At 34.6% G+C, this 72,089-nt stretch overlaps 1 protein-coding gene, 1 long non-coding RNA gene and 1 other non-coding gene across 5 annotated transcripts; all 3 read left to right on the top strand.

Annotated features, from left to right (window-relative positions):
- Nucleotides 1-11,836: 11,836 nt before the first annotated feature.
- On the top strand, nucleotides 11,837-14,066 carry LOC105798574 (sugar transport protein 8). The gene is given in 6 exon segments (XM_012628693.2): nucleotides 11,837-12,186; nucleotides 12,272-12,591; nucleotides 12,728-12,785; nucleotides 12,788-12,940; nucleotides 12,943-13,352; nucleotides 13,437-14,066. Coding segments are annotated over 6 exon segments (1,518 nt in total). The 5' UTR covers nucleotides 11,837-12,053; the 3' UTR covers nucleotides 13,881-14,066.
- A 21,995-nt stretch (nucleotides 14,067-36,061) lies between these two features.
- On the top strand, nucleotides 36,062-36,168 carry LOC128032926 (small nucleolar RNA R71). The gene has a single exon (XR_008189267.1). It is a non-coding gene; the product is annotated as a small nucleolar RNA R71 (small nucleolar RNA).
- Nucleotides 36,169-45,661: 9,493 nt separating this feature from the next.
- Nucleotides 45,662-49,012, top strand: LOC105798575 (uncharacterized). Of its 3 annotated transcripts, XR_001135210.2 has the most exons (7): nucleotides 45,664-45,930; nucleotides 46,010-46,189; nucleotides 46,470-46,848; nucleotides 46,956-47,034; nucleotides 47,663-47,703; nucleotides 47,778-47,872; nucleotides 48,750-49,012. It is a non-coding gene; the product is annotated as an uncharacterized LOC105798575 (long non-coding RNA). The 3 variants fall into 3 exon arrangements; XR_008189006.1 differs by having other exon boundaries at nucleotides 45,662-45,930; nucleotides 45,989-46,848; XR_008189005.1 differs by having other exon boundaries at nucleotides 45,663-45,930; nucleotides 46,010-46,848.
- The last annotated feature ends 23,077 nt before the right edge of the window (nucleotides 49,013-72,089 follow it).

The following is a 72,089-nucleotide window of genomic DNA, read 5'->3' as shown; positions in this document are numbered from 1 at the left end:
ATATTAATTCACTAAATAAATTGAAATAAATCTAAACCTACTCCTAAGCTCATGTATCAGCTTCTCATATCCCTTGTTTCGACTATACGAGTTCCTTTACCCTAGATCCAATTATTTTACCTAATTAATTATTGATGTAGGGCTCTATTCAACCAGCTAGTCATCAACCTAGTTGTGCCTCTCAATGTCCAACTAACCTAATGAGTCGACAAGGACTATTTATCTCACGACCTCACAGTCCAGACCGATTCAGGGCAAAGGTGTTCCCAGATGGGCCATACAAATTTTGGGTTAATTCCCACCTAAATGACTTCCTAGGGTTTAAGTCCTCCCTCTCCCAAAATAGCTAATCCACCAAGAAACTCTATCCTTTAATCAATTAATTAGGTTAAAATAATTGAAACATGCGGAATATGTATAAAGCATAAATTGATTCTAATATTTACACAAACATTCAACTAACAATGATAAAGAAGGAGCTATAAAGCATAGAATAAGGAAAATAGATGTTCATGGGGTTATTGATGAAAGCGTGGCTCCAGAACAATCTCCACTCACAAAAGTCTCACTTCGAAATAGGATCTTCTAATTACAAGAACATAAAATATATTAAGTGAAAACTAAAAACAAAATGAAAACCTGAGAATAATTTGTCTCCCTAAAAACTGTTTGTTTAAACTGATTACAACGGCCTTTATATATGCAAAACTCAGAATATTAAAGAGCCTAAATTATCCTTGAAGTCTTTAGAGTTCGACTAGGACAAATACACCTAATTTTCCTCCAAAACGTAATTATCACGTGCAAGACTTTTTGTGCTACGCAGTGGCGGTGTTGCAACATAGGCCTGCACTGTTGCAACACAAGGGGTGTTACAACAAAGCAGAGGGCGTGTCATGACATCGAAGTCAATTTTACACCAAGACTTGTTTTTGTTTTTGTCTTTGGTTTGGTGACATTAGTGTCTTGGTGTCGCGACATAAGAATCATTTTTGGCCCGAAAATGCATCTTTAGCTCCTAATTTTTCCTTCTAGACCATGTAACCTTATTTAGATATATAACATGTAATAAAAATGACTAAAAAGCATAAATTACTATTTTAAGCTTGAAAAATTAGAATTTATACTAAGATGATTTAATTTAACTATTAAACAACCTAAAGTTATGAGTAAAAAGGATGCAAATAGTAGTGTATTTCATGGCAGATCATCCAATCGGTCCCTCCACTAGCTCATTGAAACCAGAAATGAATTACACGTTGAATCAAATGAACAAAAATGGATAGAAATGGTAAAGTTAGAGAAACAGGGAACATTCAAAAATGAATGTGGTTTTCTATCTAAATTGAAATGACCTGGAAATTTAATTTATGGTTTTTAAATTAATTAATTAATTAAAGCTCAAAATGGAATTAAATTAATTGGTCATTGTGATCTCATTGAATATAGAAATATTAAATATGTTTTCTCATAGATTTTATTATCGTAAAATTATCATGAGTTTAACAGAATAAGAACTGAGTTAAAAAAATATTTAATTGGGAAATTAATTAAATTAATTTAAAATTTAAAATTAATTTATTATATTTATTTTTGAAAATAGAAAAAAAATGTATTGGGTTTGATTGAATTATAAAGTGCTAGGTTGAAAGTCCAATAAGCACTTATAATTGGACCCGATAAAAGAGATGTATCACTCGATTACAATTGTTGACCCACAATTTTGGGACAGGTAGGATTAAATAGAAAAGATTAGTAAATTTTCGGACCCCGTTGGGGCATTTGCAAGTTTTAATGGCTGAATTGTGATTTGTAACATCCTAGAATATGGCCTAGGAGATTGAAGCCTTGCATGCTGGGGTCGCTAGTGAACCTAGCAAACAGGAATAGCCAGTGGATTTAGCAAACTATAATTTCTAGTAAGCTTGTCGAGATGGGGTCACCAACGGCCCTTGCAAGCCGTAATAACAATTTTAGGCCAAGAGTTAAAAGTAGGAGTAGTTAATAGGTAATTATACCAGAATTAGGAAGTCAACTTGTTTTCCTCTGCACAACACCATTCAAGCACGTAACTCTTTCCTACTTCTACTGTAACCAGAGTATCCGGAGAACATCAAAACACCTAGTGTGAATAAATTAAGTTCTTTTTATTGAAAATTCCATATTCTCTGAAAAGAAAAAACTCTCTCAAATTCCTCCATCGATTATCTTGTTGTTAGGTTTCTAAAAAAGTAAGAACCCAGAACCTCGCTCTTAGGATTTAAGGTAAGATTTTATTTCTCTAATGGGTTGATGTTTAGAAGTAACTAGGGAAGTTTACAACAAAATAGACTTGGTTCACCAGTGTTTATGTTTGAGTTTTAATGTGCTTTGTCTATTAGTGACTTGTGTGTGTTTGTGAAATTACAAAACTAACAGAACTACCTACAAGCAAAGATTAAGGAAAGACGAATCTTGTCTAAAGTTTCCAATAAATTTTTTAGTGTTTAGGGATCACCACATGTATGTACAAACCATGTTGTTAATCATGAACTTAGGGTTCTAACTTAAGTTTCAAGAGTAAGTCTTTTTTAAACTCTATTTTTCGAATATATTAAATATGTGATATCTATCAACAGTGATATACGAGCTCTATATTGCGAGCTAGTTATCAACAATAATCTATGAGGTCTTTAAGATTTGTGAGTCTATATTTAAGTAAATATTTTTACGTTATAATCTTTTGAAATCGTCAGATATAATGGCATGTCGTAGGATTGTGAGTACTCACATTTATTTTTTGTGATTTGGTTTGGGCGAGAGGCCCTAGGATAGGTTGGAGAGATAAGGGAATGTCAAGCTAAGCTTCATTAAATGGGACATGTTGGTGTTCTTGAAGAGTGCTTAGCTTTATGCTACACTTATAGGACATGTTAATACTCATTGAGTCATTCTGAGGAATTTTAAGGAGATCCGCTTATCTAACAGTAAAGCACATGTTAATAAAATTGTGTTTTACGAAATATTATGTTTTATAGTTTTAAGCTAACTAACAGCAGGTAACTGCCAACCAAACTTCATGTATGTATAGCGAACCCAGTTCACGCTCTAGTGACCTTACTAAAGCTTTTTGTTTAACCTATGTTTTGTGTGTGCTATGTGGTTATTATTTCCTGTATATTCACTGAGTTTGCAAGAACTCACTCACTCCTTTCGAAACTCTGCAGATAGTTAGATCGCAAGGGGTGTAATGGCGAGGCAAGTGATCTAGGTAAAGCATAAACATTGTAAAGGTAGTACAAGCGAATGTTGGAAATAAAGGCAATGTGAGAATCTGCTTGGGCTTAGAGAAATCTTTCTAATGACTTCTGATCTGCCACAAATTACATTATTATTTACACCTTTTTTACACATAACTTGTGCTTGTTTAATATTGAAATCAAAGCATTTTAGTATATATTTTGGTTTTCATGCTTAAAAGTAGTATTTTATGTTTTTTAGTAGTTTTTATTACACTTTCTATATCTAAATAAGGTTACATGATCTAGTAGGACAAATCAGGAGCTAAAGATCCATATTCGAGCTGAAATTGATGCCTATGTCCTACACAAACACACTGATGTCGCAAAATTAAAGACAGAAGCAAAAACAAAGTCCTAGAGAGAAACTGCCTTTGGTGCCACGACACCCCCTGCTATGTCGCAACACCAAATCCAATGTTGCAACACTGTAGGCTATTGTTGTAGCACTGCTTCAGTGTGGCCCAAAATTCCTTGTACATGATAGTTGCATTTTTTAGGGAAATTAGGACTAGTTTTCCTATTCAAACTCTAAGTACTTCAAGGATAGTTTAGGCACTTTAATATTATGAGTTTAGCCTATATAAAGGTCGTTGTAATCAGTTTAAACATAAAATTTTAGGCATTTATTCTTAGAGTGTTATTTCGTTCTTAGTTCTTACTTAGTTTATTTTATGTTCTTGTAATCGAAAGATCCCATTTGAAGTGAGACTTTCATGAGCGAAGATTGTTCCGGAGCCATGTATTCATCAATTAATCCATGAGCATCTGTTTCTTTTATTCTACTCTTTATATTTATTTCTTTAATATTATCAATTGAATGTTTGTGTAAAGATTTGAGTCAATTTAAACTTTATATATTTTTTGAATGTTTCAATTGTACTAATCTTATTAATTGATTGATTGGTTGAGTTAATTTGGATTGGTTAGATCTAGTTGAGTGTTATTAAACTTGTGGCGTGTTGGAGATTAGGTTTGGTGTTAATGGAGAGTCGCCTAGGAGGCTAATGTGGAGTTCCATAGCTCGGGTTTGACGATCAAATCGAGTATGGGGTGTTACATGATTAGTTGGACTCCAATCCTATTTCAGTTAGATTGGAACTGACTGGTTCCAAACTGGGAGACAAAATGATCAAGAATGGGTAGTGGAAATGGTCAGTGAGGACTGTGCCCAATGAGTATATATATATAGGAGTGAGTGGAGACAAAATTCTCTCAATTCTGTTTATAAAATCTTCTCCTCTCCATAATATCATCTTTTTCAATCCTTCTGGAAAAGAAAGGGATGCAAAGCATGTTGCAGCAGAGGTGTGAATTTAAGTCTAGTGATGGAGAAAGTGGGGAACTAGTAACCTTCCTTATCTGTCTAAGCTTATAGATTAAACAGAAAAGTAAAGTAAGACTCTCAAAGTGTTTGTAATAATTTAAAGTTTTGGGTTTCAATGGACTAACCACCATTAAAATTAACCGTTGAATTGTTGTCATGCTTAACTGCCAGGACAAAAGAGGATCTGGCGATTTGGACAAGCTAAATTGACAAGGTTAAGAAAGCAATGTGAGTTTCTGCACTTTGCTTTCTGGTTGATGTATGTTGTTGTGTGAAATTGCTAACTATTTACTAACCATTTACTAGTAGATAGTAGTTGAATAGTAATTTAGCGTGATGCATGCATAAAGATAATTTGTTGTGGTACACATGATTATTGTATGCATGAAGTGAAACTATCAATGGGTTAGATAAAGATAGGATTGAGAAAGGGTGATTCTGTTAAATACCGCCACAGGGTGTTATTGAGTACACCTGTGGTGAGCGAAGCTCTAGGCCTTGCGGAGGGGACACTACAGTGTTCAAGCATCAAGGTTAGGACGATGAAAGGAGGAATGGGCAGAGGAATAGGAAAATTGGAACTTCATTAAGATTTTGTCATCCAGGATTTCTTGGAGCAAATCGCGATTGCAAAGCTTCGGGACTTGCGGGGGGAAGGGGACACTTTGATGTTCAAGTATCAAGGTACATACGATATAGATCAATATCGATAGTATAAGGTTCCATAGAGCATCACTGTGACAGTGATCAGCAGGCTCTATGGGGCGACAATGCGATTGGAACAGCCCATTTTTCAGTGGTGTCGAAAATAGTGGTTTCGGGGCCACCAAATCCGACGAGTAAGTTTGTAAATATTATTATTTAATATTTACGAGTCAAATATGGTTTTAAAAAGGTTTTTGATTTGATAATTTATGTTATATAAGCGATTTATTAAGCTCAAGTGATATGCACTTAGGTCAAGTGGTTTTAGAAAATAAGGTATCGGGACCTTGCTTCTATAAACAGAACCATAAATATTTTTAAAAATATTTACTGAGTTTCATTAAGGTGGCATTAAAGTTCCGTTGAAAAATTTTAACGTTTCGATAGTTAATTAATTAAAAAAGACTAAATCGTAAAAGATGTAAAACTTGATCACTATTTGTTTTGAGTGATTGAATGGTTAATTAAATAAAGGAAAAGGGACTTAAATGGGAATTAGACCATTCAAGGAGTTAGTGGACAATTATGGGCATGAAATTGGTGTTTTATTTATTTATTAACCAAGGTTAAAATGGTAATTTGGTATATTAAATTAAAATAAAATAAAAACAAAAGGTTAATTTGTTATCATCTTTTTGGTTTTCTTCTTCAACACTTAATATCCAAGGATATTGAGATGAAGCTTTTGGCCATGGAAAAATTTCTTGCATGGTATGGGATTTTGGCTCCAGTTTTAATAATTTTTATGTTTTTGAGATCGTTGCAACTAGGTCCAGCTAGCCCGTACCTTCGATTTTGAAACTGTTTCCATTGATGAACCTTGTTATTTTAGATGTTAAATGATGAATTTGAGATATTTTTTGTTATTTAAAAGTATTTTATTAAGTGATTTTTGATGAATTTGTCGATTATGGACTAAATTGTTAAAATAGTAAAAATACAAGGATTTGATGTGAAATTGCTGCAATAATGGGCTGTATTGGATGCCATAAGTATTCGAATAGGCTCAATTTTGGGTAAAAATGGTTAATTTGCATGTTTTAGGCTCAGGGACTAAATTGAATAAAAGTACAAATTTAAGGGCAATTTTGTAAAAATTCCAAAAATGACTAAATTGTATAAAATACATTGTTTTACTATCAAAATTAATAGATTGAATGAAATTAGTAATTTAGATCAAGATCAGGTGGAAAATCGAGGAGAATGGAAAATTACCAAAATGCCCCTGTACTTTGACATTTCTGCAATTTAGCTAGGTAAGTCCATACGTTTAAATAGAATTTTAAATTATATTTTAAATTATATTTTTTTATAATATCAAATCATGTCTTGGCGAAAAATCCAACGGCGTATCAATGATCATCGACCAATGAAAAGGGGTAGCTTCGGCTATCGATTATAAAAAGGGATAGTGATGACCGTCAACTATTAAAAGGGATGGGGACGACCATCGAATATGAAAAGGGATAGCTTTGGCTATTGATTATGAAAATTGACGGTGACGACCATGAACTATGAAAAGAGATGGTGACGACCATCAAATATGAAAAGGGATGGTTTCAACCATTGAACATGAAAAGGGACGGTTATGACCATCATTTAGCACACTTTATCTGTGCTCCGGTAAGGGTTCTGATTGACTTCACTACGAAAATTATGGAAATGTATGATGTACCAATGATCAGAGTATGAATATTGATGTTTATGAAAGGTATGATATAAGTGATGCTATGTTACGTACCCATATCTTACCATGTGATGATATTGCTAAGTTATATGTTGAATCACTAGCTTATGGCTATGATTAATGTTATGTTTATGTCTTATGTGTATGCAAATGAAATGGTAAGTGTTCAATAAGAAATAAGACATGTTTATATGAAACTCAATAGAATGCTGATACATGGAAAAACATGATATGTTGTGATGGATGACAAATCCAATTGAATCAAACTCAAGTACAATGGTTATCCATTTCAAATTCATATGAATCATGTTTAAATGAACTAACATGTGTTGTTGATGTGCTAGGGTTTATGCCAAACTTGTGGATATGATTGATGTTTATGATTATACTTGTACTATGCATACAAAACGGGTAAGAAAAAGAAATGAAACAGTAAGTATGTAGTTGGGATGTGTTATGATATATTATATGTGAGAAAAATTCTTATGCTATGGATAAATACACTGAATCGAGAGCTAATAATGTTGTTTAGGCTTATGATAAGCATTGGGGACGGATTGGAAAGTAAGTAAATAGAAAGATATATAATCTTATAAAAGAGACTAATGATATATATTATGTCTCATGAAATCCTATTATGTTATGAATGGTCAATAAATATGCGACATTAATAAACTTACTGATTTGCGAGTTGATGATCATATCGATTTATGAATCTTATAGCATTGGCATAGATTTATGTTTGTTCTATGAAGTTTAATATTGAAATGAAATATTATGTTTAAAGTTTATACGAGCTTACTAAGCATTCATTGCTTATATAGTTTTTCTTTTACCTTGATGATATGGCAACTATGTTTGGCTTGTAAATATGGTTATATGATTGATGACATTTTGGCATTTTTGGGGCTTAATGGCTAATGTTGAAATGGTTTAGTGATGATATGTTTGAATGGCCAATTTGGTATTCTTGTGTGTTATATTGGGATGAAATGTTGCTTTGAAATTGGTGAAACTTATGTTATTTTGATACCTTGATGGTTGGTGTTTATAAGATCAAATTGATGTATGGTTTGTGGCTAAAGTGATAAATGTTGGCATGGTTGCAAAATGATCATTTATGGCATGTTTTTATATAACATTTAAATAAAATATGTTTAGCTGAATTATGACCATTTGGACATTAATTGTTATGTATATATGTTGGTTGTTGGAATGATTTGAAAATGGATAGATGGGTAACATTTAAATGGTTGATGCATGTGAGAAGTGGTTCAAATGATAAGGTCATTTTGATATGTTTTGATAAGGACACAAATAAATGGATTAATAAGTAAATATGCACATATTTAGGTATGTTTAATGTATGTGTTTAAGGTGTATTTATGGCATATTGGTTGAATGGAATTTGGTCATTTGAAAGTGGTCATTTTATGCATCGTTGAACATGTTTTGATACCTTGGTCATATGTGCAAATGGCTTTTTAGGTGTGCTTGAATTGGGTGAAAGAAATGGTTTGAATTTAGCCTATTTCTTGTCCACACGGCCTAACATACGAGCGTGTGTCTCAACCGTGTGTGACACATGGCCATGCGACACAGTCGTGTGTTCCCTGTAGATATTTTAAAGGTTGCATTTCGAGAGTTACACGACCTGGCACATGGGTATGTGGCTTGGCTATGTGAATCAATTCAAAGAGTTACACGGGCACAGACATAGACATGGGCTGGGACATGGCCGTGTGTCCCTACTTCGAATGTCCAGATGGCCTGAGACACAGGCGTGTGTCTCAACCGTGTAAGTCACACGGCCTGGCCACACGGTCACGTGACCCCTGTAGTGTGAATTTTCTAACTTTTTTTCCAGAAAGTTTTAAATGTTTTTGATTTAGTCCCAAATTGTTTCTAAAGTGTTTCTAATGCCTCGAGGGCTCAGATTAGGGACGTTATGCATGCGTATGTTTGAATTTTGCAATGACAATGAAATGTTGGGAATGAATGATTTGAGTTACGTATTTAGGGTAATGCTTCGTAACCCTATTTCGGGGACAGATATGGGTTAGGGGTGTTACAACGATGGTGGTAGGTCCTTCAACTATGGCAACCAGTATAGTCCGTCAGGACAGTAAACATAAAATTTCTGCTAGGACACAAAACATGGGGATCATACTTGGAAAGCCCGTGGGTTATGAAGGATGTATTAGGAAGAGTAAAGTTCGTGCTGTGGCTAGAGCAATAATTCACAAAAAAAAATAGGTTTGGTGTGTCGAAGGAATATAGACCACCAGAAAAGTGAGTGATGCCAAGGTTATGTATCAACCCCGGATATGGTAACAAGAAAAAAAGGCTCATTAGGAATAGAGGTGTTCATTGTAGACGCATATACTAGTTTGCTAGGGAAGCTGTAGATCGCATACGATTTCAAAAGGCACCGATTAGGCTACAGATGTAATCAGCCAAAGGGTGTGATAGGTTGATCAAGGTATCCCTAATAGGAACTGCATGCCCAATGTTGAATAGCTAGTAGTTTTCGTTGAAGGAAGTGGAAAAAGGAGGTCAAAAATAGCCATAAAGAATGGCAGGATTCTTGTTGAGTTTACAAAGGTAGGAATTGCATGTCCTAAGAAGCGTCATCTGGAAATAGATCGGAAGAGCAAGGGTTTTGGTGTCGGTAGTGAGCTCTAGTATTTGGAGGAAGTAAGGACATTGAAAATTTAGAAATACCGCAAATGTAGAAAAATTACTTGGGTAGTCACCAGGCGGCGCTGTTTGAGACTTTACAATTTAGTTTTCAAAAACCGACTCATTTTTCAAAATTTTAATTTTTTGATGTGTAAGAAAATTGTTTTCGAATCGTATTTTTTCCAACAGTGACTCCAGCTCGAAAAAGTTTGAAACTTTACAATTTAGTCCTTTAGTGGTCTCGAGTTATGAAAAGAGCTTTCGTAAGCTCGTATAAAACCTAGATATGTTATTATACTATAAGATATTCATGTAATGATTATTTTTGTGAATATATTGTGTTGATTCAATAGCAATTATGTTGCAATTGATCGTAGTTACTCCGACAACGAATGTAACATCCTGTAGGTCAAACCCAACAATCAGGTCGGACAAGGTGTGTTATAATCCTTAGGAGACTAAATTGTTTTTCTTTTTTTTTTTGAATTGTTGAAAACATGTTAATAGACTTTCTTTAAACCCTTTATAAACTATTGTACGAAGTCTAGGTTAACGTTTGAAAGATAAGTATTTAGGGAATTTTCATGTTATCTTACTAAGCTTTATGTTTAATACGTCATTATTTTTGCACATAGGTTTTCAGAATCAAGGCTGGGTGCAACTCGAGGATCACATGAAAATGCCATTTCTATTATTGAAGAGTATGAAACCTTTTGTATTTGTAATGAGTACCTAGTGGCATGTACTAAAGAGGTCATTGAGGGATGCATATATATTAGTTTCATATTACTATAAATTGTAATGGTGATAACCTCCACTTTTATTTTGTTTACTTTAGATGGCCTTGAGTCCAATCTATATTTTCTAAATGGTTTTTTACATGATTAGGTTTGACACAATTAAATTGGCTTTTACATGGTTTTATATGTGTTTTATGATGCTAGCATAACTCATGTATGCTTTGACAAGTTGTGCTTTATTTTGACTGTTCCTTATGGATGAAGATGTTGACCTTTAACTATATTTTTAACATGTTTGGAGATATTTCGGGAGTTGTTTTTTGTCATTAAAATGTGATTTTTAATTTCTCCAAGTTTGATTTTTGATATGGTGAAGTCTGGAGCTGAAATAGGGTTCTTTTAGGGCAATATTTTACTCAGGGGGTCGAAGCTTCGGTAGATGGGCTCAGATGTATTGGCACAAATGTTACAAGATGCTCAAGTTAATAGTTCTGAAAACTTGTATCTGCACAACTAGGTAGTTGTACCGATACAACAGTGTCAAGGGAGGATCCCTGCACTGTTTTGCTAGTTTTAAGCTTTCTAAGTCACGTTTTAGGCCTCGGGCACCTCCAATGACCTGTAATTGGATTCTAAATGCTAATAACATGATTCTTACCTATTAAAAGTGAATCTATCTATTTTATATGATTTTATAAAAATATTTTATATTTATTTTCTTTAAAAAAGTATTGATTTTTACATTGGAAATGTTTTGTGAGCATCTCTCATTCGTACCGCCCATCGAGATGAGTGAGGGACCTTACAAATTGTCTTTAGGTAGTTTTTTTATGGACTTTATGATAGCTAATTGGATGGACATGAGAGTGCATAATGTTGTGAAAGACTGAATTTAGAAGAGAGTTGTTTCATTTGGAGTTAGAGGAATGTAGGGAGTTGTGGCAAAAGATGGATGGGGCTGGTAAATGACTTTGAAAGAGAGGATAAACTTTTGTGGATGTCAGCTACAAACACAAGTTTTGTGGTCAGTTGTATGGTGCAGAAATTGTAAAAAGCAACAATACAATGATAGCTCTCGATTATATGTAAGATTTGTTTCTTTTGTTTAACTGGTGCTTCTCTTAATGCATAATGATGATATGAACTCTAAATGTTCTGAAATTAGTAGGAGTATGAACTCTAAATGTGACCAAATCCACGTATAATTAGGAAAAGATGTGGAATTGTGCTTATTGAGGTGGATTAGTAACTGTTTAGTGTGAGTAATCCTTTGTCAATGTCGAAAATAATGGATCAGGAATATCAGTTTGGGGTGGGGTTTGAGCATACATTCCAAATCTGAATAAAGCCAGATGACGGTTAAATTTAGAAAAAACCTGTTAGGGACAACTTATCGTGGTTTTAGTTCGAAGAAAATGTCAATGCTAGATTTCAGTTGTAATCGCAACAGTTGTATATAAACCTTGCTATAAAATAAGGTCTAAGACACTGACGTTTTAATTTATGACAACTAAATAATAATAGTAGTGTTGGTCTTTATTACTTATTCACAAATAAAGAAAAGGCAAAGAGAGCTAGTATTCCGATCTATATTTGTATTTACTTCTATATCTTCATTGCATCTTTAGTGGAAAATGCCGGCAGTCGTAGTAAGCGGCTCTGGTGAGAATCAAGAATTTGAAGGCAGGATAACAGCGTATGTCATAGTTTGTGTGATCATAGCAGCCTTTGGAGGCTTGATGTTTGGATATGATATTGGCATTTCAGGTTTTCTTTTTTCTTCAGAATATTTGTGTTATTAGATTCAAATTAAAAACATGTGCTAAGAAAAGGGTTTGATTTGGATTAACAGGTGGAGTAACATCCATGGATGATTTCTTAAAAAAATTCTTTCCAGCTGTGTTTGAAAAGAAACATCATGCACTTGAAAACAATTACTGCAAATACGATAACCAATTCCTCCAGTTGTTCACGTCTTGCTTGTACCTTGCTGCTTTAATAGCTAGTTTTGTAGCTTCAAAGGTGTGCTCAAAATATGGTAGGAAACTCACCATGCAGATTGCTTCAATATTTTTCATAATAGGCGTGATTTTGACTGCTGGAGGTATCAACATCGAAATGATAATTTTTGGGAGAATTTTTCTCGGCTTTGGTGTTGGGTTTGCCAATCAAGTAAGTTATATAATTAGCTTTAGTGACAGACTCTTCTGCATGCATCACTTTACTTCTACCAATGGTGAATGGCCATTACTTAATTACATGTATCCTTTTCAATTTAATTTATATTAATCACTAATTATTATTAAAGGCGGTACCACTCTTCTTATCGGAGATAGCTCCACCTAATCTTCGCGGAGCACTCAACATAAGTTTCAGCTCTTCATTACAATTGGAATTTTGGTATCCAATCTGATAAACTACTTTACAACAAATGTCCATCCTCATGGATGGAGAATTTCTCTTGGCATTGCTGGTGTTCCTGCTTTGATGCTTTGTTTGGGATCTATACTCATTTGTGAGACTCAACTAGCCTTATTGAACGTCACAAAGTTGAGGAAGGAAGGAAGGTTCTGAGGAAGATTCGTGGTGTCGAAAATGTTGATGACGAGTTTGATTCAATTATACATGCATGTGAGATGGCAAAGCAAGTAAAGGACCCTTTCCGCAAACTAATGAAGCCAGTTAGCCGACCCCAACTAGTAATTTCCATCTGTTTGCAAATTTTCCAGCAATTTACTGGAATCAACGCTATAATGTTCTACGCTCCTGTTCTGTTCCAGACGGTGGGATTTGGGAATGATGCTGCATTGCTTTCATCTGTTATTACTGGCCTTGTCAATGTGTTTAGTACTGTAGTTTCAATATATGTAGTAGATAGGGCTGGCAGGAGAATTCTGCTACTTGAAGCTTGTGTCCAAATGTTCATTTCTCAGGTCAAGTCTCCATCTTATATTTTTATTTACTTATTATAAATTAATTAATGTTGGTATTTAATGTGTTGCATAAATTACATGCAGGTTATTATTGGCATAATCCTTTTCAAAGAATTGAAAACCACAGGTGACAATCTTTCCAAAGGAGAGGCAATCTTTGTGGTGATCTCCGTGTGTACCTTTGTCATGGGCTTTGCCTGGTCATGGGGGCCTCTTGGTTGGTTAATTCCTAGTGAGATTTTCCCTCTGGAGACCAGATCAGCTGGTTTTGCCTTTGCAGTCAGCACCAACATGCTCTTCACTTTCATCATTGGTCAAGCTTTCCTCTCAATGCTATGCCAGATGCAAGCAGGAATCTTTTTCTTCTTTGCTGCCTGGGTTATCATAATGGGAGCCTTCACATGGTTCTTGTTGCCTGAGACAAAAGGTGTCCCTGTTGATGCTATGGTTGACAAAGTCTGGAAGCAGCACTGGTTCTGGCGTTCTTTCATGATCGAGGATGACAGGCCCGATGTCAAGGTTGTTTGATCCAACTACAATGAAGTTCCTAGTTGTGTTTCATTCTTTTTTCATGTAAAATTTACTGCTGGACACTACGCTAGCTTTTGGGCTCACTACAGGATCGACCGTGACTACTCTTGTTATTGGGTTGAGCTTTCGGTATTTTATTATGGAAAATAAATGAGAAAGGCAAACATTTTCACATTGTTTCTAGCTTATAAGGGATGGTCTGTTCTTATAATCATATGGGATCTGAATTAGATTGCTTCAAGCGTCATACCATTATAACCATTTAAATTTATTATTCTCACATCTAGTTCAAGACTACGGAATCTTGTCATCTACTTTTTTGAAATTTTCCTTTCATGCGACTCAAAAAATATAAAATAATAATTCATAAGTATAGCTATTGGCACTTGAGCCTTCTCTACTGTCAGGGGTTGATTCAGAAGAGTATCCGTATAGATTGAATGAATAGGTGTTTGTACAGCTAGCTAGTGCTGTAATTCAGGTTTCAATGAATGATGATTGGGGTTATGTTTGTGATTGAAAATTTTGAGCCAGGTAATAAGTTATTGCAACATGGGTGTAGCATATAACGCGGGCACATGACTTAGCATAGAGTTTGACACTAAAAAAAAATGAGAGAATAAATACTAAGAATTATTTATGCACTTCAGACTTAATCTAAGTCTTCAGAACCATACCCAAAGATGGTTTATACTACTAAATTCATAGAGTACAAATAATGATTTAAATCTAATCTATCCTAATCCTAAGATAATTGTAGCCTCACCCTGAGTACAAATAATTTAAAATCTCCCCCATGAGATTTTCCTACTAAAAATATCCTAACTATAAAAGGTGAATAATCAACATTCAGTGGTGTCTAACAAATACACTTGAATAGTTCTTAATGAATAGAAAATATGATCAATAGCATCCCACTCCTTAAGTCCTTGTAACTCCCACTAAATAGGATATATGCTATGAATATTGATTTGTCTTGCACAATTTTATCTCTTTATATTGTGGGTAAGTTTGATTGTTAAGTTATCAATAGAATATATAAATACTCTAACAATAAGTCAATATTTGCATGCTTCAAGGCAATAGTAGCTAGGACTCAACTTTATATTGGTCTTAAATTAGAACTCAACAATGTGATTGTATAAACTTACTTCTTGATAAGTCTTCATCAGGATTCGGACACTTAATCAATGTTTTTGTTAATATATATGACAATTAAAATGATAAGGATAAGCACAAAACCGAAACAAGCCTTTGGAAGCTTAAAACACTCAAAACAGTGAAACAAGGTGAAATCAAGGGTCATGTATAAATACCTCCCCTAGATGTATTGTACTCCCCCCTATATTGTAGCAATCTAGCTATTGCCTTGGTTGTATTGATACAACCAAACCATGTTCTGATACTTGGACCTTTGGAGCAGAAAATTTGATCCTAAAACACCTTAAATCATCTCCAAACAACGCCATATCATACTAACTGGATCCCGATCATTTTAAAACATTAACAACACTCATTTGAACTCAATTTCATCATAAGATTAGGCTTAAAACAGTTCATAAGCCAAAATATAACTTAAAATGCCATTAGGATTTCAAACAATACATGGCAATGTAATTACAACACAATTACAAACTTAAGCATCTTTGTACATGTCCATATTACAACACATGCTAATACAAAAATCAAATACTCCACTAGCTTTGAACCTCATATTTTGATGCAATGCTCTCAAGGCAGACTTAAGATTCTCAGAAAAGCTTTCACTTATGTGTTCAAGCAACTAATGCGTTAAGCTTGACGAGCTTAGTAAATATACAAAGATTTCCTATCTCATCGTATTTGGATTAGTGTTGAGTCTTTTATAACCTTAAGGTTAGGTTCTAATTTAGTCAGACTCATTTCAAATTTCATATTAAGACTCAAGACTTAAACATGGTTCATTATACATCCTCATATTACTTATTAATATGATTTTTTCCATTCATTCGCACATATTTTCCCATTAGATGAGCTTTCATATGTAATATTCTTAATCTCAATTTTAATAAGATTACCTTTTTTAATGGTCTCATATGTGTTTCACATTTTACAAGATTTATTGTATTGAATCTAAGTTATCATTTCTAACGGGCCAAAGGTCCCTTAACATCCTATTCTCAATTCAAATACTTACCATATTTGTTATCAATTATTAACAAATGGTCCCATATCTAACTAATCACCTAATTATTTTGCATTTTGCTAAGTTACTAAACCTTTATCAAACTGGTTATCAACATAGTCCTTTGACGAGTTAGTTCATATTTTGATGTTCTTATGAGTTTACGATGAACTTTTTGTAAGTTAAATTTCTTACTTTTTGGATTAACTTATTAAAAATTTTATTTGCATAGCCCTTTTTTAGCTTAAGTAATACTGACTCTAATACACAGAATTTCACCCAAAATATAGTAGAACATAATGCACCTAAGGTGCCCTAACCAAACACACTAGATACATACAAAAAGGGCATTGTAAGTGCATTCCCTCCAATCGAACCAAGTGCACAATGTATTATGCCATAATTCTTTATATCACATCTCCCTCATACACATACACTCTTATACAACTGCCCATCTAATTCATATGGTATGCCAATTGTATCCTAGCTAATCTACCAAGCTCACGAGGACATTTCACACAATTATAAATTATACATGTAGTATTTCATAAATGGGTTCACACGTTTACGTATCACAAAATAGTTTTGTAGCGTTCATAGTGTTGCATACCTAAATCCTGAATCAATGAAAAACTATTTATGCGTGACTCATACACTTTGATGTAAGTAAAAGCCTAAGTTCAAATAGATAAGGAACGGAAACTTGGTGTGTTGGGTGTATGACTTCTACAATATGTAATGTCATTCACAATAGTGGAATTCATAGCACAAGACATGGGTAAATGATATCCTCCCATTTACATTACATGGTTGATGAACGGCTTAATTACAATTTAATAGTAATTCACATTTCATAAAGGAAGATGTAATGGTTACCATGAGATAAAAAATGATCATATTGGGAGAGCAGATATTATCCCAAAGAGATCAAGGATATCCTATGAGGGTAACACACTTATGACAAGGTCGTTAGACGACCACTAAGTAGTTGTTTTCATAATGGTATGTCATTAGGGAGAGCTCAGTCACGATACTATAGTGGAATGAATTTGTGACTAAATGATTTTATAATTAATAGCCAAAAAGCTGGAACTTATTTATGAATCATTTGAGCCCTAAACACATATGTTCAATCGGTCCCTTCGCTAGCTCGTTGAAACCAGAAATGAATTGCGCGTTTGAATCAAAATGAACAGAATGAATAGAAATAAAGAAATGGAAATCATTTAGAAATAATTATAGTTTTCTCCAAAATGGAGAAATGAAATCATTTGAAAATTATTGTGGTTTTCTCAGAATGGAAATAGAAATGAAAATAAGAAATAAAGCATTTACAAATGTACATGGATTACTCAGAAATGATCGGAAGAGTGACTTTATATTTTTAAGTTGTTTTAAAGCCTGAAAATGAAAAAAAATCATTTGGTCATAGTGAACATGTTGGGTGGTGAAATATTAAACATATTTTTTCAAAATTTTACCAAGGGTAAAATCTCCATAATTTTACTAGGGGTAAATTGGGAAGAGAAAACTATTTAATATAAATATATAGAAGTTTTTTTTTGGGAAATAGAAAAATAGTATTGGGTTGGATTAAAGTTTAATGTGCTAGGTTAAAAGTGTAGAAAGCACATATAATTTGGCCCAATATAATGAGAGGCCCAAATCTCCATCATAATATATATGAGGGGAAACACACCCTATTAGCCCCTCTCCCTCTCCTAGTTGGAAAAGAAAGTTGTTTTTCTATTTGAAATAAACATCTACAATTCAACAATGGTTTTACCTTCTCTCCCAATAAATAGATGGCACCAGTAGAGCTATTTAGACAACTTTGAAAGATTGTTACTCTGCACAAAAAATAAAGAGAATTTATTCTCAACTATTAAATATATTTTTTCAAATTAAAAATTCTATCGATTTCTATTAAAGAAGAGAGAATTTTCGTTTTCATCCCAAAAAGAAAAGAACATTTTTTCTAGTTCTGTGTTTTGATTCAATTGGTTCGAGCTAACACTCGAAGCAGTTATTAGTACAAGAATAGCGGGGAAGATCGTTTGGTTGAAAGCCGAAAAACATCAACGATCCGGTTATCTGAAAACACATATACGATTTTAGTTTAAGGTTTATTGCTTATCACAAACTTGGTCGGTTTTCAAAATTTTAATTTTTCACTATGCAAAAAAACTATTTTCAAACTAGAATTTTTCCAATAGGTCTTTGACAGCCTCTGGACGTACTAAAGTCCAGAGTGTGAATACTGTAATAAAATAGAGAGTCATGAAACGGTATCCACAAGTATACGAGTCGAGCTGTAATATAGATTTTACAATAAAGTAGGTGAGTACTCTGAGGATCGTACCTTAGGGAGGCGAGTACTAAATCAATCTTAACCTAAAAAATTAAAGATGTAATTAATACTTTAAGTCAGTTATATTATGAGAGTAAAATAAGAAATATGTTTACGATTTTTAAAATAATAAAATAAAATAACATAACATAAAAAAAGAATTAAAATTGCAAGAGATAAAGACAAATAAAGTGAATCAAATCTCAGGTTGGGTGCTCAGCTCACTTCGGCAATCCCAATTAACTATCGCCTTGGGTTCCTCGTCAACCAACTAGTCGCTACCCTAGCAGGATCTCCCGAGCTTCCACTAACATAACTAGTCAGCAATAACTACTTAACTTCCGACCTCATAGTCCAAACTGGCTTGGGGTAAAGGTGTTCACGAATAGGCAATACTAATTTTGGGTTAATTCCCACCTTGATAACTTTCCAGGGTTGTCAGGCCTAGGGTTTGTTTCACGTTCTTCCTTTTCCAAACAGTTGATCTGTTTATAAACCTACAAAACAGTTAAGAGATCATACCTCTACTCGCCAATCCCCCATAGAATGATTAGTTTCTCATGGCTTTCATAAACTACATGGAAAGAATGGAATAATTAATCATAGAGAATGAATTGAAATGGAGAGTTTAAGAAAGCCTGATTGATATTGATGAATAGAGCGAATCCACTGAAATTGATCTCCTTTACAATCAAATCTTTTGAAAAAAAAACTAAACTAAACTGAACCTAAAGAAAGAATCTAAGCTAATGGAATGGTGTCTATAACGTGTGTCAGAGAGGTCTATTTTTAGCCTCCAAGTAGTCATCGTCCGTAGCCCTAGGGTAGCTGACGTTCCCGAGCTTTAGGTTTGATTGTCCAGACTAAAATGTCTCTGCTTCATGTTTTAATCTTGTCACAAATTCGATGATGTGACACACCAGGACCTATGTCACCGCGTAGCAACCAACATGTCCCTCTATAGCCATCTTCAGAGGTATGTCGCGACACCCTTAGCTTGTGTCTTGACATTGAAGGCAGTTTCTCACTTTCTCTACTTTGCTCTCTATGTTGCGACATCGGATCCCCGATGTTGTGACATAACATCCAATATTGACCCGAAATGCCCTCTAATGGTCTCCTGCACACTCACAAAGTATGTTAGCTCTCCCTTAGGCCTCATTCGGCCTTTAAGTTTAATAAAAGACTCGATGTGCACATTTTATTGAATGTAAACAAAACTAAAGAAACTAAATTAAAATATCATAAAAATGATTGTATTCAAGCTCCTTAAATGTAAAAAAATAGTTTCATCTGCTACATCGAATCATGTCAGATCAAACGCCCCACACATAAATCATTGCTTATCCTCAAGCAACACAAATAAAGATTACAAAATGAAAGTGATGACCCTTGAGTAAGTATAGTACAAGTAATGATTTCAGAGCAAATGACTTAGGCATTTCATGTTTACTAACAATTTCAACATGATGAGTAGTTGACTTACCACTTTTGATCACAAACATCTAAGTTCACTATGTTACAAATATACAAGTATTAAAGTTCTCACATCTAGGAATCCATTAACAAATCATACAAGTACTTTAATTATCCGAGCATAATACAAATAGTCGTCTCTGTGAATGTTCAGTATGATGTCCATTCATGTATAAAGATATTTAGGCTACATAGGGCTTTTCGTCTTGTAACATTCTGAGGCTTAGGATAGGTATGAAGTTCAAAAACAATAAGCATCAAAAGGTTACAAATACGAAACTAGTTTGACACATCGTATTGATCTGTATTCTTCCCCCTTTAGTGAACCTTACCCGTTTATCGCCTTATTTCTTCTTCTCTCACCTTCCTTATCTCTCCAAATATAGGAAATCATAGCATGGCATATGAACTACAGCTAGCCTACGAGTTTCGGTGCACTAATGAATGAATTTTCTCTTTGGTTGTGACTTTGTCACTATTCTTTTCAATTTTTTTCCTCATCACTCAAGAATGCTTTTTGACTTTTCAGTTACTTTTTCTACTCATATGGAATTTTGTTTGGATTTTTCTTCTTATTTTGCACTTTCAGGGTAACCTATAATCCCCATATCACACTAATCTTTCCTATTTCACTCTATTTTTTACAGCCTCTGCCATGACGTATTTACTTAACCCTTAATACGTATGGTCAAATGTCTATAATCATGCGGTATAGGACCAATGAAAAAGGGCATCTGTAAATTAACATTTTCATGCTCGGGGTTTGTACTGCGGTTCATCAAGAAGTGTCAAAAGGCTCAAAATTGGTACTAAAGGTGAAGTATAAATAGGATAGTTTTTTAGCTCTGGGATGTGTTTCAAGAAGTGTCAAAAGCCTCAAAATTGGTACTAAAGGTGAAGTATAAATAGGATAGTTTTTTAGCTCTTGGATGTGTTTTAAACAATGCCTTAGGTCATCCCTAAATATCTCAACATTTATAAATTTAATCAACCAAACAAACACAAATTCAACCATTTATCATTCATACTAGCATGCTCATTTCCTTATATTTTCTATATCACTTGGTACAAATGATAGCTTAATATCGACTTACAATGTGACATATAGAACTCTAGTAATCTAATAATCAAAATTTTAAAATCACCTATCATCATGTCAAACTTATTCATAAACACAAGCGATCTATGTAGATGCTCTTAACCAATCACTTGTATTTCTACAAGCTCAAGCACACAAAAAACAAGAAAAATCAAAGAAAATGTAAAAATTTGAAGCAAAATTTCTATGTTACCCCTACACCTTAGTTGTCACATTGTCGTCAATGTGTAGCCCACTAAAAGATAAGGAAAGAAGTTACCCAATTGATCGTGATCGTTGTAACTCCTATTGGTAGGTGCTTCATCCTTTGATCGTGTAAAGTTCGGATATGTTTTTGTCTCCTTTGTGTTCGGTTCCTACATAGAAAATTTAAACAGAATATAGCATACTAAAATCTACTTATTAATCCTACTCCTACGAAGTCTAAATTAAAGTTATCCAAAAATTAATACAAAATTTTTATAAAATTAAAAATATTTCAATCATCCTTCTCATCATCCATCTCCTCATTCTAGGCCCAAACATGCACTTCTTCTTCTTAGTCCATATTTGTAGGCCGAAACATGCTAGGTGTATAATTGGGAACCCAAATATTGTTTTGCCTCGCAAACTCTTGAAAAATTGGTCTTGATTCCTGCATCCACTGAATCATCCAATCTAACTTGGGATGACTATTCTCACCAACGTCTTGTTGAGCTCATGCTAAACTTTTTGACGAAGTGGGTGTAGGAGTCATTTCTTTTTGTTGCTTGTTCTTGTATTTTACCTGTTCCGCCCACAGCTTGATGTATTGTTGGAACAAGATGTTCCTAAAACTGTTTCAAAATAGTTTCAATGACTAGTTAATGGATGTCATAGGTACATTTGCCTTTTTGTATAAAGCTGTCACTAGATGAGGAAATAATACTCCCACCTTCTAGTTACTAATGCATCTTCTCATATTCTAGTGGATCCATTTGCCAACACAGACCTACTTTTTCTGCAAAATATTATAGAGCAACACTGCTCTAAAAGCATTGATGTTAGAAACATTAAAAGTAGGTACAATTCATGTGCAGATGCATTGAATCCACATCTTAGCGTTCGGAAACATAATTATTTGATTGAAAGATACTGGGATATCGGTACCTATGCGATACTTCTATTCACCCCTTCCCTCAATTAAAAAGCTTATAATATTATCCATATCTATGTCTCTAAAATATTCTAAGTTAGTTTCATCAATGAAATCATTACCATAGTATGGAACATTATAAAAGTAGCAAATTATTCTAGGGGTTACTTTCACCCCTTTCCTTCACGCAAGTACTGTATCTCATATATGACCTTCAGTATTTCTAGACTCGTGGTCCCATAGAGATGCGTAAAACTCCTAGACAATAGGGACCACGACATTATCCTTCGAGATCATCTAAAAATGTTCCCAACGATGATACCTTACCAAAGGCCAAATTTCTTTACACAAAATCATCGATGGATCAAATCCCTTCTCTTGACTGAATGTTTTTCCTTGAATTTCATTGAAATAATTTTCAACATTCGAACTTGGAAAATTGGAGGGAGATTGAACCATCAATTGCTCCGTTTCAATTGTTCACCTAACTTTCCTATGAGGCATGATGTTTCAATCCTAATGACTTTCTAAATAAATGAGTTAATGGAACAATAAAAAGTTTTACTTTAGGAAAGCTTAACCTTGAATATATAGTCGATGTTCGTTTGAATAACTTGTTTTCCCATGATGTCCCCGTTCCTTGTTGCACCAAGTTTGTGAAAGGAAATTTGGGAAATTAATGGTTTAGGGTTTAGGGGATGTTAAGAGATTTGAGAGAGTTTGAGGGGGTAAGGGTTTAGAAGTGTTTTCATTAGGAGTAAATAGGAGTTTAGGTTATAAAATAAGGTTTTAAAGGTTTAAGAATTAGGTAAAATTAATGTTAAAGTCGCCGGGTTGCACAATGGGTCGAGTCAACCGTGCAGAACATTGCAGCGATGTCACGACCTAGTAGGATGCTGATTTCGCGACACAGGGGTTCCGTGTCGCAACACATCTGCCAATTTAGAGATTCTCAGGGACCGTCTACTATGTCCTGACTTGTTGTGATGTCGCAACAATGACTCTATTCGGGCCCAAAACTCTATCTTAAAGATGTTTCGATCTAAGGATAAACCTACATCAAATAAAACTTAGAATCTAAACTATGTGGGTAGTTAAGTATACAGTAATTTACAAATAGCAATTTACAAATTTTAAGTTATATTGCCAAATTTATCTAGTAGAATTTTCAATTCACCCGTGGACAATTTTTTTGTTCTATCAATATTGGTTCACCGTACGTCGTGCCATTCTACATTTGCTCATTTGTCCCGTTCCTTGAACCTATTTATTCTTTCTGTAATATAAAAGGAAACATTTCCCTTTAATTGGGAACGCCATAAATAGATGATTTTTTTCAATGCTTCCCTAATTCCCTCATATTTTCCTCATTAAGTTGATATCCACATTTGAAGGTTTCAGTCTCACCAATAATTTTCATTGTCAACTCATTTTTCTCTATATCAATGGTGCATATAGAAGTGTCTAGGAAAGGTCTTCCTAGTAAGATTGGTATCTCATGATCTTCCTCACAATCAAGTACTACAAAATCCGCATGATTAATAAAGCTTCGCACATTGACTAACACATCTTTTAGTACCCCCTTTAGGTGTATAGAAGACCTATTAGCCAATTTTAATGTTATTTGAGTTTCTTAAAGATTCCCTAACCTGAGTTTTTCAAAAATTGATAAAGGCATCAAATAATACTAGCTTCTAAATCGCATAGGGCTCTATTAAAGTGAATACTCCCTATTTCTATGGGAATGGTAAAACTGCACGAGTCTTTCACTTTTTGTGGTACTTATATTGATTTAATTACACTATAGGAAGCACTTAAATTAACATGTTTTCCTACCTTTATTTTCTTACGCCTTGCCATAATCTCCTTTAAAAACTTGGCATACTTGGGAACCTTCTAAATTAAATTCATCAAAGGTAGGTTAACATTTAAGGTTTTAAATAGATTCAAAAAACTTACAAATTCATCCTCGTCTCGTTTTTGTCTTTCTTCTAATCTTGACGGAAATGGGACCTTTATGATTTTCTCATCTTTAGGTGTCTTTTTTCCCGTCTCAACTGCTGATGCATTCTTCTTATCTTGTTCAGGTCCGTCTTCCACTTCTAGAGACAGCTCATAGAAGCTCCCTCCTTTCATCTATCTAAAGACAACAATCTCTCTCCCTAATTGGACTACTATACTAATCGAAAAACCCTTTTGTAAGAAGTTTCCAACAAGTTCGTCCCAAGTTGTGATGGATCCTAGGGCCTACGAGTCTAGCCAAGAAAAGGTGTTATCAATCAGAGAAAAAAGGGAACAACTGAAGATGAATAGCGTCATCAGTGACCCCATTATACTTAAAAGTATCACAGAGTTGAAGAAATTATTTCAAATGCTTATTAGGATCTTTTGTCATAGTGCCCCTAAACTGCAGATTATTTTGGATCATTTGTATCATTTCCAATTTGATTTCAAAATTATTAGCTGTAATTGTCAACCTCACTATACTTTCCTGAACCATATCTAAACTTGATAGGACAGAGTCCCGTAAAGTTCTCATTCTGAGCCATTTGCATGTTTCCAAGTAACTGTTGTGCTGATGGGTCTCTTAGGGCTTTATTATTAGTGTCGCGAAACAATGGATTGTCACGTGGTACGTTAACTACAGCTAGTGTTGGTAAATCTTGCATTTGATGCTACTGCTATTGTTGTCGACGATTCTTTCAAACTATTCTTTCTAGATCTGTGGCTATCACAATAGGTGTGCCTCTACTGCGAGTCATACACCAAACCTAAAGAGAAAAGATTAGTAATATTAAAAAAAATGAAATCGTATCAATAGCTTAAAAATTGCCTAATTATTCTTTTGGAATGTGAAAATTAAGATCAATCTAGTGATGTTGCCTCCTCGGTAGTGGTGCCAACAACTTGACCGCCTCTAGACGTACTAAAGTCCAGAGTGTGAATACTGCAATAACATTGAGAGTTATGAGGCACTCTCCGCAAGTATACGGGTCAAGCTGTAATATAGGTTTTACAACGAATAAGGTGAGTACTCCGAGGATCATACCCTAGGGAGGCGAGTACTAAATCAATCTTGACCTAAACAATTAATGATCTAATTAATACTTTAAGTTAGTTATAGTATGTAGGGGTGAGCGATCGATCGAATCGAATGAAAAAATTTCGAATTAATCGAGTTGACGAATCATATTTTATCATCCAAACTCGATTTGAAATTTTCTTGAATCGAGTTGAGTGATCGAATCGAATATATTTGTTTGAGTTAAATTTTTAAAAAAAATGATTTTGAGTCCTTGTAACCACTGTCACCTAACATAATCAAATTTACCCACCGTAATCAAATTTGTTATGAACTTTCATCCCCTCATAATTTATTTATTAATCTTTTATATACATGTTAGCTTCTTTGCTTGCTAAGTTGCTTCAATTATCTTCTGATTCTTGTCACTATGTATTTTGAAATTAAAAATATATTAAATGTAAAAATGTGATTTTTAATAAAATTTATCTTAAAGGTAAAATGTAAAATTGATACCAACGTAAAATTGTAACACTAATATTTTATAGCATCATCAATAATTCCATTTTAACAAAAAATTTATAAAGATTCAATACGATTAAACAATTCAATAATATAAATAGTACAAAATGTGAAATTTAATTTAATAATATAAATAGTAGATATAAATAAAATTATTACTATTTAGGTTTAGGAATTTTCTTTTTGATGATATTAATTTTTTATTTGGGGGTAAAAGGTGAAAGGTAAAAATTTAGGGGAAAAATAAAAAGTTTTGGGGGTTAAGGGAGTAAAATTTGGGGGGATATTAAAAAAATATTGAAGGGATGGGTTTGGGGTAGAAAGGGGTGGGAGGGAAGGGGAGTAAAAGTTTTCGGGAAAATGAAAAATTTTGGGGGTTGAGGGAGTAAAATTTGGGGGGAAATAAATGGGGAAGTAAAATTTTGGGAGGGAAATATTCAAAAAAAAATTCGAGGGGGCGAATGGGTTTGGGGTAGAAGGGGGTGTGATGGGAAGGGAATAAAAGTTTTGGGGAAAAGTAAAGAGGTTTAGGAGTTTAGGGTAAATTTGTAAATATTATTGTTTGTTATTCAGTTTATTCAAATTATTCAAGTTATTTGAATTCAAAAACCAAACTCGATTCGAAATTAAAATTCGAAAAAAATTTGAGTTTACTTGAATAATTCGATTAAATTGAATAATTCGATTCATTTCACTTGAAATTTAATTTTTATTTTATTTTTTCGAGTCGAATCGAGTTTTGCTCATCCCTAATAGTATAAGAGTAAAATAAGAAATATTATAAGGTTTGTAAAATAATAAAATAAAATAACATAAAGACAAGAATTAACATTGCAAGAGATAGAGATAGATAAAGTGAATCAAATCTGAGGATGGGTGATCAACTCGCTTCGACAATCCTATTTAACTGTAGTCTCGGGTTCCTCATCAGCCAACTAGCCGCTATCGTATCAGGATCTTTCAATCTTCGACTAAGATAACGAGTCAACAAGAACTATTTCTCTTCTAGCCTCACAATTCAGACTGGCTTGGGGTAAAGGTGTTTATGAATTGACAATACTAATTTTGGGTTAATTCCCACCTTGATAACTTCCCAGGGCTATCAGGCCTAGGGTTTATTTCACATTCTTCCTTTTCTAGGCAGTTGACCCATTGAGTAACCCTACAAAAAAATTAAGAGGTTATGCCTCCACTCTCTAATCCTTCATAGAAGGATTAGTTCCTCATGGCGTTCATAAACAACATAGAAAGAATGGAATAATTAATCATAAGGAATGAATTGAAATGAAGAGTTTAAGAAAGCCTATTGATATTCATGAATAAAGAGAATCCACTGAAATTGATCTCCTTTACAATTAGATCTCTTGAAGAAAACAAATACTCTAAAACTATAAAAACCTAAGAAAGCAAGAGAAAAAATCTAAACCTAAAGAAAGAATCTAAGCTAATGGAATGGTGTCTATAATGTGTGCCAAAAAGGTCTAGTTGTAGCCTTCAAGTAGCCGACATTCATATCCCTAGGGTAGCTAATGTTCCCCAGCTTTAGGTTCGATTGTACAAACCAAATGCCTCTGCTTCGTGTTTTAATCTTGTCACAAATTCGATTTCGCGACACACCAGGACCTGTGGCACAACGTAGCAACCAACATGTCCCTATGTAGCCATCTTTAAAGGTATGTCGAGACACTCTCAGCCTATGTCGCAACATTGAAGGCAATTTCTCACTCTCTCTATTCTGCTCTCTATGTTGCAACATCAGATCCCCCATGCTGTGACACAGCATCTAGTATTGACCGAAAATGCCTCTAATGGTCTCCTGTACACTCACAAAGTACGTTAGCTCTCCCTTAGGCCTCATTCAGCCTTTAAGAATAATAAAAGACTCGATGGGCACATTTTATTGAATGTAAACAAAACTAGAGAAATTGAATTAAAACATAATGAAAGTTCTTGTATACAAGCTCCTTAAATGTAAAAACTTATTTAATCTTCTACACTGAATTATGGTAGATTAGTTGTAACATTAGGTTTTGTGCAAGTGCACACAGTCGTTATCAAGTAATAAGTAAGTATCGAGTTATCATCTCCACAGGGATTGTATTTGTGCTAAGTCACTTAAATTGTAAAATTATATTAACAATTTGGTAAATAAAAAACACAATATAGTTTGAGAAGTGATGATTTAAACTAAATACAATGATCCCTAATGAAAATTATCCTAATTATGCAAATTATATAAATGAAAGAGATTTTAGTAAAATTAAACACAATTTGCAACAATTATAACATAAGTAAACTAGGAAAATTACTTTAATTAAACTCAATTTATTATCAACATGCTTAATAACATTCGGAAAAACATTCCATGGCAACTCGATCTTTCATGAGTTTGGAAACCATATTAGGTCTTTTCGGAATCCTTTACTTAGTAAATACGCATTTTACTGATCCTTATTTACTAAGGGGTTCTTAGCATTCGTGTGAGGTAACAGGGACGTGTTAGGTTTGAAACAATTTAATCACACAAATCTAAAAACTATGCAGATAACACAGCTTGGTTAAAGTTGTTATGCAACCTACAGTTTCATCGGGTTAGGATCTAAATTGAGCATCCATATTTCAATTATGCGACCATTAGCTGTCGTTTGGTTAGGATCACTCAGCTAATTCAGGTGCATTTCAATCATGTATGAATGAAATACAGACTTGATTTTAATTGAAAACATGATCGATTGAGGCACAAACATTACAAGCATGAATCAAATAAATATTATTTAATCAAAATAACCATCCTAGCTTAAATAAATTTAAGCTATCATTGTTGTAAACAAGAACAAAGAACACATAGTAAACATCTTTAAATTAAATTTAAAGAAAAGAAAGATTAAACCCAATTCAAAGTGGCTGTCACCCAAGACTCTGACTGACGAGGCTCCTTCGCTTCTTTGCGTTGCTTCTTTGCTGATGGCTCTCTAAGGTGGCTGACCAAGGGTTCTTTAAGAGGCTTAATTGCTAAAATCCTTATGCAAGGATAATGAAGGGGAAAGATAGCTAAAAGAGTTGAGAGAATGATGAATGAGTGAGAGATGATTGAAACAGTGAGAAATGAGCTCTTATTTAAAGGTGAGGCAAGGGAGCTAGTTTGCTAAAAATAGGAGTGTCCATCCTTTGAAACTTCCTCCAAGAGTGGCCGACCATGAATTGAAGAAATGTGGCTAATTTTTCCTTGATTTTTGGTCAATTTGAATGCCACAACAACTTAGGACTAAGACTCGTCACCAGCAAATCTTCGGGAAAATCTCTGATTTGTTTAAATCTTCAAGGACCTTGTGTAATTAAACCAAAAATTGATTATGGTCAGCCATGTGCAGCCAAAAATTGGGTTGACTTGGTCCCCAATTTGGACGGTTTTGCAATAAGAAGAAAACTCTCAAACCTGTCCAAAAACAATAGATAGTTTAGAAGACCAAATAATATAATTTAACCACTTTAATTAATCAATTTACTTACTTAATTAAAACCCAATTTATTAATCAAATATTAAAAATGAATTATTAAAAATAATTTTATATTTTATTATTTAATTTAATCATGCATTGCCCACTTTATAGCTTAAAAATATAATATGCTCAATTTAATATAAAATAAGTCATTTTATGCATAAAAACTATATAATAAAGATAAAATCACATTTTAATAATTTATATGTCCTAATTTCATATTTTCGCATATTTCACTAATTTATTAAACAATTACTTGGTTTTAACAACAAATTTAAGTAAAAAGGTGATGAATTATATAGGAAAAATCCTATATATTTTTCAGTTTACAAACCTCCAAACTTAAATCATTGCTCATCCCGAGCAATGGTCATGTACAGCACAAGGTCTTACTAAGGCAAATTTTTCTAAGAGTGTAAGTAGCATCAATCTTTGTCTCATAATCATGCATCAATAAATTCATGCTTATAGACCTTCTTTATTTACAAGTAACTCATATTCAAACATTCTGAAAATTTTATTCTAAGTTTTAAGGTATGCCAACATGAATCATAGTTTGCATGTATGTCACAGCCATAGATAATATTCTTCATTCAACACAATTTCTCATCAATCAAGCAAAACAATCATAAGGCATATTTATGATCTTCATATGTTGGACTTAATACTTTCTCTCCACTAATGTAGGTGACATAATTATCAAATCAATAGGTCTTTTATAAGGTTGTAATGGGGCTTAGTTAAATGTAGGGATTTTAAGAGATGGGACATTTTGGTTTCAAAATCTTAACGTTTAACTTGTCTTGGATTTCTCAAAATTCAACTTTTTTCTTCAAGTGAACCTGTGGAACTCCCCCAAACTTATTTTGAACTCATACTCATACATTGTCTTTTTCGAGACTGAGCAAATTTTTCTTCACTCTTTCTTTGTCTTTGTTGTTGTTGTTGTTGTTGTTGTTGTTGTTTTAAGCATGAGCACATACATCTTTATGAAAATTTCCTCAAATGTTGATTCCCAAGACAACTTTAGTTAAGATAGATGCACAAAATTAGGATAATTTTAAAAAGATGGTTCTGGCTTATAATGTAGGTTTATTACAATGAACAGGCCTTTAAGCTCAAAATTATAGTTTCAAGGGTCTAATATCATAAGGTGGTCTTGAAAAGGCTCAAACGATCCAAAGAAAAAAGGTGCCTATGTCATTATATTTTTATGTCTCCTAGGATTTTGCCTCAAGAAAGTTACTAAGTCAATTCTAAAGATATAAACCTTCATGCATGTCTAATCTCAAGAGAAACTAAGTTTTCATGGCAAACATTACCTAAGACTAAGATCATAAAAACATTCCATTTTTCATGATAACATACAATCAGTTAGATAAAATTATTATTCATGCTTGCATACAAGCTATCTTATTAAAAAAAATTTCTCTAAACATTCATTTATTAAGACATACTTATGAAAGAATGATTTGAATCATACTTGAAAATTTTAAAATTTTCGAGCAATTATTTGTCTTACCCCCTTTAAAAAGAAGCAATGTCTTCATTGCAAAAACAACATAATGAATGAAAACTGAACACCAGGTAAGGTTGTAAAGAAAGAAATGTGAGTCATTAAGACTTCTTAAATACCAAGTCTTTCCTAATAACCCAATCCTAGACATGTTCATTCCTATTGACACATCACTTAGTCTTTTTCTTTCTAAAGAAGTATTTATTCATGCTTGCTATGTTTTATTTTGCAAAAATTAAACCCTAACTACTAAAGAAATAAATTCCTAAAGACCTAAAAAACAATTAAATAAATAACAAGACAAGAATCCCCCCTTTTATTTTTTTCACTTATTCCCCTTGTCTTCTTCAGCTCCATCTTCACTTGCATCGTCAGTCTCTTCCATCCATGTCTCAAAGATAGCATCTGGGAACTCAGGAACAAAAATATTAGAGATATTCTTAAAAGTATTTCGAATTGAATCATCTCTAATTTTTTCATATTTCCAGTAAGTTTGTTGTTGATTGTGCATGAACTTGCACATATCCATCAAAATTGATAACTCTGATTTCCTTGAAGTACTTGCAGAAGTCAGCATGGGAGTTGTATTTTCAGGTTCAACACTAAGCTTGACTGGTTCTTCTTCTGACTCAACCCTAGGTTCAGGGTTTTCAGCTCCTTCAGCTGGTTGAGGACTGTTTAGTTCCTTATTAGATTCTTCTTCTTCAGTGTCTGAAACTGAATCAGCTTCAGTTTTTATTTTATTTTTTGATTCTTCGGTTTTTGGCTTAGTTGGTTCCTCTTGCTCACCTTGGTTCAACTCATGCACTCTTTCTACCAACCTTTCAAGATCATGACTTGTAATACACCCTTGAACATACTACCCCTTTAGATTTGCTTATGTTTTAACACGAGCCCTTAACCAAAGTGAAGTGATTAATGATAGAAAATAAACACTTCCTGCCTTCTTTCTAGCACAATCATGAATCTCCTTGAGGATAATTTTCCCAACATTAATGGATTTTTCTGTCAAGATTGCATATAACAAAAGCATCTGTTCTATCGAGATGGTGGAACTGTGTGAGATAGGCATAAAACTGTAGCAAACAAAATAAAACCATACCTTTGCTACTGGTTTTAAGTATTCTCTTCGACAAGAATGGCTCCCATACTTTCTTATAATCCATTGGGATCCCGGATTTGTGACAACATCAAGCACTTGTTGAAGAAAATCCCAATTTATATTGCTCATCATAGGGTAGTACTCATCTTCTTCAACATTAGGTAAATTAAACAAATCGTTGATGGACTTAGAAGTAAGATGTACCTTTTTATTTCGAACGATGACTTAGTAGCATCTTGCATAGTCAAACTAGCATAGATTTCTCGAACTAGTTCATCATCGGAAAGTGAACGAGCATCACGTAATCATTCCCATTTGAGAGCATTGATTATCTTTCTAATTGGCACAGGAACAACCATCACATCATTGCTCTTCAGGTTAAAACCTTTTTCCGGCATCATAGGTTGATGCTTGAAACTTGAATCAAACTGCTCTTTCACTTCTTCATCAACCACAATCGGGTTTTCAGGAGTAGTCTTTGACGATCTAGTACTTTTACGAGACATGGTATTTTCCCAAAAATTCGGTAGAGTTTCTACACAAGAGAGAAAAGAGAAATTAGCAAAGTAGGTATAACTTACTAACAAAAATCTTACAACAGCAAGGATGATGCGGAAGCAATCTCTTTACGGCAGCAATAGGGAATTTCAGCAAAAAGAAGAAAAGAACTAGGGTTTCTTTCAGGATTTGAGGTTGACGGTTCAAAAATGAGGTTTAAGGATTTTTAGGGTGTAAGCAAATTACTTTGAGGGATATGAAAATTAGTAGAATGAAGAGGGGTTTATATAGGGAAAAATTAGGGCAACATGTAGCAAAAATTTAGCTACATTAAAGTTACTTGGGCGGCGAGTAATAGGTGTGACGGCAAGGCATAGATTTTTTTCCTCCTTTTTGCTGTCTTGGGCCTCAAACACAGACTGTGTCTTAAAAAAAACTCATTAGTACTTGGGTCAAATTTCACCCCCTTTATTAACATAAAATTTAAAAATTTAAACTGAACAAAATGAAACTTAAAAATTTTAATTAGAAAATTTCTTCTTAACAAATTACATTAAATTAATTCCCAGGAAAGGTTGAAGGGGTCACAGTGGTCCCGCTTAAGTTCCAATCCCCTTAGACAGAATTAATTAAATGTAATAAATTAAGAAAATAAGTTCTAATTATTTATTTATTTACACAATGAGTCCATGAAAAATTAAGAGTCTGTTAAGATGAGTGAGATTCAATTCGCTCATCTTCACCATCCCAGTAGTGTTTGAGACGTTGACCATTAACATTAAACATACCTCCATAATTGTCGTATAATTCAATAGTTCCGTAAGGATGAACTCGGTAGATGGTATAGGGTCATTTCCATCGGGATTTCAGCTTCCCATAAAATAACTTCAGCCTTGAATTAAACAACAACACCTTCTGACCTTCTTTAAACTCGCGAGGTCGTATATGACTATCATGCCATCTCTTTGATCTTTCCTTACACATTTTGGAATTCTCATAGGAAAACAACCTCAGCTCTTCCAACTCATCCAGTTGTAACATCCTTCTCTCACCGGCTTGCTTAATATCAAAATTGAACTGCTTCAAAGCCTAATGAGCTTTATTCTCCAATTCTAACGACAAATGACATGTATTTGCAAAGACTAACTGAAAAGGAGTCATTCTTAACGGAGTCTTAATGCATCGTCGAGCCTTCGAGACCAATCTTTTCTGCTAGGGCGTACTACCTTTTCAAGGATACCTTTGATTTCACGGTTCACTCTTTCAACTTGCCCATTGGACTAGGGGTGATAGGCAGTAGCAATCTTGTGCTTCACATCATATTTGTCAAGCAACCACTTAAGCCATTTGTTCACAAAGTGAGAACCTTCATCACTAATAATAGCTCTTGGTGTCCTAAATCATGTAAACACATGCTTATGTAGGAATCGCATGACTACGTTAGGATCTAACATCTGATCCGAAAAATGGTCCTTCCGAGTGGCTTTGTTCAACTTTTTGTAATCAATATAGATTCTCCAACCGATAATGGTTCTTATTGGAATTAACTCGTTACGCTCATTTTCAACAATCATGATTCCACCTTTCTTCGGCACATACTGCACCAAACTTGCCCACGAACTATCTGAAATAGGATAGATGATTCCCGTATCTAACCATTTGATCACTTCCTTTCTCACAACTTCTTGCATAATAGGATTGAGCCTCTTTTTCCCATCAATCTGAGCTCTTTCACCTTTCTCTAAAATAATTTTGTGCATGTAAAAAGAAGGGCTTATACCTCGAATATCAACTATGGTCCAACCAATTGCTTTCTTAAATTTCTTTAGAACAACAATTAGTTGCTCCTCTTGATCTTTCGTTAGTTCTGCTGAAATAATAACAGGCAAAGTAGAACAGTCACCTAAATAAACATATTTCAAATGGGAAGGAAGTATCTTTAGTTCGAGTTTAGGTGGTTCTTCAATTGACAACTTCGGTTGCACAAATTCTTTGACTTCTAACTCTAACAGTTCAAACCGTGTGGATTGAATAAAATTTCTCGGATTGGCTTCAATCAAAACCATGTTTTCTTCACCTTCTTCATCTTCCAAAGGGTCAAACTCTAAGGCTTTCTCCAATGGATCTTCCTCAAAATTGCTTTCCATAGAAACCAAGGTTTCTATCTCTTCCATAACTAAACACTCTTCTATCGGATTAGGAAATTTCATCGCTTTAAGAATGTTAAAAGTTACCTGGTCATCTTGAACTTGCATGGTGAGTTCACCTTTCTGTACATCAATTAACGTTCTCCTCGTGGCTAGGAACGGTCTCCCAAGGATAATTGGCACTTCCTTATTTGCTTCAAAATCTAAAATAATGAAATCAGTAGGAAAAATAAATTTATCGACTCTTACCAAAACATCCTCGATCTTTCCTTCGGGATATGCTAAAGATCGATCCGCTAGCTAAAGCGTCATAGTTGTAGGTCTTACTTCACCTATCCCTAGCATCTTGAAAATAAAATTAGGCATCAGGTTGATACCCACTCCTAAGTAACACAAAGCTTTACCACAGTAAGATTCGCCAATGTTCAGGGTATAGTGAAGCTTCCTGGGTCTTTCAATTTCGGTGGCAGTTTGTTCTGCAAGAACGCACTGCACTCCTTTGTCAAGGCAAAAGTCTCATGCTCAGTCATTCATTTCTTCTTGGACAGTATATCCTTCATAAACTTCACATAATTTGGCATTTGTTCTAAAGCCTCCACCAACGAAATATTAATGTGTAACTGCTTTAGAACATCCAACAACTTATTGAATTGCACCTCCTGTTTCTACTTGTGTTGCTGCAATCTGTGCGGATATGGAGGTGATGGAACTTTCGATTGAACCAGACAACTTTTCTGAGTAGATAAATCTGCATCCAAAGAAGATGTTAAAATATCTAATTCATTTGATATAGGAACTTCAACATCTGGTTGACTTTCCTCCTTTTCAACATGCTCATCTTCGAAATTAATCAATCGGGGTTCTAGAGTCTTACCACTTCGCAATGCCATTACCTTGATATGTTCTTTACCCAAATTCCTTAGATTCTTAGTATTGCTCGGCAAGGATCCTTGCGGTCTATTACGAAGCTCCGTAGCTAACTGACCCATTTGGTTTTCCAAATTTTTCAGTGTTGCTGCTTGGCTTTGGATCAAAGCGTCATTCTTTGCCATGTACGCTTTCAACAAGTTCTCCAAACTGTTCGATGCCTCAGCTTGAGGTGGTTTTGGAGCTTGCTAATTAAACCTTTGAGATTGGTTGGGTCTTTTCTGCAATGAGTTGTTGTTTGGTCCATTTCCTTGGTTGCTCCAAGAAAAGTTAGGATGGTTACGCCATGAAGGATTGTAGAAGCTGGACTGGGGTCCTTGTCCACTCCTATTTTGATATTGGTTCCCCACATAGTAAACTAACTCAGGATTTGATCGACAATTCTCAAAAGAATGACCTTCCCCACAGTACACACTGGAAACTACTGCAAACGGACTTGGTGGTTGAGCTGCAAAATTATTAGTACTATTAGCGGTTAACTGTTTTAACATAGAGGAAATAGACGATACCTGAGCTGATAACAAAATGAGAGAGTCAACTTCATGAACTCCGGCTACACGTCTTCCTGAAGCTGTTCGATTTGTTCACCATTAATAGTTATTACTTGCAATACTCTCGATGATCTCATAGGCCTTATTATAAGACTTAGACAAAATTACACCATTCACGGAAGCATCTACCATCAATCTTGTATGTGCATTGAGACCATTATAGAAAGTCTCCAATTGGATACAATGAGGAACCCCATGATGAGAACAGTTACGAAGTAACTCCTTGAATCACTCCCAAGCCTTATACAAAGACTCGTCATCCAATTGTTAGAAAGTTGTGATCTCGTTCCTTAACTTAACATTTTTGCTAGGTGGGAAATACTTAACCAAAAATATCTCTACTAATTATTGCCATGTAGATATGGAACTTGGTGGCAATGAATTGAGCCATGCTCGGGCTCGATCTTGTAATGAGTACGGAAATAACTTCAACCTCAGTGCATCTTCAATCACACCGACTATCTTGAATGACTCACTCACCTCCATAAACAATCGAAGGCGGAGATGTGGATCTTCTGTGGGCATACCACTAAATTGGCCCACTGTTTGTAGCATTTGAAACATCACTGGTTTCAATTCAAACTGGGTTGCCTCAATATCTGGCCTTCGAATTATTGGGTTTAAATCACTGAAAAGTGGCACAACATATTTTCTGATGCATCCATCCCTATCATCGGCAATGAGGATAGGATTTCGTACATGATCAGCTTCATTACCTTGGTATTGATTCTGATTTCCAAGGTCCATCTCGACTTGTCTTTGAGCTTTTTGTTCACGTCTTCTTTATCTGAAAGTTTGCTCAATTTCAGGGTATACAAAGAGTAAATCTATAATTCGATCTATGCTCATAAACACCTTTTGCTTCTTTGCGTTGCTCATTTGCTGATGGCTCTCCAAGGTGGCCGACTAAGGGTTCTTTAAGAGGCTTAATTGCTAAAATCCTTATGCAAGGATGATGAAGGGGAAAGATAGCTAAAAGAATTGAGAGAATGATGAATGAGTAAGAGATGATGGGATGAGGGATGAGGGATGATTGAAAAAGTGAGAAATAAGCTATTATTTATAAGTGAGGCAAGGGAGCTAATTTGCTAAAAATAGGAGTGTCCATCCTTTGAAACTTCCTCCAAGAGTGGTCAGCCATGAATTGAGGAAATGTTTCTAATTTTTCCTTGATTTTTGGTCAATTTGAATGCCACAACAACTGAGGACTAAGACTCGGTCACCAACAAATCTTCGGGAAAATCTCTGATTTATTTCAATCTTCAAGGACCTTGCGTAATTAAACCAAAAATTGATTTATGGTCAGCCATGTGTAGCCAAAAATTGGGTTGACTTGGTCCCCAATTTGGACGGTTTTGCAATTAGGAGAAAACTTTCAGACTTGTCCAAAAATAGTAGATAGTTTAGAAGAGCAAATAATATAATTTAACCACTTTAATTAATCAATTTACTTACTTAATTAAAACCCAATTTATTAATGAAATATTAAAAATGAATTATTAAATATAACTTTATATTTTACTATTTAATTTAATCATGCATGGCCCACTTTATAGCTTAAAAATATAATATGCTCAATTTAATATAAAATAAGTCATTTTATGCATGAAAACTATATAATAAAGTATAAAATCACATTTTAATAATTTCTATGTCCTAATTTCATATTTTCGCATATTTCATTAATTTATTAAATAATTACTTGGTTTTAACAACAAATTTAAGTAAAAAAGTGATGAATTATATAGGAAAAATCCTATATATTTTTTAGTTTACATCAGTCATCCTCAAAACCTAAAGTGGTTAAGGCTTGACCTCCAGTCGTGCCACAATTTGTAAGGATTTTTAAGTGTAATCTTAGTTGGTATATTATTTAGGATTTAGCAAGTCGCTTGTAATGCATATCCCCAAAAAGATATCGACAGTTGGGAATAACTCAACATATAACAAACCATGTCTAGAAAAGTTCTCTTCCTTCTCTTTTCCACGACAATTTGTTATGGAGTACCCCACGCGGTTAACTAAGAAAATATCTTAACCTCTATAAGGTATCCTAAGCACTCATTTGATAAATATTTACCACCTCATTCAGTCCAAAGTGTTTTTATGGGTAAACTTAATTGTTTCTCCACTTCAACATAAAACTCTTGGAATTTATCGAAAGTTTCGCTCTTGCGATGCATTAGGTTTACATGCCTATATAGAAAATATTCATCAATAAAGGATATGTAATCATCTTAACCACCTCACACACTAACGTTTATGGGACCAAAAATGTCAATATGTGCTAGTTCTAAGGGTTGAAAGACCCTTGTACCATGGAATTAAAAGTTCACTTGGTCATTTCACCTTACTAGCAAGATTCACATTGTGAAAGATGCATTTCCTTAAGAAATCTTAAGGTTCCTTCTTTCACAAGCCTAGTTATTTTATCTTGGTTAATATGGCTAAGTCTTAAATGCCAAAGGTATGCCTTATTCGAGTGAGAAGTTTTGAGTTTCTTATTACGAGTTCAGTTTCTAGCACTGGGTACATATTTAGTTTGGTAAAATAAAGATTATTTTGCATCCACCCATTATAGATAAGACACCAATTTTATAAATTGCAATGCCATTATTGAAAGTCACAGTAAAGTCATCTTTAAATAAACATGCAACTGAGATTAAATTTCTCTTGAAGTTCAACACATACAAAAATTGTTGGGTCTAGTGTCCTTAGTGTAGTGATTACATCTATATAATTTGTATTTTTTAAATACATTATTTTAAATAAAACTCTATGTGTGACATCCCAAACCCGATCAGGACGGTCCGACCTGAATTTCAAACGTCACATTAGCCACCAAAGTGACTCTCCATTTAAAACTTTATGAACCACACCAACCAACCATACACATCACACATTTGTAGAATATTTCATATAGGAAATTAGACCTAAGTGCAAGCTTTTCTAAATTAATCATTTATTTCACACAATTAGAAGGAATAGGGCATACCATAATATTCAGTAGTTTCCCTTAGTTGCAAAAATTTATTAGTTCATGTAATTATCATCACATTAAACAAGTAATTAAACCATCCAGATTAGCAATCAAGCAACCAATTATAACATTAAAAAAATCCCAAATTTAAATAGTCTATAATGTCTATTTACAACCCGTTGAAAATTTTATATAAAAAGTCTTAGTCTAATTCTAATAATAAAACCTTGGAATGACCCACATTGTCTTCACTTCTGAGTTTAAAATCTCAACACACATACTCTAAAAAAATGTCTTGCGATGGATCATCAATTTGCCACCCTCATCGCTAACCCGCGAACTATTTATATGCAAGGTAAAGTAAGGAGTGTGAGCTTGGAGAAGCTCAATGAGTACACATGGATACAACACAAATATACACACCAGACATGTTAGTATTTAAACATACTTTAACAATTTACATATAACACAAATTACATACTCAACATAGTGATATATTGGCAATTTGTGAATATGAAACATAGTCAAATTATATACTCATCGAATAAATGGGTTTCTAAAACACACCACATGACTTATAAAGTCATACACTATTTCTATGTAAGTGTAGCACATATACTCACACTCTCCAAACACACCATGCTATCTATAATGAATGAAGCTATGCTCGACATTCCCTTATCTCTCCAATGCTATCTCTGAGCCACAATGCCAAACACATAATAAAAGGGTAAGTACTCACAATCCTATGGCATGCCAATGATATCCAATGGTGTCAAGTGTTCACATTGCCAACATATCTAATTAATCACATTTTATTACACAATATAATTGGCTCGCACTACTGTCGAGCTTGCACTTAGCATTTCACAATAATATAATTTTGCACTAATCAAAACTTGTAATATCATAAAACTCATAATTCACTTACGAGTTCATGCATGCATAAGTGTGCACTATCAATAGAATTCGCATATTATAAAAGTTTGCATTATATTTTTTTTACTTTTATGTCCATTCGCAAGTACTACATAACCATATACGAATATTTATTACAAATATATACATACCTATTTAGTGGCTTTTGTCACATCAACTTTAGCATACATTAAAAGTCTTATATACATTTATAATATTAGATAATACAAAGCCTATAATCGTTTATATATTATATTGATAAATGCCAAAAGTAACTTGTTTTAATCTCATTCTTAATGTGTTTTTGTATGATTATTCGATTTAAAATGATGAATTTTATCCTCCTAATCATTTAAATTCATGTTTCTATACTTAGAAGAGAATTTGGGAGAAAAAGAAGTGAAAAACGAGTGAAAATCAAAAAATCAAAGCAAGTTTCAGGAGCTACATGGGCTGGGCCATTCCATACGGGCTAGACACATGGCCGTGTGAGCCACGCCACACTGTCATGTGCCAGGCCGTGTCAAAATCGCAAATTACACTCCAAACACACAGAAAAATGCAATTTTTAGGTTTTTTTGGGCATTCTAAAACCTATATATGACAAAGATAAGAAGATGGGAGTGAGCCGTCATAGAATATTCAAGAAAACAACTCAAAAAAATACCATTGAAGCTAACTCTGAAGTAGATTTCCATTAAGATTGAAGATATCCTTTTGATTTTTTTGAAGTTTGTTATGAGTTTTTTTGTTTCTTGTGGTTATACTGTCTTTGATATGCTTTTAATTACTATCATGAACTAATTTTCCAAATACCTAGGGAGATGTACCCTAAGATGGATTATGTTATTTAATTTATGTTTTACGCAATAAATACTTGGATCTTATTCTCAATTAAGTGTGCTTAATTCTTGGTTTGATATTTTTAGACTATTAATCCATGTTCGATGTGCTTAAACTAAAGGAGGAATAAACCCTATTTAAGAGTAGATGTAGCGTAATTGAGTAGAGTTGCATGCAATCCTAGAAATAGGACGATATAAACCAACCGGATCAGAGTCAAATTTAATATGGAGACCCATAGATTGAGTTAACGTGATAGTATGGGTTTTAATTAGAAAAAAATTTCAATTAATCAACCTAAAGTCAGTTGCTCTTATTCTTAAAAGAGATATTAGCAATTTAAGGATTTCTACGGATCAATATACTAAGCGAAGAAATCGTTTAACTCAAATTGATAATGATAGGTGAAATCTAGGTGGATTCTTTCCTGGGTATTGTTTCACTTCTTGGTTGTTAATTGTTTGTTTTCCTAATTTGTTCTTAATCATGTTCTTTAGTTAATTAATTTAGTTAATTTTAGTTTTAATCAATCTCTCCAATTTATTAGTTAAATAATAGAAAAACAGAATTACTAGTACTTTTAGTCTTCGTGGGAATGATATATTTGCTCACTTTGTAGCTATACTATTAATTGATAGGTGCACTTGTCTTAGTCAAATTTTTAGTTATTTTATGACTGCATTATATATAATAAAACTCATACATATATATTATGTATAGCAAAACCACGCATATATATGTACTATGTATGTACAAACCCACACAAATATATTATACATATAACACCCATGCACACATATATATATTATTATATATATAACACCAAAACCCATATATATTATATATAAATAACAAAACCCCTATACATATATATTATATATATACACATACCTTTTAAATTTGCACAACATGGATACTCAATTCAAACAAAATTGCAAAAATTTGCACCAGGAAAAAGTCGAGGTTCGCATACCGTAAGTGGGGGCTCGTAAGCCTCACTTCGACTCTCTATATCTTGTAATTCATGCTAAAATACAGCATACAAATGCACTCACTTGTAGCTCACCATAGCTTGTTGAACTAGACAACTTTATGCTTGCCTTTATCCCGATTTATTGAGGCTCCACCAACGTTTTCGACTTCGCACAAAAATATACATATTACTAAGCATTCAAAAATAATCTAATTTATCTCTTTGTGTTCATACAATGGCTCTCCACTCACACATACTTATTCGACTTATTTCGTACAATACATTTCACTTAATTTCTTCTTTCTTTAACTTAATTAAAACTTTAATTTCTACCTCCTAGCCCCCTAACTAAGGTTTAATTATAGATCTAGATCTTTAACTTTGCTCAATTTCTTTAATTAATTTTTTTCGAAAAACATTGTCCATCATTGTTCTCAAAAGACAATCATTTAATTCATGCAATTATTTAAAGATATTGATAAACTGAATTTTATACCTCTTAATCTCGTCAAAATATACTAAAATCAATTTAAAACACCTCTTAGCTATTTATTATGAGATTCACCATTTTTATGCAAAAGATAACTTTAAAACCATGAATCTTTAATTTTCTTACTTAGATCTTTGAAAATTCAAATTAAAAACACCTAATAAAAATTTAATACATAAGAAAATAATATATTTACTTTTAATTTGAAAACCTCCATGAATTTGCACCATTGAGCAAAAACGAGCTAAGTTTAAGTGAGAATTTGGAGAAGAAATATTAATTTTCTTGCAAAATTGAAAGAATAGAAAGTGTTTGGATGCCAAGAAAATATAGAAGATGCAGAAATTTTTGAGAGAAAATTTTTCAATCTAGATCTAACAAATTTTTTAAATGAAAAAGCATGGAGGGAAATTGGGAAGGCAAGTGGCTTTTATAGCCAAATAATTTTTTTAAAAATTGGGCTATTTACCCTCTAAGTCCTCTCCAATTTCTCTCTTGTTCTAATAACTCCCTTTTTAACAACTAGTTTTAATTTACATTTAACCACTATTCCAAAATAGTCTCTATTAAATTTTACTAATGCCCCAATTATTAATACCATTATTAATTTATCTAATTATTATTATTTTTACTATTATTAACTAATTATTTATTTTATCCTATTTCAGCTTTTAAGACACAAAACTCTATTTTTCTCTTGAGACCACAATCTGATGCCAATTTTTACTAACCTGGTTTTGGGATGTGACACTATCATTATTAATATTTTTTGTATTTTGTCCTGAATGATTTTTTGTCACACAAATCAAAATAAAAGCAAATATTGGCTTATTTATTATCTAACGTTTAGACTAATACTAATCGATTTATGTGGAAGGATCATAGTATGAGAAGACATCTTATATTAATAGATAATCTAAACATAATCTTAGTCCGAAATTGAGCAACGATGAAGTGAATAATAAATAGTCAAAGGTGTCAAACAAATATACTAAATCTTATAACTCTCATGAATAGGAATATAGATAGGATAATATTGACTTCTCTTGTCTAATTTTATCTATTTGTATCGTAGGATAAGTATGATAATTAAGTTATCAACAACATATGTCAATATTTACATTTAAAAAAAATAATCTATCAACGTAACTATTTTCATACTTGAGGCTAATCTTAAAATCTTCCTCTTAGACAAAAACTTTACCAAGCCTATTGATTTTTTTTTCCTTTTAAGGTAGGGACTAATTATATTTGATCTTGGACTCTTCAAAAAAGTGCAACATATGTTCTTAATTAATCTAGGACTTCTATCAACTTTATATTGATTTTTAAGAGTCATGTTTCGACTAACACTTTACAATGTGGTTCAATAAACTTAACTCCTTATAAGTCTTTATACTACACCAAAACAGGCTTTTAGCGGCGTTTTTAACGGCGTTTGGATAAAAAACAACGCTAAAGATCGAGCATTAGCGGCGCTTTTTGGAAAACACTGCTAAAGATCTAGCATTAGCGGCGCATTATGGAAAACGCCACTAAAAATAAGCATTAGCGGCGTTTTCTAGAAAGCCCCGCAAAAAACCTAAGCCCAATGACGCCGTTTTCTGAGCTTTCGGGGATTTAACGGCGTTTTTAATAAAGCGCCGCTAATGCTCAGGGATTTAGCGGCATTTTTGGAAAAGCACCGCTAATGCTCAGGGATTTAGCGGCGTTTTTGGAAAAGTGCCGCTAATGCTCAGGGCTATAGCAGCGTTTTTGAGAAAGCACCGTTAATGCTCGGGGTTTAGCGGCATTTTCTAAAAAGCGCCGCTAATGCTTAGGGATTTAAAATAATTTAAAATATTTGTTAAAAATGGAAAAATTAAAATACTATTATTTAAAATAATTTTAAAGTTTTTTGGGTACATTACTGATTTTTTTAATTTATATATTAAATAATTTCTTATATAATCGTAAAAGAGATAGTATTAATTTTAAAATATTGAATTAATTATCACTGTAGTTTAGGGTTTTTGGTTTAGGGTATATGATTTAGAGTTTAAGGTTTAGATGTTACCATTTTAAGGTTTATGGATTATGGGTTTAGGGGTTATGGTTTATTAGTTTGATATTTTGAAATTTAAAAAAACTTCATTTGGTAGACATGTAACAAAGAAATTTACAAAAAAAAATGTAATAGAAGAATTAAATTCATTGAAATAAAAATAAGGGTAAACTACACCCAATGTCATTATACAATTAATGGATTTACATTTTGATCACTCAACTGCAAAAAGTTACAAAATAGCCACTTAACTATTTGAAAGTTTTCATGCAAATCACTAGAGTATTAAGCTTTTTCCTTTATAAAGTCCAGCTAGTGAGTTCCAAGTAATGATTTGATAATTAGTATGGTGGATCAATACCCGTTGTCAAGTAGAAGAATATACCTTAGATCCAAGTTGATCTGACAGTTGGTGTCAGAGATCAAAGAAAAAGTTGGTTGGATATTGGTTTGCAGGTTTGTAATGTTCAAAGCTGTTTCACGAAAAAATTGAATTGTAGAAAAGGAGAAGAAGATTGGTACAGGTGGCGCAAACAAAGAAGGCTATACAATAATGATTTTCAATCCCAGTGTTCTTTTTATAACTTCATTGCTTGTCTTGTAGCAACAGATAGTAATTCAGGATCAATTAAAGCTTCAACGAAGATATTGAGCTACAATGTTTGGTTTAGGGAAGATTTAGAGGTTCACAAGAGGATGAAAGCTATTGGTGACCTTATTCAACTTCATTCCCCTGATATCATTTGTTTTCAAGAGGTTACTCTGATGGTTTAGGGATTATGGATTATGGTTTATGGTTTAAAGGCTGGGGTTTAAGGGTTAGGGGTTAGAGGTTAAAGGTTAGGGGTTAGGGGTTAGGGGCTAGGGGTTTATGTTTTATAATTTAGGGTTTAAAGGATAGGGGTAAGGGTTTATGTTTTAGATTAATTAGTGTTTTTTAATTTATATATTAAATAATTTCTTATATAATTGCAAAAGAGATAATATTAATTTTAATATATTAACATTATGATTATAGTTTAAATTATTTAAGAGATAATAGATAAACTTTATATATATATTAAATGGTTTAAGATTTAAGGTTTACTTGATATTTGTTAAATGGTGAAATTTTATATAATTAATGAATGCTTTTATATTTAAAAATATTTAATATAAACCATTTGATGTATTTAAATGTTAGATTATAAAAAATTGATAAACAAATAAAAAAGGTATGATTGATATGGATAAGTAATTATCTATTTTGGATAGGACCAAATTATAACAAATAAAAATGAAATACAAAAACTAAAAATTATAATTTTATCTAATTCTTTTAAATATTACTTATAATTTAAAATTATTTATTTAAATTTTATATGAAAGATTTATTAAAATTTAATATAAAAATTGTAAAAAAGTTTAGCGTAAGCGGCGTTTATGAAAAAAACGCCGTTAAAAGTCGAGCAATAGTGACATTTTTTTCACAACGCCACGAATATTTTTTGCGAAACGAACTCGTTTTGTATTTATATTTTTTTATCCCAAAATGTCAAATGAAATATTTTCTTTTTTCCCCCTTTTCCCAAAATCGATTCCCCCCACCCTCAGAAATCTCGCCTGAAATCTCTTCTTCTTTTTTCCCCATTTTATTTTTTCCCAAACCATATTGTTGCAAACTCGTAAGAAGATTCAAAAGAAATTGAAGATAAGAGGATACAGCTTGAAGACGGATGGTCTTGATGAGATTCTCTCCTTAGTCAATCACTTCCAAGATGCTGAAGATGAGGCTATTGATCTCCTCCTCGACTAGCATGATCACCAATCCTGTAATTTTCTTTATTTATGCTTTTCTAGGGTTTTCCTTATTTTTTTTAATTCTATTAGTATTTTTTTAATTGTAAGCAGTGAATTCTTCCATAATCGACAAGGAGGCGGTGCACCAAGTAGTCAGTCTTCTACTGGATGCTGAAGCAGCTGAGGGGGAGATCTGTTAGAATATGCGGATGTAATTCTTGCAAAAATCTCCTTATTGGAAATCCAGAGACTTAATTCGTTACGGAACACTTTGATAATTAGTAAAAGCAAGTAAGGAGGGAAAGACTAATGCTAGTTGTTTTTGTTTCTGACCACCTAAAATTTCATCCATGATCTTCAGTCAACGTTTGTTTCTATGTCTATACACCACTGTGTTACAATCTCCTTGGATAGTATTATTTTTATAAAAAATTATTGCAATCCTTATAACATTCATTCTATGGCTTTCTGTCTAATATGTTGGTCAGTTTCCTTTCTTTAGATCATGATTTATGAATGAAAGGCAATTCATTCTCGCTGAGGTGTGCTAATTTTCAGTGTTTGTTTACAGACCATGGTTTTGATATATGGGGCATCAGTTAATTTGAATGTAAAGAAAATGGATCAACACAGGAATTTTAAGACTTGTACAGGAGTTCTATTGGAGGTCTTGTAGATTCATTGATTTTAGATGATAAGAGCTGGACGTTGCTTGTAGAAGCTGTAGTTGAGAATGTTGATTATTTTCTGGCTGATATTCTATCATTCTTACGATGAGAAATCTGTTCCTGTCAGTATCATACATTTCATGCTATAGTCTAGCAGTAAACCATATATGCAAGCTAGTGATCAAGCCTATGTCAGTACTGTAGACACCTCTATTTGGAGGTTGCTAGAACTACATTGACAAATTGTTGATTGTCATCTGCTACAACTGCAAGAATGGAAAGGTTTGTTTCTTGCACTGCATTTAATATTGGTTAAATTTTTAAAGTTGTCATTTGAAGCTTGTATTTCTTTGTCACTATATATTTCTACTTTCTCTTTTGTCACTTAGGTATATAATTTCGGAGGAGCTTGGAGATGGTACCTGTGGTAGTGTGTTCAAAGCCTTCAATATAGAAACATTTGAGATTGTAAGGAACTTGATCCAGTAGTTTCTTTTTTTTTATCTTTCTATTTACATAACTACATGATTTATTTTATTTATAATTAAGATATGTTCTTCTCATTTGTTCCTCATGTATGGTAGAACTTAATTCAATGATTAATATTATATACTTTGCTACAGTTAAAAAAATTCCTTTGACGTGTAGGAAATTCAACTTAAGTCTTGTACCTCACCTATTTAAGTTAATTTAATGATTAATGTTGTATGCTTAGCTTCACTTAGAAGTTTTCTTTTAATATGAGGAAAGTTAGCACAAGTCTTATCTGATGATTGAAATGACCTCAACGCCTTGGAGATAGCAAATGATGAATATAGGATCAATTTTGAAGTCACTTTCTAAACCATTATGTGAATTCTTTGTTTTTAATTGGTCAGTCTTTCATGTACCTACTGCTAATTTCTGGAGGTTACTTTAAAGCTTATATCTGATTTCCTGTATACATTTTTCTATATGTATATACATTTGAAATGAGATCCTGTTCGATTTCAACAATACAGTTTATGGTTGGACAGCTATCCTCTTTCTCTGCCTTATATTTGTCTTATTTTTATGTGTTGAATTTGCTTTGATCTTTCTTTTTATTGTATATTAGACGGAGAAAGCATTTCTCAAACAACCCAAGGTGTTTTTAAGGTGAACTAGCTTCTTCCATTGTTATATATGTTTTACTTTGTTGCTAATTCATCTTACTCAGACCATTGTTATAGAATGTGAAAAGCCAATGAAGCAAGGAGTTCTCGCTCCTGGACGTGTCCGTCTTTTGCTTCACAGAGGTCTATGGACTCTGAAATATTTTTCAGAGGTATTATTTTTTCTCTTTTTCTTTTCTTCTTTGCTGAGTTTTTGAATTCTTCCTGTCTTTTCTTTTCTGTGAATCTGATGGAATGCAAGTGTTATTGGTCATGTAATTACGATTAGAAATATTTCTTGTGAATTGGATATTGAGGTGATTTTTCTCTGGTTTTTTATAGCTGAAAGTTTGGATTTTATTGGAATTAGGGTTTTTCTTTTAATCTTAAAATAATTTTTAGTTAAAGAAAATCAGTATTTCATTTGTTAAGGAAGATTTTGATGTTTAAATTTGGAATAGGATTTTCAAATTCTAGTTATTAAAAGGCCATGACTCTTTTTTTTTTTTTGCTTGATTCTTGTTATTCATGGTTTTAAAATAAATCTTATTTTTTAATTTATAGTGTGTGGTTTTCATTAATCTTAAGTTTCCTCACGGGTTTAATCTCAAAATCCCTAAAATTCATTTGGTTTCTGGGTGAATTTCTATAAGTAAATTCTCTCGTTGCCTTGTAAATTCAGAATCTTTTTTATTTGTATGATTTAGGAACTCTGATTGTTGTTACTGTATTTGTATGATTTAGGAACTCTGATTTATACTTGATTAATGGTAGCTCGTTCAATTATTAAATAATTTCATAGGGAACTCTGGTTGGAACCTGGACACATCAAATTACAAGTTTACAAGTTTGTTTCTAGCAGCACATGTGGATAATATAATTGCCTTAATTAAGTTCATCCACTTATAAAACCTTTGTATGGGTTGCTTCTCTCTCTTTTCCCTCCCAGCTTATGACTTGCAGTCTGTTTTGCCTACAAGAACATCTCTTTATATTCTATAACAAATTGCTCACATTAATATTTTGATATTTTTTTGGTGATGATTACAGGCTATTTATTATCTGGAAAAGGGGGAATCTGTTTTTGTGGCGGCACATACATCTGTTGGAAAGACAGTTGTAGCAGAATATGCATTTGCTTTGGCATCAAATTACGTTAGTTATTTTGGTTTTTTGCTTGTAAATCTATAGATGTTTTGATTTTTTGTTAGCTGGAGATGTGACAAATTGCTCACATTGATTAAAAACCTCAGGTCATATCTTTTTTATTTTCAAGTTTTTGAAGTTCTATGCAGAATTTGGTTTAGTTTCAAGATTTTTGGTAAGTTTTCATGTCATGCAGCATTGCACTAGAGCTGTGTATACTGCTCCAATTAAAACAATTAGCAACCAGAAGTATAGAGATTTCTGTGGGAAGTTTGATGTTGGCCTTCTCACAGGTGATGTTAGTTTGAGACCAGAGGCTTCTTGTCTCATCATGACAACTGAATTATTAAGGTCAATGCTTTATTGAGGTGCAGATATTATTCGCGATATTGAATGGGTGAAGGGGTTGCTTTTTCTAGCATTACTTTACATAGTAGTTTCATTACTTTTTCTGCTGAACGCTCTTGTTAGTTCTTTTCTCTAATTTGTGAACATGATATTTAAGATGTTTCTTTCTATTGTGACTATATGAATGTAGGTTATATTTAATGAGGTGCACTATGTGAATGATGTTGAAAGATGAGGTGCACATTTATTACCTTGCAATGTGTATAGTCATAGGCAGGTTCAACTAGTCAGTTTGTTTCTCATATGCATTATTTATTTTAGTTTTGATTCTAAATTTTTATTTTTACTTTAATATTTACGACAACTTGAGTTCTAACTTTTGGGTTTTAATTGTGTTATTACTTTATTATTTTAAATTCTAAAACTAAATTCATTAATTTTTATATTTAGTTTTAAAGTTAAATTTTTCATAGAAAATTTAATTTAAATATTATTTCTTATTTATCCTTGAAAGTATATTTAAATTTCAAATTTAAAAAATAAAACATAATATAATATTTATCATAAAAATAAATATTATTTGATTAAAATAAATTTTTTAAATGTTATGTTTTTAGTGGAGTTTTTGCGAGAAGCGTCGCTAAAGGTTTGTTCTACAGCGGCGTTTGTGGGAAAAGCGTTGCTAAAGGTCTCCAGCTATAGCGGTGTTTGTAGAAAAAGAGCCGTTAAATGTCTTGATCTATAGCGGCGTTTGTGGAAAAAGCGCCGCTAAAGGTCTTGATCTATAGCGGCGCTTGTGCAAAAGCGCCGCTAAAGGTCCTGATCTATAGCGGCATTTGTGGAGAAGGCGCCGCTAAAGGTCCTGATCTATAGCGGCGTTTGTGGGAAAGGCGCCGCTAAAGGTCATGATCTATAGCGGCGTTTATTTCTAAAAACGCCCCTAACGTTTGCGGCGTTGACAATAGCGGCATTTTTTGCGGCGCTTTCAAAAACGCCGCAAATACTTTTAGCGGCGCTTAAAAAACGCCGTTAAAAGTTTATTTTGGTGTAGTAAAATGATAATAAAAATGATAAGGATAAGCTGGAAGTAAAAAGAAAAATACAAAGACTACCTACAATAGGTGGTTTGTTATGTGTCAACCTGCTAAAACATAATGGGACGCACACTACATTGGGTGTTTGATAACATGGAGAAAAATCAAACTAAAGGAAGTAGCACTACTTCTGCCAGATGTTTACCAAAGACGATCACACCAATTACAAATTTGAATCATTATAATATGGTAAAGAGATGTCAAATCCTCTCTTTTTCTTATTAAACTTGATTTCTAGCTTATGGAGAAGCCAATTTCTTTTTATTAAAAGGTCCAAAAGTTTTACAGTTGGGCACTACACTAGATTTCGTTTTTAACCTAACCTTCCCTCCCGTTCATTAATTTTAGCTTTCTAAACAAAAATAACTGTACCCTTACCTTTGTTTAACTCCCCTCCTTTCATTAATTATTATTATTATTTATTCAAACCAAAGGTAAAAAGGATTACTGAATCATTCCTCAGTTAAAACTCGTATTTCTACTATATATAAATATTTTGATTGAGTTGATGTCACCTATAATTAGATCTCAACTTATTTATTAAATTACTAAAAACTTTTATTTAAAAAATCATAATTATTAATTTAAGGGTAAATTTATCTTTTATACAAAATCCAAAGATAAAATCCATGCTTGTGATAGGATCCAGACCAAAAATACTAAACATACACTCTCCCAATTTCACCATTTCAACTAATGTATCATTTGGTCATCATGTTAGTAGTAAATAAATATGTTACATAATTAAATTAGTGTCACTCATAACCGTGTCTCAATTTAGTTATTAAATTATGAAAATGATCTTATTTAACAAAGTAATGAATATTAATTTAAGTGTATTATATCCTTTTATATAAAAGGGTAAATATCATAACTATATATGATTTTTGATTTAGTGCGATTTTATAGATGAAATTTGAATTTGATTCAATTTAACAACATTATCGAATAAACATCATTTTACATTGGCATATTACATACAAAAATAATTATATTAATCCAATATGAAAATAAATAAATATATATTCATTTATTTAAATGTGTACAATTGAGTCAAAATTAAAGTTTCTTGCACACATATGAACCAAAATTCAAGTTTCATGTATATAATTGCACCAAATCAAAGTTCATATATCAAACTATACATTGGACCAAAGTTCATGTATAAATTTGATATTTATCCTATATAAAATCCAAAAAAAATCATGCTTATGATGTGATTTGGACATAAAACACCAAACATATACTCTCCCAATTTTACCATTTCAACTATAGGAATATTTGCTTTTCATGTCTATTCTTATTAAATATATTACATAATTGTTTTTCTCCCGTATCATGGGTCTGCCATAATTTTAATATTGTTGTTGGTTGAGTTTGTGTATAAGTCAATTCGATACCAACTCAAGAAAAATGGCAATACCACGATAAACAATTTGAGTGCATATAATATTCTTAATATAATGTATTTACCTATTTAAATTTCCTTTTACTCACAATTTAAACTACTTTTTTATTTTAATTTATTACCTATTGCATATTTATTATCATTACTTTCAAACATTACATTTCATTATTTATTATATGATATTTATAAACGCACACCATGTAACTCCCCAAACTCTGCCTAGACATTATGGTCAACTCTAGAGTTGTTACGTAACATGATTGAAACTTTAGTTTTTGAGTGAATGAAAATCGTCATAAACTTTCAAAATCCCGATTTTATTCAAAATCATTTCTTATTGTTCTATTACCAAAAATGTTGTTTTGTTTATATTTTCTAGAACTTAAAATTTTCGCAGCGGAAGACTCCTTAAACAGTAATATTTGAGAAACACAGTTCATTGTTTGAAAACCTTTAATTTGGTAGAGATGCGAATTTTGTCGACTAAAACATTTGTGCAGTATTAAGCAAAATACGAGAATAAGTTTAAAAATCCAAATAGTCCAAAAAGTCCAAAAATTTACCGAACCAAAATACCAAAATTTAAATAAATCAATTTAAATAAGTTATGACATTAACCAAGCTCCCGTTTGCACCGACCTGCCTAAGTTTGAAGATTACTTGAAAATAACAGTCAAACAAAGAGTGAGTTTTTGAAACTCAGAGTATATCAAAAACTTACAGCAGTTAAATGCATATTAGACATGTTATCATAAACAAATTTATAATAGAATAGAACGGATACGACAAATAATCCTACCCCCAACTGCTACATACCATCTTCGACCATCCCAACACACCATGTAAAGCCCAAAATCTGCACAGGCCCAACAGTCCAATTACAAAAAATAATAAACCCAATTTAAACCCAAACAAATCAAAACCCTAAGGCCCAATTAGCCCAAAATCTAAAACATTTTTTAGCAAAATTTCAACAGCAAATCCTAGAGCGCCGCATACTGCTACCCCACTGTCGTTTCGCCTCCTCACGCCTGCTTCCACCACCGCACGCCATCGTCATGCCTCTCTGACACTTGCAGAGAAAAGTAAATGCAAGGCAACAGAAGAATCTGGCGAAATAAAGAGCAAAAAAAACAAAAAATGAAAGGGAACGGTTGTAATATGGCTATAAAATCCGAAATATCCTCTTGTAAATTTTTTACGAACACAAATCAATCAATCGAAACTCAGAAATTGAATTCAAAAGGTTGATTTTAAACTGTTCTTTGTTTTTCTTTTGATTTTTTTATTTACATGTTTTTTTCTTTTTTTCTTTCAAATCTATTTTAAAAGAATTAACAGAGAAAAAAAAAAAGAAAAGAGTTACCTGAATTGGCCTCTGAATCCATCATCGTCATCGGCCTTTCGCTGTCGCCGGACGTGGATTAAGTAAGGGGCAGAGGCTTTTCGTTTTCTCCTTGTTTCCCCGTTTTGGGGCCTTGGTCTCTGAACGCGTTCCAAAGCGCTGGTAGGAGACGCCCTCGCATGGCTTCGGCCACCGGACGATGGGGAGGCGTGACGGCGGTGGGGTTCCTAGCCTTGGAACCCTAGCAGAGAAAAGGGATTCTCCCTTTTATTTTTATTTTTTTTATTTTTGTGTTCTTTGCAGCAAAATGAAACTACAGAAAAAAGTTTTTTAAGGCTTGATGGTGAATTTAAAACGGCGCCGTTTGAAGGAAGGAGGCCTGTGCATTCTTTCCCTAATGGATCATTTGTGCCTTTGGTCCCTCCAGTTCTGCGGCTCATTCAATGCAGCCTTTTATTTCACTTAATTTCGGCCACAAAATTTTTCGTCTGTTCCGATCTAGTCCTGCGCAAAACGATGCGCATGAGGACTGGGGAATATTTCCCACGTAGTCCCTCGTGCTTTGAGCGCGCTTCATTTCAATCCCTTGACACCCTGTTTTACTTATTTACGAATTTGGCCCTAAATTTTTAGCCCGATTTCAATTTGATCCTCGGCCTATTGAACCTCATTTTTTATTTTATGTATTTATTTTAAAAAAGGGGAAAAAAATCAGTTTTATTTAATATTATTTACTTATTTATTTTCAATTTTTTGGTCAACTTGCATTAGTTCATATTCAATTTATTATTCTTTTTTATATGTATTAGTTTGTGTATTTTATATATGTCATTATTATTACTATCATTTCATTATCTAATTACTTGCTAATCTTCAAATTTTTTTTAAATGTTGGATTCCTTGATATCATCTTATTGTAGTTTATTATTATTGTTGTTGTTAGGTATGTCATTCATATTGTTGTTATTATTATTACTTGTGTTATCGTTAGCATTATCCTTATTATTGTTCGTGTTCGTTAACCTTGTGATTCATGGGTGACAATGTTATGCATGTTACATTTTATTATGTACATTATGTCATGGCTATTTCAAATGTATGTCGCACTATTGTATTTAGCCACGTATAACTCCTTTTACGTATTAAATGATTTCTCTAAAAACCAATGAATTAAACGTGTATTTGTTTTTACATTTCGCTATCCTTTTACCCAAATTCGAAACAAATTTCAAAATAAGGCAATATTTTACATTTTGGAAATTCGAGAAATTGTACCCTAACTTACTAGGTCTCGATTTTCTCTTTAAACCTAAATTAGCAAAATATCCTTTTAAATTTCTAAAAGCATAAAATTTCAAAAATAAAGGTAATATTCTATATTTAGAAAATTTGAGAAATCGTACCCTAACTTACTGGGCTTCGATTTTTCTCGTTGATTCTAAGTAACTGAATATCCTTTTAAAATTGAAAAGGTTTAAATAAAAAATAAAAAGGCAAGCTTACTCTCAAAAATACAAGGTGCCGTGTCCCAACTTACTGGATGTGACATCTTGTTACTTCGAGATAAGGAAGCATTTTCCATTTTTTATAACACAATAAAGAGGGATCGTATTTTTAAATTCTTTTCGAGTTTTTAATCTTTGACACTAATACATTAAATAATCAACTAGGTATCAATTTTGGGCGTATTGAGGGTGCTAATCCTTCCTCGTGCGTAATCGAAAACCGAACCTATTTTTCTAAATTTCGTGGACCAAAATCGTTGTTTTAATAAAATCAAATCGTTTATTAAAAATAACCACTTTTCGAGGTGATCCGATCACACCTAGATCAAAAAGGATTGGTGGCGACTCCCATTTTCGTTTTCATTTTTAAAAATCCAAGTCGGCCCCATTTTATCAAAAAAATGGTGTCAATAGCTTGGCGACTCCACTGGGGATTTAAAAAGAGAGTCAAGCCATGTGTTGATTATTTTTTGTCTTTTCGTCGAAATTTGAAAATTCGATTTAAATTTACGATCCTCTCATTGCATTTCCTGTGTTTTGAGTTATATTCTATATTTTATTTTTATATCTCCGTACATTGCATTGCATGACCGTTGGTCACACCCTTTTAAGTGGGAGTGAGAAACTAGTCCTTCGTGAGGTTTTCACCTCCGTGCAGGATAGTGGATCGCTTTCGGGATACATCCGTACCTATGTCTTCGTGAGATTTTTATCTCCGTGCAGCCATAGGGAAATGTATTCCCCTGAACTGAACTCAGTCCATATGAGCCTATAATGGGTGAGGATCGAGGAATCTGCTGGTTCTGGTACCTCGACTTTAGAACCAAACCGCATATAATGAGCCCTAGGAGCCTACCCTAGGTAGAACCACCTCGAACCCTAGTAGTTTCCTAAATAGTAGCTTTAATTATTATTTCTTGTATACTTTGAATTTTAGTTTATTGTTATACTGACTTGCTTTGCTTTTACCTTGACTGTGATTGCATGACATTCTCATTATAAAAGAGGTGTTGATTCGCATTCAGTATTTAAATAGAGAGCTCAACATGGAAAGGGAGTTTCTTGGTAAAGTGGAAGATAATGCGGCCGTCCGAGTTTGGTCCAAAAAATTTCAGTAAGAAAAGGGTGATAGCCTCATGGAAGGACACGTGTCAGAGCTATGAGACTTCACTTGAATCAGCGTAACTCAAAACAACCTACAAGAATTGAAGAAAATTTGGGATCAGTGGGGTGATGAGATCAGACAGCTCCTCTACAGTAACTATGGTGATTTGCCTTATCTACTCGACGTAAAGGTAGACAAACACTTGTTTTGAGCCCTCGTGCAGTATTGGAATCCCGCCTACAGTTGTTTCACGTTTGGGAAAGTAGATTTGGTACCCACGATAGAAGAATATACGACCTTGCTACGATGTCCGAGGATCCAAGCTGATAGGGCCTATTCGAAAGTAGCATATGTCCCGACATTCTTGAAAAATTAATGAGTATTACAGGGATGAGCGAGCAATGGGTTGCAGCCCGGATTAAGCAAAAGAGAGACAACAAGTGCATGCCTTGGAAAAATCTGTGAGATCTGATCTTGGCACATTCGGATGTGAGAAAAAGGGTTGATATTTTCGCTTTAAGCATTTATGGTTTGGTCATTTTCCCCAAGGCGTTAGGGCATGTGGATGAAGCTGTTTCAGATTTGTTTGACAGGCTTAACAAGAGGGTTACACCAGTCCCAGCAATTTTGGCTGAAACCTTCAGATCTCTAAATGCGTGTCGAAAAGCGGGTGAAGGAAGGTTCGTCGGATGCGCGCAATTGTTATTGGTATGGTTTCATAGTCATTTTTGAAAGTAGAGAAGGTCTCCTATCCGGTTTTCTCAGAAAACTACTCCCCATTAAAGGAGCTAGTGGCTATACAAAGACGAAACGATGTCACGGAGGAGAAATGGTTGGTGATTCTCCAAAACCTTCAAGAGGAGGATGTCAAGTGGAGAGCCCTATGGATGATCCCTAATGAAATTTCGTATCGGTGTGGAGAGTTCGATTGGGTTCCTTTGCTCAAAATTTGAGGAGCCGTTGGATACGCCCTTTTGCTAGTCTTGAGGCATATAGATCTAGACAGTTCATACCGGCGACACAAGGGTTGGATCGGTGTGAATTTTCATTCAAAAAAGATAATTACAAGAAGAAGGTTCGTGAAATATCAAATGCCTGGAACCAAACCCACAGAATGAAGATACTTGCTGTAAACCCAATGACAACTCCCGAGTATAATTTATAGTGGGGAAGAAGAATCAATGATAACATCTCCGCATCAAGCCAAGAAGATGTTCGACCGATAGAAGAGCATCTACAAGTGGTTTCGTCAGAACTAGAGATCATTAAACAAGACTTTGAAAGGAGAAGTTCCAAGATGGGTAAGAAAATTGAGCAACAAGAAGAGGAAAAGATGCGTTTGGGATTAGATGTCGATATTCACAAGCTGGAAGCTGAAAAATTAAGGAAAGGGAAGAACAAGGCTAAAGAAGATTTAGATAGTCTAAAAATGGATTATAAGACGTTACGTTTGTCGATAAGAACTACGGGTCTGGGAAAAACATCGGAGCAATGGCGGTAGGAGATCAAAGAAGAAAGGACCAAGGCTGATCAGTGGGAGAAGAAATTTCATGACGCCCGACCTCGAGAGAGCGCTTTGGAGAAAAGCTTGTTAGAATGTCAGAATGAAGAAGCAAGGTTAAAAGCTCGGGTAACAGAGTTAGAAAAGTCGCTTCACCTGCACCGTAGTCGTAACTCTCTGATCGAATTGAGAGCAAGTTTAAGTAAGATCGAAGAACTAAAGGGAAGGATAGATTCTGAGCTGCGAGTGGAGCTTCTGGAGAAGAGTAATGAGCAATGGCAAGAGCATTTCCATCATTCTCAAAGTCAGATTAGAGATACAGATTACATTATGGGCGAAGCCGTGACTCAAATACGAGAAGTAGCGGATCATCTACAAACCCTAGCAGTTCAAGCTGATGTATTGAGTATAAATTATGAATCAGAATCAAGCCGAGGTCGAGAGTTAGCTCGGCTCCTGAGGAGTGTTAAGGTTTTGAGTATAAAGGCGAAGCCATATATGTAGTCCATTTTATGTAAAGAAATTTGTTTTCTAAATCAAGTTCTTCTATTGAAATTGAATTAGAATCAATGTCTCTTTTGCATTCATGCATGTACATTACATTACATTACATGCATTAAGTTTCATAAAAGGACCTTAATAAATTAAAATTATGATAGTTACCCTAGAAACCAACAAAAATCCACCAATCAAATATCACTACGGTACTCATCGCCAAACGAAAGCAATGGATCAGAGGTTAGAAAGATTGGAACAATTACAAAAGGAGATGCAAGATCAGATGCAGGAACGACTGGATAAAATCCAGCAAGACTGCAAGAATCCCAGAACACTATGATGAACTAATTAAAACAGTTATTGGCTGGAGGGAACGATAAAGGAAAAAGCCCTGTAGTTGATGCTGGGGAGGATCACGATGACCCTGCTTATCCTCCAGTTTTCACCCCAACTAACATCCAAGCACAACCAAAGGTGTACCCACAGAGGGTACCTGTTACCATTAGACCTCAATATCTGGCTGGTGCCTCGGTACCAGTGCATTTTTAAACGGGCTCGGGTTCTAATCCCGGGGATAACCCCACCAATCCTGTGGTCTCGGATCTCGATGACATGGCAGAAATAGAAAAGGCAAGAATGGACCTGCCAAAACAACTGGAGGACCGATGTAGATGGCTAGAGGAAAAATTTAGAGCCATGGAAAACACCGATTATCATTGTGGAGTTGACGCTAAGGATCTGAGCTTGGTCCTTGATTTAGTACTCCCACCTAAGTTCAAGATGCCGAAGTTCAAAAAATATAACGAGACTAGTTGTCCTGAAGCTCATATAACTATGTTCTGTCAAAGAATGACAGGATACGTCAACAATGATCAGCTGTTAATCCACTGCTTCAAGGACAGTTTGATCGGGTCTGCAGCCAAGTGGTACAACCAGCTGAGTCGTGCTAAAATTAGTTCATGGAGAAACTTGGCGCAAGCTTTTATGAAGCAATACAGTCATGTGACAAACATAACACCCGATCGAATTACATTACAGAATATGGAAAAAAAAAGCCTAGCAAGAGTTTCAGGCAATACGCCCAACGATGGAGGGAGGTGGCAACACAAGTCCAGCCACCCCTTTTGGAAAATGAGGTCACCATGCTTTTTATTAATACCTTGAAAGCCCCATTCATCAACCACATGTTGGGGAGTGCTACCAAGATCTTGTCGGATATGGTAATGTCCGGTGAAATGATTGAAAATGCAATAAGAAGCGGTAAAATAGACACGGGGGAAAGCTCCAAAAGACCAGCCCCGAGGAAAAAAGAAAGCAAGGTAAACAACGTAAGCACATGTAGCAAGAGTTATTCGAAACCAATTACTATTGGCCCTCCAAGAACGGTAGTCACTAGTCACCAAGGCCCCTCAAGGCAGGAGCCCAACACAAGGCTTAACACAGAGAGACTTCAATTCACACCCATTCCAATAACATACAAGGAACTGTAATAGAAGCTATTTGATGCACACATAGTATCTCCATTTTATCTAAAACCCATGCAACCTCCATACCCCAAATGGTATGACATAAATGCCCAATGTGAATACCATGCAGGGATACCAGGACACTCAATTGAAAACTGTACTGGGTTTAAAAGGACGGTGGAAAGATTCATTAAGATGGGAATTGTAAAGTTTGACAACCCATCAGGACCAGACGTGACAGGGAATCCGTTACCCAATCATCTTGATAAAGGGGTAAATGCGATAATCGAGAGTGGGAGAAAGAGAATCAAGGTCTACATTTCAGAGATAAAAACCCCCCTGAGTTGGGTTTGGAAACAAATGATAGAGGGAGGTCTCATCAAACAAGATTTAAAGGAAAGGCCCGAAGGAATGAGGACGTAGTGTGAGTTTCATGCCGAAGAGAGCCATGACGTGGCAGGGAATCCGTTACCCAATCATTCTGATAAAGGGGTAAATGTGATAATCGAGAGTGGGAGAAAAAGAATCAGGGTCTACATTTCAGAGATAAAAACCCCACTGAGTTGGGTTTGGAGACAAATGATAGAGGGAGGTCTCATCAAACAAGATTTAAAGGAAAGGCCCGAAGGAATGAGGACGTAGTGTGAGTTTCATGCCGAAGAGAGCCATGACATCCAAAAATACACCGAGTTCAGAATCATGGTACAAAATCTGATGAACAACAAAGAGATGGAATTTTATGAAGAGATCAAAGGACTAGAAGAAGGAGAAGTCTATGCCTCGGAGGAAGGACATACAGGAAAGGCTCAAAATCACCCAGTGATGATTATTTCGAGGCCAATGAGCACAGGATCTGGAATACAAATGGCGCCAAGGGTCGTAATCCAAAAACCGGTATCATTTCTTTACAAGGATAGTAAAAGGGTTCCTTGGAATTATGACTGCAACGTGACAATCCCGGGAGAGGAGAACCCGGTAAACGCTTCAGAAAAGGGTAGTGATATAGGCTTCTATACTCGTAGTGGAAAATGCTACGATCCAGCAAATGCAAGAGTGGGGTCCATAAAAGGAAAAGCCTTAGCAATTGAAGCAAAGACGGCCAGAATTGAATCGCATGTTAACAAACCAGTGACTGAGAATGAGGCTAGAGAATTTTTAAAATTCCTAAAGCATAGCGAGTACAGCGTGGTAGAACAACTGCATAAGCAACCGACTCGTATCTCAGTGCTCGAGCTACTTCTAAGTTTAGAGACACATCGTAATGCGTTGATAAAAGAGCTAAATGAGACTTATGTTGCTAACGATATCTCAGTGAACAAGTTGGATTGCCTGGTTAACAATATAAGTGCCGACAACTTCATCTTCTTCAACGATAATGAGATCTCGCTAGGTGGTATGGGATCTACCGAGGCCCTGCACATTATTACCTGTTGCAAGGGGTACATACTACCGGGGGTACTCATTGACAATGGATCAGAACTGAATGTTTTACCCCGTCCCACGTTAAGCAGTGCTGTGGGACGCTTCTCACATGAAATCATGCCAAAATATAGTGAGAGCATTTGATGGTACTGAGAGGAAAGTGATGGGAAGAATCGAGATACCTCTCTCGATTGGTCCAAATACATAAGAGGTGGATTTTTTGGTAATGGATATCAAACCATCTTACAATTGCCTATTGGGGAGGCCTTGGATCCATTCTGCAGGGGCTGTACCGTCGTCACTTCACCAAAAGTTGAAATTGGTAATAGAGGGCCGATTAGTAACTATAGGTGCAGAAGAAGACATCATTGCATCAGTTACCAATAACATGCCATATATAGAGGCCAGTAGTGAAATGATAGAATGTTCATTCTGATCATTGGAATTCGTAAACGCAACATTTGTCATCGAGGAGAGTAAAATTCTAGCGCTTAAAATATCCAAAGCTACGACAATGAGTTTGCAGCTAACAATGGGAAAGGGAATGTTGCCTGGAAGAGGACTTGGAAAATACCTCTAGGGATGGGTCGAAGTACCGATCTTGGTTAACAAACAGGACCGTTGTGGTTTGGGGTATAAGCCTGACGCAAGGGAAAGGAAGAAGGAATTGGAGAAAAAGCGAGAGAAAAGAAGAGCACGTTTGAGCGGGATGGAAACCAAATGGGAACCAATGACCTTTCCCCATATATCTAAGACATTTGTTTCAGGGGGAATTGCCTACCCTGAAGGAAAGAATGAAGTTACAGAAGGAAGGACCAGAAGGTTGGACATCAATACCATATCTGAAGAGGTTAGGGTGGAAAGAAATTTACCAGGCATTCGCCCTTACGAACCTGGAAGTGTTCTGAACAATTGGACTGCAGAAGAGATCCCTGTAACATTTAGAACTAATTCAAAGTAATATTCAAAACACTTGTTGCCCTAAGCCTGGGGCTAATAAGAATCTTTTGTAAAAGGCACATGTCCAAAATCTCATTTCAATGAAAACTTATCATTCAGTCTCACCTTGAGCAAATATTCTTTTATTCTTTTCATTCCATTTATAATCATACTATGCATACAAGTATTCTTAGATTCTTCTTATTTGGTCCTCCCTTTGTCCCAATAACAGGTCTTCAAATATCAACGAGATGAGCGACGCTGTTACTAACTTAGAGTCCCTATTTGAACAAGACATAAGTATGGATGATCCTCAGGATTTTGAAGATGACCAAGACAGCGTTTTATCTCTGGATTTGTTAAGAATGGTGGAGGAAGAAGAAAAAAATCAAATCCTACCCTATAAGGAATCAGTAGAAGTCGTGAGCTTAGAAGAGGGAAGGAAGGTAAAGATTGGCGCTGGCATTACTGAGGAAACAAGGAGAGACCTCGTTGAGTTGCTTCAAGAGTTTAAAGATGTCTTCACATGGTCCTATCAAGATATGCCTGGTTAAGTACTAATATCGTGGTACACCGACTGCCTATAAAGGAAGAATGTAAACCAGTTTAACAAAAGCTCCGAAGGATGAGGCCTGATGTCTTACTAAAAATAAAAGAAGTTAAGAAGTAGTTTGATGCTGGTTTCTTACAGGTGGTCAAGTATTCAGAATGGGTAGCCAATATAGTCCCTGTTCCTAAGAAAGATAGAAATGTGCGAATGTGTGTGGACTACCGGGATTTGAACAAGGCCAGTCCCAAAGACAATTTTCTATTGCCCCATATCGATACCTTACTGGACAACACGGCCGGATACTCACTGTTCTCTTTCATGGATGGTTTCTTCGGGTACAACCAAATTAAGATGCATTCTAAAAACATGGAGAAAACCACCTTCGTAACGATGTGGGGGACGTTTTGCTACAAGGAGATGCCTTTTGGATTAAAAAATACGAAAGCAACGTATCAGAGAGCCATGGTAACATTATTCCATGATATGATGCATAAAGAGATAGAAGTCTATTTCGATGACATGATCGCAAAGTCCAGAACAGAAGGGGAACGCATGCAAGTTCTGAGAAAACTATTTCTAAGGTTAAGGAAGTTCCAGCTAAAACTTAACCCAGCCAAGTGTACTTTCGGGGCTAGATCAGGAAAGCTGCTAGGATTCTTAGTCAGCGAAAGGGGGATTGAGATTGACCCAGACAAAGTTAAAGCCATACAAGAATTACCTTCGCCGAGTACTCAAAAAGAAGTTCGAGGTTTTCTAGGAAGACTAAATTACATCACTCGATTCATTTCACAGCTAACTGAGAAATGTAACCCCATCTTCCGTCTTCTTAGGAAACACAATCCAGGTGTATGGGATGAGGAGTGCCAGAAAACTTTTGAAAAAGTTAAACATTACAGGTCCAACGCCCCAGTGCTGATGCCACCTTGCCCGGACAAGCCATTGATACTATACTTGACAGTATTCGAGAATTCTATGGGGTGTGTGCTCGGCCAACATGATGAGTCAGGACGAAAAGAAAGAGCATTCTACTATCTCAGTAAGAAGTTCACTGAATGTGAAACGAGATACTCGCCAATTGAAAAATTATGTTGCGCCTTGGTCTAGACCACTCGGAGATTTAGGCAATACATGTTATACTATACGACTTGGTTAATCTCAAAGTTGGACCCTCTGAAATACATGATGGAGTCAACTGCTCTAAACGGAAGGATGGCCCGGTGGTAAATTCTACTGTCTGAATTTGACATAGTTTATGTGAATCAAAAGGTCGTAAAAGGAAGCGCAATAGCGGACTTTTTAGCTAGCAGAGCCTTGGAAGATTATGAGCCTTTGAACTTCGATTTCCCAAATAAGGATCTTATGTATGTGGCAACTGCTAAAGCAAACACACAAGAAGGCAATGCTTGGAAATTAAACTTTGATGGAGCCTCAAATACTGTGGGTAATGGGATCGGGGCAGTCTTAGTATCTCCAGACGATGATCATTATCCATTCACTAGCAAATTAGATTTTGACTGCACAAATAACATGGCGGAGTATGAAGCATGTATCATCGGAATCCGTGCGGCTATTGAGTGCAGGATCAAGGTACTTGAGGTATATGGGGATTCTGCATTAGTAATTTATCAGCTCAAGGGCGAATGGGAAATAAGAGACCCCAAGTTGATTAGTTATAGAAAGCTAGTCCTAGAATTAATTAAGGAATTTAATGACATCACTTTTTGTTATCTCCCACGAGATGAGAATCAGATGGCCGACGCTCTGGCTACTTTGGCCTCTATGATTAAAGTAAATAAACAAGAGGATATGAAGCCTATCCAAATGAGCATTTATGAGGTTCCAGCCCACTGTTGTAACGTTGACGGAGAAGAAGGAAAAGACGACCACTCTTGGTATCAAAACATATTGCGATACGTGAAAAACTGTGAATACCCAGACCAAGAAACTGAGAATGACAAGAGAACGTTGAGGAGGCTGGCTAGTGACTACGTCTTTGATGGAGAGATCTTGTACAAAAGAGGAAAGAATCAGGTGCTGTTAAGATGTGTGAATGTTGTGGAGGCTAAACAGATCTTAGAAGAAGTCCATGATGGTGTTTGTGGAACACACGCTAATGGTTTTACAATGGCCAGGCAAATCATGAGATTCGGATATTATTGGTCCACCATGAAAGGAGACTGCATCAAGTATGCTAAGAAGTGCCATAAGTGCAAAATTTATGGAGACAAAATTCATGTGCCTCCCTCACCTCTTCACGTCATGACTTCTCCATGGCCTTTCTCCTTGTGGGGCATGGACGTCATTGGGCCGATATCACCGAAGGCTTCAAACAGACATCGTTTCATCTTTGTAGTGATTGAATGCTTTACTAAGTGGGTAGAAGCTACTTCTTATGCCAATGTCATGAAATCAGCAGTCAGTAAATTTCTAAAGAAGGAGATCATATGTCGATATGGGATGCCCGAAAGGATTATATCTGACACCGCATTGAACTTGAATAACAGCACGATAGCAGAGGTTTGTAGTCAATTCAAGATCAAGCACCACAACTCATCGCCATATTGTCCAAAAATGAACGGGGCAGTAGAGGCAACCAATAAAAATATCAAGAAGATTGTGGGGAAGATGACTGAGATCTATAGAGATTGGCACGAGAAGTTACCATTCGCCATCTATGCTTATCGTATGTCTGTCAGGATTTCTACTGGGGCAACACCATTCTCTTTGGTTTATGGAATGGAGGCGGTGCTACCAATTGAGGTTGAAATTCCCTCTCTCCAAGTTTTGTTAGAATTAAAGTTAGACGAAGCAGAATGGGTCCAATCCCGATATGATCAACTGAACTTGATTGAAGGAAAGAGGTTAAGAGCTATCCGTCATGGTCAAATGTACTAGAAACGAATGATACAAGCTTACAATAAGAAAGTTCATCCTAGGAACTTCCATGAAGGGGACTTGGTACTAAAGAAGATCATTCCCATACAAAAGGAATTTAGAGGAAAGTGGATACCAAACTGGGAGGGACCTTATGTGGAAAGAAGGCTTTTTCTGGAGGAGCATTAATTTTGACCGAAATGGATGGCAAAAGCTTGCTCAATCCTATGAATTCGGATTCAGTGAAGAAGTACTTCGCCTAAAAAAAAGGAGAGGCCAAGGCGAAAACCCACAAAGGGCACTTTGAGATCAAAAGGTTTTTGAATTGAAAACCCAGGAATGGGCAGTTCAAATTTTGATCGAATGAGGGGCATGTGGTAGTCTTGTCCTCTTTGAATTAGCAAAAATGGGAGATGCTACATCTTGGGGCATCAACAAAATCTTCTAGAACTTCTAGACACATATCAAGTTCAAAAAGGGCCCGCAAGAAGTTTATACGGAGAAGCTCATGCTGCGATATCTGGGACACCTGTTTTCATCTTAGTCATTTCTGTATCTTAGCAAATTTTGCTATCTTGACTAATTTGTTCATTTAAAGTTTTGCTTTCTATAAAATTCCATCTTATCCATTGTGATAATCTTTTTCGTCTTATTCATCTCATATCTTAGCAAAATTTGCTACCTCGATTGATTTCTTTGTTTAAAGCTTTACTCTCAACAAAATTTCATCTTGTCCATGTTGATAATCTTTTTCAAGAATCTTTCATTGAAATAACGATTAATGGACTGACAATATTCAAGCAGAAGGAGTTCTGCATATTACTCTGAAAGCTTCTAAATAGTACGAGGACTTGAAACAGGGCTATTGTTTAGAACTAACCTACCTAAGGGTTAGAAGCATTGGAGAAAGAATAGTCTAAATTACGACTATTTCTTTGGTTTTTCTGTCAAAGATACCAGCTGGACAAGCATCAGTGATAGAACATTAACGAACAGCGAGTAATGACAACCTAAGCAGTAAAAGATGATCATTCTCGAAAAATGACATTCTGCATTCATACAAATACCATTCAAGTCAAATATCATTCATACACATCTAGTTAGTAGCATTTGATTAATTCTAATCATAACATCCTAAACACTAGGCATAAATAGGTCCATGAAATGGATTTTGCAGGTCATGTTCCCCAGAGAACAGATCAAAGAAACAGATCCTATACCCCTGAAGTTGCAGTGGGATGGTTTGAAGTCATTAAAACATATCTTGTCTTCATGTATTGGCGTGAAGTAGATCGAAGATAGCAGGTCCTGTCTTCCTATATTGGTAGGAAGTGGATCGAAGAAGCAAGTCATGTCTTCCTATATTAGTAGGAAGTGGATCGAAGATGCAGATATCGTCTTCCTATATTGGTAGGAAGTGGATCGAAGATACAGATCTTGCTTTCCCATATTGGTGGCGGAGTAGATCGAAGAAAGCAGATCTTGTCTTCGTGTGTTGGCAGTGAAGTAGATCGAAGATAGCAGGTTTTGTCTTCTTATATTGGTAGGAAGTGGATCAAAGATGCAGATCTTGTCTTCCCATACTGGTGGCGAAGTAGAATGAAGAAAACAGATCTTATCTTTCTGAAGTTGCAGTAGAGAAGATTTTATCAAACCTTATCTCTCTGGCGATGCAGTGGAACAGATTGAAGCTACAACGGTGAATCTTGCTTCCCTGACATTGCAATTAAAAAGATTGAATCCGCAACGGTGAATTTTACTTCCCTGGCGATGCAGTGGATTAGATTGAAGCTACGACGGCGAATCTTGCTTCCCTGACATTGCAATTAAAAAGATTGAAGCCGCAACAGCGAATCTTACTTTTCTAGCAGTAGTGGAGCAGATCGCACCAAGTCTTATCTCCCTAAGCAGTAGTGGAGCAGACAAAAAAAAAACCAATCCTATCTCCCTGAAGTTGTAGTGGAGCGGATTAAAACTACAGACCTTATCTCCTTGAAATTGCAATGGGGCAGGTTGAAGATACAAGTCTTATCTCCCTGAAGTTGCAGTGGAGCGGACTAAACCCACAAATCTCATCCCCATGGAGTTGCAGCAGAGTGGATCGAAGCAACAAGGCGCAGTGGATTGGAGCAGTACAAAGAAGTCAAGACTCGACGGGACCGGGCAATTTTGGCCTTTCTTAAAAGTCTTTACTTTATTCTCGTTGAACGACAATGAGCAAAGAGGGGCAGCTGTAAGCCCAAAATCTGCCCAGGCCCAACAGTCCAATTACAAAAAATAATAAACCCAATTTAAACCCAAACAAATCAAAACCCTATGGCCTAATTAGCCCAAAATCTAAAACATTTTTCAGCAAAATTTCAGCAGCAAATCCTAGGGCGCCGCATGCTGCTACCCCAGTACCGTTTCGCCTCCTTACGCTTGCTTCCACAGCCACACGCCATCGTCACGCCTCTCTGACACTTGCAGAGAAAATTAAATGCAAGGCAACAGAAGAATCCGACAAAATAAAGAGCAAAAAAAAAGAAAGGGAACGGTTGTAATATAGCTATAAAAGCCGAAATATCCTCTTGTAAATTTTTTACGAACACAAATCAATCAATCGAAACTCAGAAACCAAATTCAAAAGGTTGATTTTAAACTGTTCTCTGTTTTTCTTTTGATTTTTTTATTTACTTATTTTTCTTTTTTTCTTTCAAATCTATTTTAAAATAATTAACAGAGAAAAAAAAAGAAAAGAGTTACCTGAATCGACCTCTGAATCCGTCATCGTCATTGGCCCTTCGCCGTCGCCGGACGTGGATTAAGGAGGGGTAGAGGCTTTCCGTTTTCTCCTCGTTTCCCCGTTTCGGGGCCTTGGTCTCTGAACGCGCTCCAAAGCGCTGGTGGGAGACGCCCTCGTATGGCTCCAGCCACCGGGCAGTGGGGAGGCGTAATGGCGGCGGGGTTCCTAGCTTTAAAACCCTAGCAGAGAAATGGGATTCTCCCTTTTATTTTTATTTTTTCTATTTTTGTGTTCTTTGCAGCAAAATGAAACTACAGAAAAAAGTTTTTTAAGGCTTTATGGTGAATTTAAAACGGCGCCATTTGAAGGAAGGAGGCCTGCGCATTCTTGCCCTAATGGGTAATTTGCGCCTTTGGTCCCTCTAGTTCTGCAGCTCATTCAACGCAGCCTTTTATTTCACTTAATTTCGGCCACAAAATTTTGCGTCTGTTCCGATCTAGTCCAACGTAAAATGATGCGCATGAGGACTGGGGAATATTTCCCATGTAGTCCCTCGTGCTTTGAGCGCGCTTCATTTTAGTCCCTTGACACCCTGTTTTACTTATTTGTGAATTTGGCCCTAAATTTTTTGCCCGATTTCAATTTGATCCTCGGCCTATTGGACCTCATTTTTTATTTTATGTATTTATTTAAAAAGAAAAAGAAAAATCAGTTTTATTTAATATTTTATTTAATATTATTTACTTATTTATTTTTAATTTTTTGGTCAACCTGCATTAGTTCATATTCTATTTATTATTCTTTTTTATATGTATTAGTTTGTGTATTTTATATATGTCATTATTATTACTATCATTTCATTATCTAATTACTTGCTAATCTTCAAATTTCTTTTAAATGTTGGAATCCTTGATATCATCTTTATTGTAGTTTATTATTGTTGTTGTTGTTAGGTATGTCATTCATATTGTTGTTATTATTATTACTTGTGTTATCGTTAGCATTATCCTTATTATTGTTCGTGTTCGTTAACCTTGTGATTCATGGGTGACAATGTTATGCATGTTACATTTTATTATGTACATTATGTCATGGCTATTTCAAATGTATGTCGCACTATTGTATTTAGCCACGTATAACTCCTTTTACGTATTAAACTATTTCTCTAAAAACCAATGAATTAAACGTGTATTTGTTTTTACATTTCGCTATCCTTTTACCCAAATTTGAAACAAATTTCAAAATAAGGCAATATTTTACATTTTGGAAATTCGAGAAATTGTACCCTAACTTACTGGGTCTCGATTTTCTCGTTAAACCTAAATTAGCAAAATATCCTTTTAAATTTCTAAAAGCATAAGATTTTAAAAATAAAGGTAATATTCTATATTTAGAAAATTCGAGAAATCATGCCCTAACTTACTGGGCTTCAAATTTTCTCGTTGATTCTAAGTAACCAAATATCCTTTTAAAATTGAAAAGGTTTAAATAAAAAATAAAAAGGCAAGCTTACTCTCAAAAATACGAGGTGTCGTGTCCCAACTTACTGGATGTGACATCTTGTTACTTCGAGATAAGGAAGCATTTTCCATTTTTTATAACACAATAAAGAGGGATCGTATTTTTAAATTCTTTTCGAGTTTTTAATCTTCGACACTAAGACATTAAATAATCAACTAGGTACCAATTTTGGGCGTATCGAGGGTGTTAATCCCTCCTCGTGCGTAACCGACTCACGAACCTGTTTTTCTAAATTTCGTGGACCAAAATCGTTGTCTTAATAAAATCAAATCGTTTATTTAAAATAACCACTTTTCGAGGTGATCCGATCACACCTAGATCAAAAAGGATTGGTTGCGACTCCCATTTTCGTTTTCTTTTTTAAAAATCCAAGTCGGCCCCGTTTTATCAAAAAAATGGTGTCAACACACCATATAGGTATAAAACACTCATCTATCCCTACACACCACTTAGTGTCAATAGGACACTTGACAGAATAGTTCCAACTAAGCTGCCGGATCAATAGGCGAATTATCGCATTTTTACAGAACCACTTCCTGCACATGTTATTTACAACCCAACCCAGATGCAGATAACGAAAATAATAAATGTCATACATATTGAAAGTAGGAATTATACATGCTATAGTTTTACATGCACGACATATCAGATACACATCATATACTTAACATCAATTTTCGGGTTTATTTATCAGTCGGCAACTTAATTTCTCTTACAGATAGCAAAAACTATACTAACAGATGTCCAGATTTCATGTTATACAATACATTTACTCATATACTGACCCTATAGAAGGCCCACAGTCGATTCGGACCTGCATACCCTAGGGAAAATTTCAGAATTTTCGGCGCACAAGCCCATGTGGCCGACACGGCCCAAATGGCCAGCTTGTATGGCCCACACTGCCGAAATAGCCCATACCATGTGCCACACACGGTCCAGCACATGGTCTGTCACATGGCCGTGTGGCGTTGATAGTGAACTTTTTCGGCTTTCGTCGATTGCATTTTTTTTGTGTTTTTGATATACACCTGAGTATTTTCTGATGTTGATTCAAATACGAGTAATCTCAGAACCTAAATTTACAATTAACCCAACCAATTTCAATAATTATTCGCGAAATCGTAACTAATAATCGACCCCAATCAAACTAAAACAACCCTTCATGACACATCCACACACTTACCGATGAACGAACGGCTACTACAAAAATTCTAAATTGCTGGAGAGTTACCCACTGCCTCTTGTACTACTCCTAAAGAAACGTATTAGAATTAATACAATATCACTAAACCAATTTAACGTAACCCAACTTCCAACACAACTACAAATAGCGCATAATATATTGAACTTAAACATCTTACTCTTGGATTTGCAGTCAAAGGATCACAATCATTGCTTCAAGAATTAACAGCAACCAAACCATTAAAGAAAATTCCCAAAACAAGAAACAAAAGAACAGAAGAAAAGATAAATGCAAAATGCAAAAATTGAAATTGAAATTTGTGGCGTGGGTTAAGGAAATAATAGAAGTGATAAACGTGGGTTTTGGTTTTAATAAAAAATAAAACAAAATAAAATGGAATTTATTGAAAAAGGAAAAGATAAAAACAATATATATTAAATACTTTGTTTTATTTTTATTTTAAAAAACCCTAAAGATAAAACCTTATATATTTATTACTTGATTTTATTATTATTATTTTAAAACAAACTCATTTAAGATCAACTCCAAAATTTTGACAACAAAACATATTTTATTTTAAATCAAATAGGCCTAGGAACAAAAACGATTGAATTTTGAGATTTGAACCCAAGACCCTAAACACATAATTAAAGTCCTTAATTATTGAAATAGATACTTGCTAATGATAAAATCTAACAAACCACGAATACTAATTTTGGGGCGTTACAACTCCCCCCACAAAAGAAATTTTAACCCCGAAATTTACCTGATTCAAGCAAATGCGGATATTGCTGACAAATCGAGTCTTCAAGTACCCACGTGGCTTCCTCTGTGCCATGATTCCGCCATAGAACCTTTACCAAAGGAATAGATTTCCTCCTCAAAACTTTAACGTCTCGATCCAAAATCTAAACCAGCTCCTCCTCAAACGACAAATCCAGTGTAACCTTAATCTCCTCAACATAAACAATATGAGATGGGTCAGACCGATATCGCCTCAACATAGAGACGTGCAACATATCATGAATATGGTCCAACTCTAGAGGCAGATCCCACTGATAAGCAATCAGACCCACACGTTTCAGAATCCAATACGGCCCAATGAACCTAGGCTCAAGTTGCCCTTACGTCTAAATCGTAGAACCTTCTACCATGGGGACACCTTAAGGAAAACATAATCACCAACAAAAGACTCGATGTCCCTCCTTTTCAGATTCGCATAAGACTTTTGTCTATTAGAAGCCACCTTAAGACGATCCCGAATTAGTCTAACTTTATCCTCAGTCTTAGAAACCAACTCAGGACCCAAAACTCGTTGCTCACCTAACTTAGTCTAACACAATGGAGTACAACATTTACGACCATACAGAGCCTCGTAAAGTGCCATCTAGATACTGGACTAGAAACTATTATTGTAGGCAAACTTGGCTAACAACAAAAACTCCTCTCAACTACCTCAAAAATCGATCACACAACTCCAAATCATATCCTTTAATATCTGAATCACCCTCTCGAATTGACCATCTGTCTAAGGATGGAACGTAGTACTGAAGTTTAATCTTGAACCCAAAGCCTCATGAAGCTTCCTCAAATTGGGAATTGAAAGAAGGATCTTTATCAGAAATACTTAAAATCGAATCCCCATGAAGTCTCACAATTTCAAAAACATATAACTTGGTCAATTTCTGAAAAGAGTAGTCTGTCCTAACAGGAATGAAATGGGCAGACTTGGTCAACCAATCCGCGATGACCCATAC

Source organism: Gossypium raimondii, chromosome 9, assembly GCF_025698545.1.
Source record: "Gossypium raimondii isolate GPD5lz chromosome 9, ASM2569854v1, whole genome shotgun sequence".
Classification (NCBI taxonomy): Eukaryota; Viridiplantae; Streptophyta; class Magnoliopsida; order Malvales; family Malvaceae; genus Gossypium; species Gossypium raimondii.
This window is presented reverse-complemented; position numbering and strand designations above follow the sequence as displayed.